The sequence below is a fragment of the Gadus chalcogrammus genome, chromosome 4 (genome assembly GCF_026213295.1).
Source record: "Gadus chalcogrammus isolate NIFS_2021 chromosome 4, NIFS_Gcha_1.0, whole genome shotgun sequence".
In the NCBI taxonomy this organism is placed as follows: domain Eukaryota; kingdom Metazoa; phylum Chordata; class Actinopteri; order Gadiformes; family Gadidae; genus Gadus; species Gadus chalcogrammus.
This window is the reverse complement of record NC_079415.1, coordinates 2,739,461-2,806,620: the sequence shown is the minus strand read 5'-3', so window position 1 is coordinate 2,806,620 and position 67,160 is coordinate 2,739,461. Positions and strand designations below refer to the sequence as shown.

The following is a 67,160-nucleotide window of genomic DNA, read 5'->3' as shown; positions in this document are numbered from 1 at the left end:
ACAGTAGTTACACACTCCTAAACGTTGGCATGGCTGAGGGGAAACAAGCTAAGACCTACCATTTTCACCCTGAGTGGGAGGAAGATTATTGATTATCGTTGAGAAGGTGCCGTGCGCAGACGGAATGAAACCCCCACTGAAGTCCGTAGGTACACGATACAACCCCCCCCCCCCCCCCCCCCCCCCCCCCCCCCCCCCGTCAACAATTGTTCTCCAACCCCCCCCCCCCCCCCCGTCAACAATTGTTCTCTACCCCCCCCCCCCCCCCCCCCCGCTTGAAGGTAGGTTTGCTGGTAGATCTCGGGAGGTTGGCTACTTGAAAAGTAGATCTTGGGTCAAAAAAGGTTGGGCACCCCTGTCATAGGGTGACCAGATTTGAGTTTGTGAAAAAGAGGACACTTCGTCGCGGGGGGGGGGGGGGGGGGCGAAAACATGGGTATTTTTTCTGTAGTTCGTCCGTGAACTTACATTTACGTTTAGGGGGGGGGGGGGGGGGGTCATAATCACAGCTCATAATCACAGTGTTTGTGTGATTATGAGCTGTGACGTTACAAGAAAGTACGTGAGCCTACGTACTTCAGTGGGGGTTTCATTCCGTCTATACACGGCACCTTCTCAACGAGCACATGAGATCGGTCGCCCAATGACAGACTCTCTCTACAGTCAGCTCGCGCAAGAAGGTGGAACGTAAGGGAGATACCATTTCCAGAACTTGGAAGGCCGTAATAACCATAGACATATACAATGGTAATAACTAGTAGGTTATGTGAAAGACCCAGAAACACAAATATGCGACGAGGCAAAAAAAAATAAAAAGATAATAATAACAATAATATATACTTTTTTTTTTTTTTGCGACGAGGCAAAATACCGGACGTTTTTGGAATCCCTGCCGGACGCATTTTTTAGGTCTCGAAAAGAGGACATGTCCGGGAAAAAGAGGACGTCTGGTCACCCTACTATATCAGAATCAGAATACGAAAAACGTTATCATCTGACATAACAGAAAATGATCTCCAGTGTGGCTCAGCAACATAAAAAAGGAAAAAGACATCGGAGAAACTGACACAAAAACAGCATTCCTGCAATAATGGAAAGTGACTCGTGCAATCAAATTCCTGTGCTAGCTTAACGACGCTAGCTCAGAGCGTGTGCGCTAGCCTTTCTGTTGGCTTCTCTCTCTCTCTCTCATCACGTGACAGACAGACGTGTAGCGACATCGCCATCGCGAGCGAAACCAAATAGAAACGTTCTCCGTCCCCGGCCGGCGGGGTTTACACTAAGCGTCAACGTTAATGTACACACTCCTCCCCCCCCTCCCCCCTACCTTTCCCCCCTCCCCCCTCTCGGATCTCCCGTCGAAATGGATTGTTTCCTCTCCAGCAACGGCCCTCTCTCCGTGTTTAGCTTGACCTCCGAGATGAAGACGACGCGACGTCGCGCAGTTTTGACAAACTCCAGCTGTAACCCCCCCACCACCACCACCACCACCACCACCCTAAACCCTTCTGTCTCTCGCCCTGTCTTTCCCCCCCCCCCCCCCAACCCCCAGCCCCCGACTGACCCGCAGTCTAAACACACCTGACTTGTAAATACTCGGTGTCGCAGTCATACCATAAACGCTTTCTCTTCTTCCTCTTTTCCCACACTCTGAGAGGAGAGGAGGGGGCGGGGTCAAACATCTACCAAAAAAATAAACCCTCTTCCCGTTGATTTAGAGGTAACACACCTTGGCTCACACGGTTGAATTCTGGGTAATTTGTGGAGTGCGATGAGAGCCGGTACGGTTTACCTGTAGAACGTCACGGACGAGACGAACACATGAAAGAAAAACTTTAAAGAAACCATGAAAGATGGGATTGCACAGACTTTAAAACTATTTGTAATATTCTAAACACAAACTGTTTTATATCCTGTGCCCCCCACGACGGGCTGAGATCGGCCAACGCCGTCGAGTCAAGAGGTAGGACTCCAGTAGAGAGGCGCAGTACAGCTGCTTTTATGGCGAGGGGACATACTCGCTCCTGAAGAGCTGGGGCAGAGGAGCTTTCGCTGGGCCATTTAAATCTATTTCTAGGTCACTAGTCCCCATTAGAGTTTCCATCACTGGAAAAGCCCAAATTCATTCTTTAAATCTTGACTTCGAACGTGATGCTTCTTTCATTTTTAAGCGTTAACAAATTTCCTGTCGGGATATATAATATCATGAAATTCATCAAGATAATGGCATCCAACAATAATCTGCCTAATAACATTTTTACACACACACACAGAGAGAGAGAGAGAGAGAGAGAGAGAGAGAGAGAGAGAGAGAGAGAGAGAGAGAGAGAGAGAGAGAGAGAGAGAGAGAGAGAGAGAGAGAGAGAGAGAGAGAGAGAGAGAGAGAGAGAGAGAGAGAGAGAGAGAGAGAGAGAGAGAGAGAGAGAGAGAGAGAGAGAGAGAGAGAGAGAGAGAGAGAGAGAGAGAGAGAGAGAGAGAGAGAGAGAGAGCTCTGTCTGCACTTAGATAAGAATGGCCGGCACATTGAAGTAAAACTAAAACAAACATTGACTCTTCATTCACGAAATTTTGCCCCCACACCCCCTACCCCTCCCCTTCTCTGTCTCTTCAAAGGGAAGTGGGTCAACAGATAAATATTGTCTTAGTGCCTTTACTTGGCTGTGTTGGACACACACACACACACACACACACACACACACACACACACACACACACACACACACACACACACACACACACACACACACACACACACACACACACACACACACACACACACACACACACACACACAGTGTGCTGGTCAATCAACAATCAAATTACACCACATTCCACATTAAGGATTGGGAGCAGGCTTTCGGCTCTCACACTAAGAACAACAAACCCTAAAACCAAACCAAAACAGGAAGGTCAGGTACCACCAGGACCAGGACACCTTCTGGTTCAGACGCCAAACCCCTATGTTACATTCATATCCTATTATCATACTGGACTGGACTGTCTATCCTACTGTTTACAAGTTTACATTATTACATTGTAATATTATTCCTGTTTACATATTTAATACAGGATTTCTTTAGACTTTATCCTTGCAATGCTATCCTTGCAATGCTATACTATACAGTATTAATATGCTTGAACTAGTCCTTTTTTATTGTCCATATTTAATGCTGGCTTCTGTACGAACTGATTTGCACTACAATAATGTCACACAGTCTCAAAAGCCTATCTTTTAAATTGTATATCTTTATCGTCCATAATAACCATGTGTATATTTTATTTTACTTTATAATCTTGTTTATGTAGTCTGTGTACGCTTTGTGTGACGTGTACAAGCGACTGTGTCTTCGAATTTCCCCCTGGGGATCAATAAAGTGCTTATCTATCAATCAAGTCCGTCAATTATCCCCCCCCAATACCCTAACCACCGCCAAAATGTCAAATCCGGCGTAATGGATTCTGTGAGTGGCTGGAGGAAACAGCCCCAGAGAACTCTCTGTGATAACAGCGTGCGCGTCGGGGTCTTGACTCGGTGAGAAAGGACTTAATTGAGGAAGGGGAAGGGGAGGTGTGAATACAAACAGGCGTCGTGCTACAGATGGACGAGCAGCGCTCAGGGGCCCGCAAGCCCACGAGGGCCCCGGCGAACCAAAATAAGCAGAGAACAAAGACGCATTCCATGGCCGTGTCCCGGGAGATGGGGCCGCAGGACGCGCACACGGGGGGCACGCGCACACACACACACACACGGGAACGAGCATACACACACGCACACGGGAACGAGCATACACACGCACACACGGGGGGCACGCGCATACACACACACGGGAACGAGCATACACACACACACGGGAACGAGCATACACACACACACGGGAACGCGCATACACACACATGGGAGCGCGAGTAACACACACACGGGCACGAGAGTAACACACACTGGGCATGCGGGTAACACACACACGGGAATGCGAGTAACACACACACAGGCACGCGCATACACACACATGGGCGGGCACGCACACGGGCATGCACATACACACACACGGGAGCAGCACCATACAATCATGCAGACGCACGCACGCACGCACACACAAACAGACACACGCAACCCAACACACACAAACACACACGGGTGCAGAACCACACACAAACCTATAACACACACATGCTTGCATACCCACAAACACACACGCACGCGTGAAACCCTACACACACATACACACTAAGGCGTGCAACACCAAATAGACACACACACACACACATACATCTACGTGCAACCTCAAAAAGACACTTTCTCGCTCGCGCACACACACACACACACACACACACACACACACACACACACACACACACACACACACACACACACACACACACACACACACACACACACACACACACACACACACACACACACACACACACGTAAATGTTTGGGGGCGACGCAGAGAGAGAAGAGCCCAGGCCGTCCGCCGTAGGAGTGCATCCGCACGGCCTTTCACCCCGGCTGGTCCTGGCTCCGTCGGTGAGGGCGTGCATCATGTTGACGGACAGAGCGTCCATTTGGTCATTTCCTTATATATACACGGGTCCAGGAGGACTACAGGTAGACTGAAGAGTGGAGGCCTACAGGCCTACTTAAAGCTCCTTGGAAAAACACACACGTTTCCCTAAATAGATTAAATGTAGTGTGCGTGTCCGTTCGCCTGTGTGTGTGTGTGTCCTTTCTCCGTGTGTCCGTGTGTGTGCGCATCCGTTTCTCTGTGTGTGTGTGTGTGTGTGTGTGTGTGTGTGTGTGTGTGTGTGTGTGTGTGTGTGTGTGTGTGTGTGTGGTCAGGGGGATTGTATTTTCCCACACAGCAACACAATCACAGCGGATCAAGAGGCTAGGCTCCCCTTCTCGGTCTGTGTTCCTCCGGGGGAGGGGGGGGGAGGAGGAGGGGGGGGGGAGTCACTGCACTGTTTGTGTTGCTGTGTGGTCTCCCCCCTCGCCCCCCCCCCCCCCGTACGCAGGCCCAGATAACAGGGAGTGATTGCCCGATCTTAAGACCCCGAACCTCACCCTTTGGTCCCGGGTTGGGGGGGTAGGGGGGGGGGCTTAAGCCGTGACTTATCAACTCAGGAGGAGACCCAACATGGTGGGTCTCCTGCTAACTGGTCCCAGTTCACCCATGTGATGGGTGACCAGTGACCACAAGGCGGGCCGGGAAGACGGGACGACGACCGCACGTTTTGGCTCTCGAACCGAATGGCAAGATGACACGGCGCCGGACAGGAAGTGGATCGTTCGGGGAGGAGCTGGAACCATTGGTCGGTTATTGGGGTGACATGGCGACTCAAACCCGCCTCAAACCCCCCCCCCCCCCCCCCCCCCCAGGGCGGGATGATGACGGAGACATTAACTGGAATTTACCGTCGGTGTAAAAGTCGTCAAAGCCGACGCTCCACACGTTCCGACGACACTCAACCATAGATCAGCACAAGCCCCTCCCACCCACATCCCACCCACACAACTCGTCAACCGCCTACAGGAACTCAAACCACGGATGACCACAAACCTGCTCAAACTCAAACAAACAGCAACAAGACAGAGCTGGTGGTGGCTGCCCCTGCATCCCTGCTCAGGAGGGTTGGACAGACCTGGCCCTGGTTCGGGACGCTCGCTCCCGGGTTCCCCGCCTCCTGAGGTGCGGAACCAGGGCGCCATCGTGGACTCCTCCCTCTCCTTCCGGTCCCACATCAAGAACACCACCCCCCCCCCCCCCTCCTTTCCCCCCCCTCCCCTTTTATGTTAAGCGACCTTGGGTACGATGAAAGGCACTAAATCAATTCAAGTAATTACTGTTATTATTATTATTATTATACGAAACGGTGCAGACGAGCCTTCCAATAAAACGGGGGAAAGCGCATCACACGGACGCATTACGTACCGTCAACTCTACCTTTAAATTGAGGCTTTGTAACAGGGGGGGGTGGGGGGGAGGGAGGGGGGGGGGGGTGGGGGGGGAGGAGCAGGGCACGGACATGTGAGAGGAGGAGAGGGGAGACGGAGCCGCACGCTACGCAGACCGTCTGGTGACCCGCTCGTGACTCCCACTAAAACGCGGAGCTCTAAGCCTTTTATTGCCGCCGACTTCCGCAGGGCTGCTGCTGCTGCTGCCTGAGGGGGACGAGCGGTCGGATGTCTCCGCAGCAGAGAGCAGGAGACCCGCCAGTCGTGGAGACGCGGCCCAGACATGCGCGAGGAACTCCACTGGGGAGAGGGAGAGGGAGGAGCGATAGGAGACACACACACACACACACACACACACACACACACACACACACACACACACACACACACACACACACACACACACACACACACACACACACACACACACACACACACACACACACACACACACACACACACACAGGAAAAACGTTTTGCGTCAAAATCCTTTTATTAAACCCATGTCAACAGTGTCTTTATTTAAATAATGACTAACTGAGGAAGTTCATCAGATCTCACACAAAACACACGCAAGCAACAAAAGTGAAAAGTGCCCAAAGCAAAAATCAAGCTGTTCTGCTTCATTCGCTTGATGTGTATTTTAGATTTAATGTGAGTAGCTGCAGTGTTATCCACAATACCAATCCAAACGTTTTTAAATAAAACAAAATCAAATAAAATAACTGTATTCGGCACTCCAAAAATAAACTTCAAATATATATTTCAATAATAAAATACCGTAACATATTTTATCAAAAATTGATATACAAGTATATATTTTAACAGTACAATTCGTTTCCGTTTTGTGACTATCCAACCAGCAACATAAAGGCCGTAAGAACCAGTCCGCTGAGCCCGTTAAAGGTCTGCATTGCTCCTGTTTTGGCTGTTTCCCAGCAGATAGATAATGTGAGTGTATATTTGGTCTGCCTACGAGGCAATGCGGCGGACAGCCCATCAAGGCGTGTACGAATGGGTTACTCCCTCCCCCGGTACAAAACCCATCCCTCATCATCCCAAAATACTACCCCACTTTCAGAGCGATGGATCTATCGAAAAAATACACTTCTGGGATCCGATCATCAACTGAAGAACAACCTGTGATATCGCCACGACGACCGCATCCTCTGAGGTCTCCACCTGCCCCCCCCCCCACCCCTCTCTGGGACGACCCCCCCCGCCTCACAGCTCCTTCTTCCCCCCCGCTGGGGCGCCGGTAGAGGCCGGCAGGCCCCCCGCCTTGGCCCCGCCCCCGTCCTCGCTGGCGCTGGTGGTGGTGGTGGCGGTGGCGGCGGCGGTCTCCGTGGCGACCGCATCCGCCTCGCTCCCCTGGAAGCCCAGCGAGGCGGAGTTGATGCAGTAGCGCTTCCCGGTGGGGCGGGGCCCGTCGTCAAACAGGTGACCCAGGTGGGCGCCGCACTGAAGGGGGTCACACGGAGGGAGAGGGTTCAACGCGCTGGGCTGACCGGTGACTGGTCGGCACACAGCGCCCGCTGCTATTGGAGGACCCTCTCTACTAGGTCGGAACGGTACATCTAAAATCAAACCGAAATTTCGATGTAAAATAACTAGCGCTGTCAAGCGATTAAAATATTTAAATCGCGATTAATGTCATAGTTAACTCACGATTGATAACAACATCGGCGTATACTGATCAAAACAGGACGATGCAAAAAAAAAAAAGCCTATAGTGCAATTAAACGATGAACATGCATACATTTTATTTTTTGTGTTAGCAAATATCGATTAGAGTAACTGAAAAATTCTGTTTGGGCCACGAATAAAGACATAAATCCCGCACTTTACCTTCTCATGGTCATTTTGTATTGTTAGTTAGACGTACAGTGTATCATGATGAATCGTTATAGGATTGTCTAACAATATATTGATGATGGCAGAGCCGTTGTGTCGCGATATTGTCGGTATCGTGGGCCATGTGTCGCATATCGTATCGTATCGTTTGGAACCCTGGGATTCCCATCCCTAAAAACCATTGAGTGGTATTTTCACGTACAAATAAAGGTTAAGGATTATCAATATGGTGTCTTGGTGGAGGCTCTGGTGGCCCATGCATACCCGGAGAACATTCCGCGTTTGGGAATGCTTTTGTTTGATTCTACCCTCGGGATTCGTTGCGCTTGAGAGAAAACAACTCATCGGTCGCCGAGCCTAATCGTTTTGATTCTGCGTACGATCATCCGTCGATTCTTCATCTGTTCCTGAAACATGTTTCATAGGGATCGGACGTTTGATTATGTCACCACTGGGGCGATCCCCTGCCCCCCCTTGTGGTCATAGCGGTCACTACAAGGAGAGGGCTAGGCCTCAGAGATAATGACCTAATTGACCAACACCTCAGTACTGAGGTTGGGGTTATCTAAACAGGTTCTCAACCTCCTTCAGTGGGCATCCTGTCGGTTGATGCAGGTACTCTACTGCTTCACTTTTTCACATGGGCACTTTGCTTTACCTAATCACTTCCCCACATATCCCTGCATTTAAACGTATCATCCCTAGACATTTGTTTCTCCCTGTTTTGTACCATTCCAAATAAATTACCTTTTTGATTTGAAATTGAGTTCCGTTTGACTCCCATTATTATGGGTTGCTGTACGAGTCCACCGTTTCACCACATGTGTGATGTGCCCCCCCATGCATGAACGCCAGGCAGTGTCAGGCGTATTGGGGGGGTGGGGGTTACCTGGCTGCATGTGGTCTCCACGCGGTGGATGCCGTGGGAGAAGTCGTCTGCGAGGGTGACAGAGCCGTCCTTCACCAGGTCGAAGAAGGACGGCCAGCCTGGGACAGACAGCGGGGGGAGGGGTTAGACCTCAGGTACAGGCAGGTCTACGGCCTCGGCCTAAGTAGAGCTGCGGCCGGTTCGATTGGAGAGCCGAGGGCAGAAGAGAGAAAGGTCTTGAAACCTCCCTCTGCTCCCTTTCTCCCTCCCTCCCTCCCTCCCTCCCTCCGATCCCTCCCTCCCTCCGTCTCTGCTCCCTCCCTCCCTATATGATCCCTCCTTCACCCCCTCCCCCTCTACGATCCCTTCTTCACTCCCTCCCTCTCTGCTCTCTCCCTCCCTACTATCCCTCCTTCACTCCCACCCTCCCTTCGATTCTCAGCCATTGAGAAATGTGGAACTTCACCCACCAGTGATTGACAGGCAGGCTTGATTCCCTGAGCCAATCAGAGAAGAGATGCCCTGATTGGTCAGAAATGAGCTGGGAGCGGTCTAAAATCGAAACCGCAGTTGACTCAAAAACCGATATTCTCACAGGGCATCTCACTCACCAACAGCTGAAGAGTGCATTAGCATTTCTTAAAAATTAAACTCAAATTAACACTTGAATCGCACCTTACCGCATCTTTAAACGACTAAATTAGCCGACTTAGTTGCATGGCATTAACATCGACAGCGTTAGGGGTTCGGTGCCCACCGGGTCCGTTCATTTTACGAACTATTGGTTTTGCGAGCCGCAAAAAAAAAAAAAAAAAAAAAACACCCGCCAAAAAAAAATTAAGAATTACCCACAACGAATACTCCCTGCTGAACTCGGGAGAAGGAAGATAATCTCTCACCTGAACTAGTTACCGCGGGGTCACTCGTGCGCTACCGGTGAGGAGACCTCAGTGGTGTCCGACACGCCGGACTTCATTAAATGGAAGTGTGATTATCCGGCGGCGGGAACAATGCGGGGATTCCCCCGGTGTTCCACAGTTCATTCTCCGAGGGCCCCCGAGACAAGTTTTGCCTTGTGTACGGCTGCCAAGACACTTTCCCTTTTTTTTTTTTTTTCTCTCGCTCTCTCTCTCTCTCTCTCTCTCTCTCTCTCTCTCTCTCTCTGCGGCTCATTCCAGAAAGCCACTTTCCTCGACATTAAAAAGAGTAGAAGTCGGCCTCTACCTCGTAATTGAGGAGGGGTGTCTAACAGGGACATTGTTAAACCGAAAACACATTTTTATGGGACTTACACAAGACGAGTCTATAGGAGCCTGCGCTGGCATCTCTGCATCAGACACTGCCCCCTACTGGCTGAATGCCGCCATATAGACTTTTTACCAATTAATTCCATCAAAGTTCTGTACATAGGGTTAGAATTGTTAACTGCGGCTGCTGAATAGTATTAAACTAAAGAATACAATTTCAATAAAAAAAAATCATTGTTTTTTTTTGGGCATGAAACATTTTGAACCCCAACAGCAGTCGTACCCACAGAACTGACCGGTCAATGCGGGCCAGTAAATCTCGGGAACTACTTTCCCCTTGTAAAAACAGCCGAGGTCAAGAGGCCACAGTGACTCCTAACGGGTGGCACTGTTCCTGTCTCCGTAGGCGGGCCGTGAGCCTGTATCTCATCCTGTCACAGGAACGGGGCTATCACCCCGATCCAAGCCCTCCTGGATTTCCTCCACACACACACACACACGCACGCGTACATGCACACACACACACACACACACAGACGCACACACACACACGTACATACACACACACACACACACGTTCTTGCACACACACACACACATTCGCATACCAACACACGCACACGCACACACACACACACACACACACTCGCGCGTGCGCACACACACGTACACAGGCACACGCCCTGTTGGAATGGCATTTACAAAGTACAAATGAGAACTAACAGGTAGAAAGGTATTAAGTCGTTTCCCGATCTGAGATATTTGCGTTGAATCTAAACTGAATTGTGTCTGTGTGTTCATATATTTGTAACCGTACCGTATCCATGAATCTTTTCAATCCATATGTATTCTTCATCCCTCAAATTTGTCTTCGTTAATGAGCGAACGACAAATTAGCTCGAAAGGACAGTGTGAATCACCGAGCGACAAAGACAACCGTCACGCGACCTAGTGAACGACACAACCATGCGTGGACGCCACAGTTCCCAGTCAGAGAAGTGGCGGGGGCTTTCCAGTGTGTGTAGGCTGCGTAGGATGTTGTGTAGGCAGCAGGGTACATGACACACACAGCTGCTGGATCCGCCGCAGAGCTCATGAACCCTGTCGCGGTGCAAGCCTCTCTGTATGCACTGGCTGGAACAGAGCTGTGAAATTCCATGCAAAACTTCCAGAAGAAAAAAACGACTCTGGTGTTGTATGGGACGGTGCCATGTCAAAGAATCCCGGCGGAATTCCCAGGAGAAACCATTGATAAAAATTCGGTGTAATAAAAGGTTAACAACTAGAATATTTTCACGCACGATATTCCTCGCAGAGTTCAGGAACAATGAAACTTTTAAAAGCATGTGTAAGCAGAGATCACATTTCTGACGTGATTGCGTTCCCAACTCCCGGTCCGTTCTACATTTACATTCAGGGCCTTAAGCAGACGTTTTTATCCAAAGCGACTTACAACAAGCACATTTGTCACAAGAAAGTGAAACAATATATGGCTGTCGGTACAATAAGGATGTTCATGGAACCAAGTGCAGCATTGTTGGGTTAACCTAACAATCGCTAGGTTAACCCATTCCCCGTACACAACATAGATAGCTAGGATAAGACGCTACACAACTAAGTACAGAACTAAATCCGAAATACAATAGGTGCGTTAAGGTTCTAACCTTAAGACGCTCCTTCTAGTTCCTGTTAACCAACCCATGGCTGCCAGCTAGCGAGCCAGGACCAGAGCATTCCTCTGACCTCTGATGCGGTTTTACGGCTGATAAAACCCCAAACCGTTCCAGCGGTGAAATGGGATCCCGGCTCCCTTGTATCTCAGCGTACCTATTTCAATATTCACCCAGAGCCGGGTCGTTGACTATTTATTTACACGTCGGTGGGCGTCACCAGGGTAACCGAAAGTACACAAGGCGGGCCAACCGACTCCACTGATTCACACACTCCTTAATGTGTGGTGAAGTGTGTAGGGCCCCGGCATCACACTAATAATTCTCGCGGAGCACAATACACACCCTTTCATTTGTGGCCATACGCGAGCGATTGTTTTTTTACACGACCCGAGTTTTCAGAATGAGGCCCCGGGCCTGGTTTGTCCTGCTGGCGGGTACGAGTGCGTTTCTGAACATCTAAACAAAGAGGAAATTGAGTTTATACGAGCCCTCTGCTTTTTGCTTTAAAGCGTCGTGCTAGACCCGGGGTCCACATCTGCTCCTCGGCTGGCCTCCGCGCCGTGTGAGTAGAAAAAAGTAAAACACCCCATAGGTCAAAAGCCTTCAAGTGCTCCACCAAGAAAAAATCTTCAAATGCTTGTGGTGGTGAACCATGATGACTACCGTAGCTGTGGTGAGCGTGGCGCAGACGTACAGTAGACCAAACTCTTCCCCCCCCCCCCCCCACACACACACACACACACACACACACACACACACACACACACACACACACACACACACACACACACACACACACACACACACACACACACACACACACACACACACACACACACACACACACTCTCCCTCCCAGACGTTTACATTCAGTCGTTTGGCAGACGCTTCAATCCAAGAGCAATTCACAAGCGAGGTCGGGAAGATTCATAGCAATCAAATCAAAATTGGCGATCTGTACCTAGCAAACATTCCGAGCGCTGCACGACCGGGGTTTGTACAATAACAAGCGGATAGGGAGCAGCAGATAGTGCATTGAGGGGATCCTCAATGCACTCCCTCGTATTCTCTCCCCCCCCCCCCCCCTCCGTACGACTCCCTGAATCCATTCCTCCTTGATTTACATCCGTCGTGACACCACAGACCCCTTCTAGGCATGTCGTAATTGCGGGGCGAGATGTATAGGGGTCGAAAGGTAATCGCAATTAATAAGTGGAGGAATTCCTGGGGATTAACGGCGAGCGAACGGAGCGTAGCCGCGTTGCGAAAAGCGTGATAGCGTTCATTAGAACGAACTCTGGCGGAAATATTTTAATCTCCTTAAGCCACCCAAATATTTCCCATCCCCGGGTGTAATTCATCAAGATTAATGACAGAGGAAGCCATTTTTCCAGCGTCTTATCCTAAAGGCCGTTAAGACATGTGCTGAATGAGACCGCCTCTCCCCGGCAATCAACCATGAGAGGGGGGTCAAATGTTCTGCTTCTGCAGCGTGAGAGGAGGTCAAATATAAATCTTACAAGACCAACGTACACTCTGTTCTTTCTCCGGCGCTGATTGATGACCTATGCATTACAGAGGACTGCACTAGTGGTGGTGAAGTCTCCCCCCAAAAAAACTATGGTTTGAACATTTGCCGACTGCCTGGGAGAGAGAAAGACACGAAGCACCGACAGAGACAGAGACAGAGACAGAGACTGAGACTGAGACTGAGACAGAGACTGAGACTGAGACTGAGACAGAGACAGAGACAGAGACCGAAGGACCGAGAGAGAGAGACAGAGACACAGACAGAGAGAGAGAGACAGCTTTATTCTGTTCTGACTCTAACACAGAGCAAAGGTTTGAGCTCCATTGGGCTTACCTGATCGAGAGTTGAATTTTGTGCCCGACCTGCAAATGAAAAATAAGCAAAATCAACTATTGGTCACACTACAGTCAGAGCGACTGAGTTATGAATGCACATATTTGAGATACTGTACGTCTGTACTGTACGTGTGTGTGTGTCCGTGTACGTGTGTGCGTCGGACAACGATATATTCTACTTATTGTACAAATGTTATTGTAAGTCACTTTGGATAAAATCGTCTGCTAAATGCCCTAAACGTAAATGTGTGCGTGCGTGCGTGCGTGCGTGCGTGCGTGCGTGCGTGCGTGCGTGCGTGCGTGTTTATGTACATGCGTACGTGCGTACATGTGTGTAGAACATTGGTTGTGAGCTGCAGGCCTACGCAGGCAGTAAATCCAGGCCCCCTTTGAAGCCGTACAATGAGCTGTGGGAAAATGGCGACCCGGTAATCGCTGCCGAGATGGCTCTGACATCCTGTCAGCCAACATTAATCTTTGGGTTTTTCTGTCAGGCAGGGTCGTGGACAGCCATTCTGCACCGTTTTGGAGACCTCTCTCTTGAACCAATTACAGGAAGGGTGGACCGGTGGGAGAAGAATGGGCGGAGCCTATCCATACGCCATATTCAGTCGTCAGCTAATATCGGCAATTCGAATGATTATCTTTCGATTAACCATTTCCTTTATTATTAAATGTTCCAAATGGGGGCAGATACCCAGTAGAAACTGGTTCTAAAGTCACGGTACGAGCTAAGCAGGGAACGCATGTTAGTTGTACAGGATAAAATGTAACTATAATATAAATGTTGAACGGGTGGGTGCAGTGTACCCTCACGTCATCCCCAGCGTCTGCGACTTACTTGAACAGCGGCGCCCCGCACACGACACACGTGTAGGTGCCGTCCTCCTTATGGTCGGTGAACTCTCCCCTGAAGGCGCTGGGGGGAGAGAGAGAGTCGGGACGAGTCTGAGTGATTCTGACTCCTAATCACAGCGCTACCCCCAGCAGTGTGGTTAAGGCTTAACAACAATAGGGCCTCCCCTGGACTAGCAATGTATAAAAAAAAATATATAGATATTTTTTTTCTAGATATTTTTTTAATTATTATGCATTACCAAAGTTGAAAACTCCCGTAGGGTAAAAAAACATACTTCCATCAGGCATATAAAGATAAATAATGCAGCAGTAATACTGTTCACAACAACGAACAGTATTGTTGTGAACAGTACTTTTCAAAACAATGACCACCTTGACTAAGGCACAGGGCTGATAGGAAGTGAAATTATCTGTGCCTGAAATGATCCAATACATTCGAAGACCCCATAGAGAATGGCCTTTCACGACAACAATAAAAGGAGCGGGACTCGCACACCGTGTAGCCGATGCAACAATACGTTTTTATTGCATAAAAGTGTAAAGTGCTAGCCAAAGTGAGTGCAAAACGTTTTCAGTCCCATTCAGACCGTCCTCAGTGCAAACATTCAAAGGTAAAAGACTTCCCTATATAGACTACGCCTAGTTGGTGGCAGACATGTCAATCAAGGTAGGTTGACGTGTTGACTAGACATTTTAAAAGGCACCGCTCACCTATTTTCACTTTTCTTGACAACACACAACATGGCCGAGCTCAAGCCTGAGTTCAGGCACCAGGCCTGAACTCCATCAGGCCTGAAGACATTGTCTGGGGGACACACTGCCAATCACATCCAGAGTTCAAAGCCTGTGAATAAAGAAATGCCTGCAGGGCCGCCAGTCCTCGAAAAAGGCATTTCTTGCGACAAACTCAAATGAGATATGTTTTTTTTTCTGCATGGTAACAAATGCAATCATGTGTGAGGTGCAGGAGCTGCTCGAGAGTCAGTCCAGGTCAAACGTCCCCACGACAGATCACAACGGTAAATGGTAAATGGATTGCGTTCATGCAGCGCTTTTCTAACCAGTGGCCAGCTCGTCGGGAGCAGTCAGGGTGAGGCGTCTCGCTCAGGGACACCTCGACGCTCGGCTAGGAGGAGCCGGGGGTCGAACCGGCAACCTTCTGGTGACCGACCGACACCCTCTACCACTTGGTGACAGCGGCGTTGACGTGCCGGTCTGATCCGCAGAACCTGCCGCCTGGCACCGACCGGTCACTGCCGGTTATTGGGCATACTTCACATTCCTCTCGCAAATGAGCCGCAAAAATACCTCCCTAGCATGTGGCCGGCAGCGGCCATAGCAGGGTGAGGGGGAGGGGCGGAGCCGGCTCGTTTTCGTTTTTCTTTCTTGGCCAATACCTCATGGGTTTATTTTTAACTAGACGCGCTCCCTGTCTGCAACACAGCGGGCGTCATGCTTTTAAAAAAAGGAAAATTCCACCACAAAACAACATGAAAGTCGCTGTAAAAAAACGCAATGGGGCCGGCCGGCTGTAAGCAATGTACAGCGGCGAGAGGAGATGTGTTAAAGTTATGGAGACTGCTACCTCTGAGCGGAGAGTAGCTGCATGCCAGTGACCTGGTAGCCCTGCACTCGCCGGTGGTTTCGGTGGACGGGTGAATGGGACTTTATGCTTTTCTTGAGATTAGAAAAGCGACATTGAGAGTCATTCTACCCTACTGCTCAACGTGGCACAGGGGCTTTGCTGCTAAAGGGGGACACATTGGACGGAGCTTTATATATATATATACATATTGGATACATATTTGTAAATCTTTTTTTTTTTTTCTTTCAATTCTCTCTTTGAATTTTTTTTCTATTTGTTCAATTTTCAAACTTCTCATATACAAAGCGTTTTTTTGGAGAGAAATGCTGGACAAATGCATCATGTTTTCAAACTCAAAAAAATAATAGTTTGAATCACCACGACTTCAATATAGAACAAAATAACCGTGATTCTGCGTTTTCCACAATGGGGCCGCCCTATTCAGCAGCGCGACACCACTACGGGTCGTCACGGCCGACTGGCCTACCTCTCAGTCCCCCTCTCCTGGGTGACGTGGTACTGCATGGGCGTGAGCCGTTGCTTCAGCTCCTCCTGGGAGAACGACACCGGCCACGTCTTCTTGGTACGACATGTTCCTGGAAAGAGTCGGGGGTGAAAAAAAAAAAGGAAAAAAAGTTCACCCAGACGTTACGAATGCAAAACTGGCAGCCATGTTTTCTGTGTGTGAATGTGAATGTCGTTCACCGCACCGCCACACCACGCCACGCCAATCTGCATGCTTCCCTGTCCTCAACCCCTCCCCCCCCCCCCCCCCCCCCCCCAAATCTACCACTTGACCCCATTGGCTCTTGGTACGACCGAACTAGTCTGCCCACTAAAACTTCCGCTGGTGCCGCCTTTTGTCGGCCTCTTTGTTGTGTCCATGCCCTTTTGCTTTGGGTGAATGCTGTTAGTTGTGAAAGCTCGGAGCAGACGGAGAGAGAGAGAGAGAGAGGGGTGGAGGGGCTAAATACATGCCTTCGCTTTTCACTGCGTTCGAGCGTTTGATCGGAGGCCAGATCCAGCTGTCGTTAACTCGGGGGTTGTAACTCTTGAATGTCGCCGCTGTCGCCGTTCACTGCAGCTTGTCGGTTTGACGGATCCACGGTTTATGCCGAGTTAAAGTCGCTTATTAACCGCAGTGATGCCGGCCACTTTATTTCCTTAAGTACCTCAACTTAATTGAGCTTAGTAATCTCATCCATTCTTGTATCAAAATGGCATGGAGGCAGGGTTTGTCATCAGACAAAGACTTTGATCACACCCCTACGTCTGTCTCAGATGTTAGTCAAACGGGCGTCAAACACATGTCATACGCACTCACTGAAGCCTAAACACTGCTCATTAAGGAACGTTTTTCAGCAGCCGTCGCCCTATATCGCTCCCCTCGGTCTTCATTAAGCCACCAGTTCTTGGCGGACGATCTGTTCAAGCAGTGACTTCAACGGGGCACTCTGTCTCTCTCCCTCTCTCTCTCTCCCTCTCCCTCTTTCCCCTCACAGGGGCTTTCCCGCCCGTACAGGCCCCTATTGACATGTCATTTCCCAGGTTAGCCCAGAGCCCTAGCCTGGTGCAGTCTCCCCCAAAAAATTGAAACCATGTGAATGGAGCAAATAATGGGGACTGGGGAGGGACGGAGAAAAGAGCAGTGAATAGAGTCTATTGATAGCCCCCGATCCGTCGAGTGGGTGAAAGAAGGGTGGGCAGGGGGGGGGGGGGGGGCTGACTTTCTTTGACGCTCTAGGAGGGAGGTTGGGGGGGGGGGAGGGGGGGGTAGGCCTGAGTGCGAAGACGAGGGAGATTCAAAGCAAGTCGGAGATTAAACTGATGCTCCGTTTCCATGGTGACGGGTGGAGGGCATAGAGGGAACGACTAGAAAGATCTCGCACCCTTTTTTTTTTCCAGATAAAGTAAAAGCTGGGGTGGGGGGGGGGGGTGTTTGTCAGACAGGTCCTTGAGACGACACATGATACAGGCGTCCTTGGTGGAATGCGGCCCCCTTTAAAGTCTGTCCCCCCCCCCCCCCCCCCCGCAAAAAAAAAGAAGAAATATTTGGGTTTGGTTGACTTTGAGGTCACCCAGTAAATTAGCCCCCTTTTTTTTTTTTCCTCCATTTCCTGTCTTCTCAACCCCTGAGTGTAAATATTGTTTCCTGGTTGTAAGCAAGGCTGGTCCTCCCCTGCCTACTCCTGCTTATTTTCACTTGTCAGGACTTATGGCTCGCCGTTTCCCCCCTGGGGGGGCTATAGTTCCATCTTCCCTTTAAGTTGCTTCCCGTCGTTCGATAAGGGCATCTGTCGGAGACAAGACCCTGCCATCATCTGCTCCTCAACCAATCACTCAAATCCCGTGCGTTTCCGGGATGTGTGGGGAGAGCGGCGCCGAATGAATCGATCCGTTTTGATATCGGATCAGTGGGGATTTGGGATACTGCCTCAAAAGATGCACCGATACTCGGAAATACTGAAAGCTCACGGACTAGGGCTATAAAACCTAATGAGCACCGTAGACAAACACACCAAAAGCCCCACTTCAAACAACACAAAGGGCGTTAGTAAAGCTGAATGAGTGCTAATCAAAGACACAAACAAAATCACACACACACACACACACAGACACACACACACACACACACACACACAGTGCATGCAAGCTGAAAGTGAAGCACGGTGTGATTATTGGTTACATGACCGCAGAGCAACAGAAGAAGAAGTCGCGGCTCTAAGTAAGAAGGGTGAAAAGAGATAGAGCAGCAGGTGGGAGCAGATCTATCTTCGGCTGTAACGCATAAGATGAGAACGCAACGCTAAAAAAGCGCTTTAGAGCGAATTTCAACTCTGTCGTCTCCTATAACTTTTTAGAATATGTTATGAAGGACGGGACAGGGGGGGACGGGGGTTCAGTTTCAAATCAACGATGAAACAGTCACAATAGGTTTAATCGCCGATGCCGAACCCCGACACTTAAGCCCCCAAGAGAGTAGCACCAACTAGGGCTGCTCGATTGTGATTTTTTTTTTTTCACGATTATTCAAACTATCTTTTTTGAGTAAATGAGAAATTTCGCCTTAAAAGAATACACAAAATGATCAACAAGAAAATGTTCAGATCAGAAATAATGTAGAGATATGCCTCTCAATTTCTATAAAACTATTTAATTTATATATCTAACATTTTCTCCCAGCCCTAGCACCCACCCGAGAAAAAAGTGGTTTCGGACCCCCTCTGCCCAATCACCTTCCTCGCTAAATGCATTTGGAGGGGGGGGGGGGGGGGATCTAAAGGAGAGGCAGAGCAGAACTCAAGCGGAAGAGGGAGGAGCCAGAGCACACGCCAGGCAGGTGGGCTCACACAGCGCCCTATCAGGAGACCTGAGGGGAGGCCACAGGGCCGAAGGACCACAGGCTGACTCTTGCTTATCAGGTGGAGCAGATTGAATCCTGACATGGCCGCTGTTGGGAGAGAGACACAGAGAGAGAGAGGAGAGAGAGGGGGGAGAGACACAGAGAGAGAGGGGGGAGAGACACAGAGAGAGAGGGGAGAGAGAGAGAGGATGGCCCGGATGTTTGGACAGACACCCCCCAAGGGTGAGGCGAGAACGGCAGCTCAGGCTGAAAAAAATAAAGGGGGAGGGAAGAGAGAGAGAGAGAGACAGAGACAGAGACAGAGACAGAGACAGAGACAGAGAGAGAGAGAGAGAGAATAAAGAGACACAGAGAGGAAAGAGGGGGAGAGAGACAGGTAGAGAGAGAGAGACAGAGAGAGAGAGAGAGAGAGAGAGAAAAGAGGGGGAGAGAGACAGGTAGAGAGAGAGAGACAGAGAGAGAGAGAATTGTGGGTCAACAAAGCAACATCAACGGCGTTGAGACACAGGATGTTAAAAGTCGTAGAGGCGTTTAGCATCGTCCTGCTGAGAAGACCCTGCACCGAAACACACGTACACAGTCAACACTCTACATGCAGAGCTGGCTGGACAGACATCAAACAGGATAAAGAACACGGACAGACATCCTCGGAGACACACCGAAAGACCAAAGTCGTTCATGACAGCACTCTTCTTGTGTTTAATGGCACATGGTGGAACAGAAAGGTGTTAAAGGGCGACAAAACAAACTCGACACACGCGTGAAAACGTGTCATTGAGATGGCTGTTTCTGATTGGTTCCAAGTGACATGTGATGGAAAGTTATCACCCTGGATCATAATTGGATGCATAGCGAACAGCAAGTGCAATGGCCTGTGTTTTCCCATGAATGGCGGTTTATAAAATATTAAGTACTGTTGGAAACACAGAAGTAAAACCGTTATCCATGGTAATGGTAAAGATGTACATGGTTTTGAAAAAACATATTCATAAAACATAAACGTGGACCAAAGAAATAAAAACCTTCAGGAAATGCGAGCCACCATTTTGAATAACCGCAAGAGTGTCTGTGGCGTCGACAGACAGATTCCCACCGGACGCAAGTACAAACAAACCTTGAGAAACTAAGCCTTGACCTGAACCCCTTTTCGTCTCCACTGAGGACCACCTGAACACCTTTAAAAGGTGACGTATTATAGCACCAGGTGTGAGTGTGATTAGCCGCTACAAGCCGTTTTGAAAATCGGCCTCTTATGACATCACAAGTGGGCGCTGATAGTCAAAACAGCTTGTAATGGCTGATCACACTCACAGCTGGTGGTATAACATGTCACCTTTATTAACACCTTCCCACAAACTCTAAAAGGTACTTTCAGTGCTGACCCTTGACTACACTGAACTCTCGCCGTGATAGAACTACAAAAATGGCTGGTGGTGACGGTGGTTGGGGATGGGAGTTGTAGTTTAGCGGAGACATCCTGTTACTCTACCTATCAGCATGGCAGACAGGGCGCCTGGGTGTGGGGCCGGGGCCACATAGGAGCTCCTGGCCTGCGTTGTGGCCCTCAGCAGGGCCGTGCAGGCCACGCGTCTCAATAGGGCAGCCATGATGAAGGGCCTCACACGCACACTCACACAAAATGTGTTATTTTGTGTGGAAAATCTAAAAATCTGAGAAAATAGAGATAAGAGAGGTAAGTAAGATGAGGGAGGGGGCGGGGGCACAGAGAGAGGAGTACATTTAAGCTTATAAGTGTGTGTGTGTGTGTGTGTGTGTGTGTGTGTGTGTGTGTGTGTGTGTGTGTGTGTGGGCTCAAAGCTCCTCCATTGAGACTCCACCGAGCCGTTTGTGAGTGTAGTCTGAATGTGAGCGTTTAGTGTGGAATGAGGTCCATCTAGTGGCCGGTCTGGTCACCGTATGACAGGGAGGTGCATCATGAAGTTAAGAGGCTGGGTAGAAGGAAAGGGTACCATAACGGTAGAGCGACGGTAGGGGGGGGGTGGGGGGGGAAGTAAATAACATACCACAGAAAGAGAGAGAGAAACGGAGAGAGAGACGGCAGGAGCAAGAGACAGACAGTCAGAGAGACAGACAGACACAGAGACAGACAGAGCATGAGGTAGCGTTAGCATACATACCATTAGCCGCAGTTTTGATTATAAATTCCCAAATAAACGATAAATCTCTTCTAAAAACGTCCCTTCTCGTCGGGTAAGCCGTTTAGAACGCACACTGCGTGTGGACTGCTCCCCATCCATGAGTCACCAGACATAGTCTGAAACTGAATGTCAGCCATTTGTCCCGACAGCGACCTGTCTGGTCTAACGACACTGGGCCATATTACTCCATTGTATTTATTGAATCAAACCTCTCTATCGCTCCGGGCCAGGCCCCCCTGGGGTTAGACGCTGAGCTCGACCGATGCACCCAGGCTGTGATGGATGGCTCGCTCGTACCGACCGAACATTCGGCCGAAAGACTCAACAGAAAACTCGGGGGGGAAAGGTCGCTGACTCACCGGTCGGTGGCGACCGAGGAAAAGTCGATTTCCCTAAACCAAAGATTTGAATAACACACAAATAGAGAGGTACTAATGGCGCCTTGAAGCCAGTCAGGTTGTTCTTTCCCTCCAGCAGAGTGGAAAGGAAATCGGACACAATTCTCCAAACAAATCACTTGTCTAGCCTAAACACCCACTAGACTGGGCGCTATCAGCCTGCACAGTTATTTAAAGACAGGCCCATCAGTCTAAATATGAGCAGGGCAGAAGTATTTTTTTTAGAGGCTTCTCCTGCACTAAAGATAGCAGACTTTGAATAACTAAAACTCTACCTTAGGCAGCATCCAATTCAGGCCTTGACCATGACACTAATGGATACATGGACTGTGGCTGAAGGAAGCATTACAGAGTTAATGTACTTTGTACTTGGTTGTGTTGCATCATATCCTAGCTATCTTTGTTGTATACATGGAATGGGTCAACCTAGCGATTGTTAGTGCTTTACATTTGGATCTATGAACATCCTTACTGTACCGACAGCGATATATTGTTTCACCTTCTTATGATAAATTGACATATTGAAAGTCGCTTTGGATAAGAGAGTCTGCTGAATGACCTAAATGTTAATGTATTGTATACAAGCAGGGTACAGGTTAATTTGTTTATGGTGATATATACAATCTTAGCATTTGCATCAACTCTAACCAGAGATAATAAACAAACAGACACTTAACACAGCCTACAAGTCGGTGCACTCAGTGACCTAATCAGGAACCTAAAGTGTTCTGCGAATGCACTTTTAATTATTCAGGATCTTTCAAAAGGTCAAGGATATGGAGGATGTGTCCATGAAAGGAGACACAATAAGCTTGCGTTTTGTATTCTAATGAAGCTTATATAGGCCTACAGGATACCACATTAGTCACACATTAGTTACGTATCTTGGAGAAGTTACCCACACAAAAAAGTACATTACATCTCTATTGGGTTATGAAATACACAACTGGTAGATTAACAATAGGCAGGAGAAGTACAAAAATATAAAAGACCACCATGACGCAATCAAGTACAGGCAAAAACAAGTCACACGCAGATTAGTTGTGGGACACGAATTCGTGTCCCTCAAATAAAACACTGCGTGTTTCTCAGTTGCGTGACGTCACCGAGACGAAGTACGCGTGCGCAGTATTGAACGCTAAGCGTAGCCAAGGTTCACATCACCGGCCACTTTGTGCGCCACATTGTGTCCAGTCAGCCAGGCGCACAGCGGTCACGTTACACCCGCCGCCGACTGACAGCCTCTCGGTCACGGCTTTACACCACCGCCGACACCACGTCAACCTATTAGTCCCCTAGCGGAGAATAGCCATGAATAACATGTATGCTACGACGAAACACACACACACAAACGTTTAATTAAGCTTATTGTGTGGGTGTATTTAATTTAATAGTGATGGTAAACGCATACGTTGACCGAGTTGAATGTGCGCACGCAGAAGGAGGTGAACTGTTGCTGGCACGACAACAGGCGGAACCCTCTAGAAACCCCTTCCGATCGTTTAGCACCGTTTGTTGATGGCCCTGGGGTAAAACAAAGTTCGTCGACACTACGGAATGTAGCCGCACATACCTGTGAAAAGCAGCAGTACAAAAATACGGACGGTAAAGTACGGAATGGATGGAGGGTCACGGCGGCGGCTGTCCTCGCGATGCATTAGCTGTCAACAGAGACTCACGAGCACGAGCGGCGGCGGGTCTGTCTGTTCGTCTGGGAGCAGGACTTGTTGGGTAATGCCCGGTGCATCATGGGAATTTCCTCACTCATCACCAAATATGAACAGAGGGACCAATCATGGGTCCAATGCGTTGCTCTTCCTCCCCCGGGTTTAATCAGACATGGAGCCGAGTTTGCATTTCTGTAGCTAGAATTAATTTACCTTTTATTCATCATGTAGGTCCTGCTTGTCATTGTTGCAGGAAAATGTGCCAAGACTGTACAGTTCTGTGCCAACCATATAAATAAATACCTGTACAATCTGTAGAACTACATAAAGCCATGGGTCTTTAGTAAATCCATTATATACATCTATAAAAAGGGAGCTACATTGAGATATGGACTTCGACTGATAAACATCTATGCATGCCAACATGCAATTTAAATTACTTTTATAAAGCGAGCAGACAGGACGCAATTAAAAACCCCTAATAAACCTTTAATTTGAGCCATTTTTACAATACAAGTGACAAATTACATTAAAACATTGTACTCATTTTCAATGCCTATTATTGTACACTGCCCTGGCCGCACAGGCTTGCAGGTTAGGGATAATGGTAATTTGAAACAATACGATGGAAATTAAGCTGCATATAATATTACATATATTTATATATCAATGTACAGTGTTTACATAAAATACATCCGATGAATGACTTGATGAAGAATGTAGCTTCGAGCACAGCCCTGGAGAAGTGCCCCCCCCCCCCCACAAAAAAAAAAAAGTACATTACATCTCTATGGTTATGAAATACAAAAGTAAGCTGCAGGTGGACCAACGATAGGCAGGAGATGTACAAAAATATAAAGATCACCATGACGCACTCAAGTACAGCAAAACAACCGACTCAATTCTCAATGTTCACTTTATTTGCTTCTCGTACAAATCGCGACAGTCGTCTTAAAGTTTGATAAGTCTCGGCCCAAAACGAGATTTGAATCCCCCCCCCCCCGCCGATATGAAACACTGAATTACACCCCTGCCCGCCCCGGTCGTTTAAAATCCCACACATCCACTTTTTATAAAAACGAAAGAGCAAAGCCGACATCATATCCAAATTGAGGATGCAGAATTGAATAGTGTCCATGTAACCCAAACATCCTGATCGTTCACAACGATTGTGTCAAAGTGACGTCACCTCATTGAACCGAGAGTCCGAGACCACTCGCCTGGGATGCACTGCCAGACATTTTTAATAAGCACAAGGTTAAGGCACAGTTAGGTTGTCTGCTGCGAGTCCTTTTGCAGCCGTCTTCGTGACGTTTTACATGTGCATCGTTTGTACATCGTTTTTTGTTTTGTTTATTATCACTGCAAATACTGAGTCCCACTTTTTAAATTACACTGCATCCAAAGCACAACACAAATCGAAATGGTGCCCCCTTTGATCTGAGTGAGTCTGAGATCTGAGTACACTTGAAAGAAAAGAAGATTAGTTCATCAGCTCAGTACATACTTCCTAAAAAGGTAGCTGAAAGGTAACTCCTAAAGGTCTTCTCCATTATTCAATTTAAAAACCTGTTGGTTGTGTCCTTGCTTTCATTCAACCAATCAGAAAGGGAGAGGGGATGTCATAAGCCCTAGTTCTCGAAAAACATTTGAAATATAAAACTAATGGCAATGTCAATTTCGAAACACAAAAACGTGACTATTTTTGTTTTGTTCGGTTTAAAGTGGGAATGGCATCGAGGGCACGCGCACGTCTGCTAGCTCCACGTGCACGCTCTCATGTAAAACACCGTGCACGCCTTCGTGGAAATCATCGCGTACAATATCGGTATGACCCACGCGCTCGACCTCGGAACTATGCTGAATGAAAAGGAGGGAGAATCCACTGAGTCAGGTGGATTTTTGGATGCTTGGAAATCATAAAAACTATTTGTAACGCTTCCACCAAAGTGTCTGCTGAGAGGAGACGGAAATAGAGTAGATGAGTAAAAGGAAAATAACTTGGAACGTATATACACACACACACTACAAAAATATGTCAAAATACACTTTTAGGGGGAATGGAGGGTGATAAAGGCTGATAAACGGGGGGAATGTCCACATATGGTATGGAATAAATCCTTTTTTTTAAGAAAGCAAGCCTGAAGTATGGTCGGTGCTAATAACTATTTTTGTCTTTGCCAAAGGGTTCGGGTATCAAAGCAGCTTTCAGTAGCCCGTTTGCCTCTGGATACAGATGCAGTCGGTTCTGAATATCGGGGCAGCAAGGAAGAGCTATTAAACAATAACAAACAAACCGCTTCAACACAGACAAAGTCCAACAGACAAAGCTACCATCGCCCCCACCATGCATGTATTATGTACATCAGCCCGGCCCCTCCCTTTCCCTCGCTCGAGCGATAAAAAAACTAGAGAAATCCAACGAAAAAAAAAAAAAAATACATAAAATAAAAAAAATATGTTAATAGCGTCCACTATACCGTCGACAACAGCCAATCAGCGGCTTCCTCATGCAGAGCCAGGCCGCCGCCCCCTACCGTCGAGACACACTGGTCGATTTTACAGTTGGGAGTTCGACGGCTTCAAAAAAATGCTGCTTTATCGACAAAAAAACAACGAACAAACCACACACAAAAAAACAACCTCCCCCTCGGAAAGTCGATAAAAGAGCGCTCCCACAAAAATGGACAGTATGCCCCCCCCCCCCCCCCCCCAAAACACCATGACACCCATCTTTTAAACCTCTGCAGCTTTAATAGGGAGGAGTGAAGGAAGGACATGAGGGGTGTCACATCGTGAGCCCTTTGGGTGGAGGTGGGAGGGAGAAGGGAGGGTAGGGAGGGAGGGAGAGGAGGGGGGAGGCAGGGTTAACATGGACGCTGTGCGGAGGAGGGAGGCGGTGAATAGGGGGAGGAGGGAGGGAGGTTCTAATGTTACATCAGGGGGACAGCGTTCTCTCCCTCTCCCTCCCCCTCTCCTGCTCCTCGGGGGAGATGAGGGAGGAGGTGGAGGCGCGGCTGTGGTGGCGCGGCGAGGCGCCGGCGCCGGCGCCGCCGGAGGGCCGGAGAGGCACCAGGCAGCCCTCCGCCTGGGGGAAGCGCTGGTGGTAGCGGTCCAGGCGCAGGTACTTCACCGTCACCAGCTTGCCTGGTGGCGGGCGGAGGCGTGAGCGAGATCGAAGAGCAAAGAAGGGGTTATTGGTTTATTTGATCGGTACCATGCATAGTTATGAACATTGTTGTTTAAAAATCACTATGTTAATATGCAAGAATTAGTAAAAAAAATAAATAATAATAATTCATCTGCAGTCCCTTTTAACAGAGAGTTCGTCAATTTCCGATCTCTCTTGAGATCGCCAAAGCGTGACACCACACGGCATTTATGCGGTGCAAATGAGACTCAAAGTGAAACTCTTTTTTTTTTAAGATGGGTTATGTTTTCCGGAGACAAGTCAAGACAAAGTTCAGGCTGGAAACCAAACTGAAACGTACCGTCGAACCAGGAGCCGTGAAGGGCTTTAAAGGCTTTCCCCGAGTGCTCAGCGGAGAGACACTTAACATAGACGCAGCCCTGGAGGGAGAAAAGAGAAAGAAAGAGAATTGGGTTATCGTAGGTGATGCTACAGACGCTAATGGGACTTGGTACTTGCAGGCTTTTTTCGGAGCCTGGGAGTTGGAGACCGAACGGGATTATACCTCGCGGGAATTCTTGTCCACTGCGATGTGGACGATCCCGTCGTTGTCGTTGCACTTCTCCAGGATGGCTTCGTGGATGGCCAGGTGCCAATTCTCCCCCACCTCCCTGAGGGAGAAAGAGACACGGACACGGTAAGCATCGGCCAAATCAAAGCATCAGGAGGGAGAGGGTGGGGGCAGACCCTTCACCCGAGCCTCGGGTTTGACCGGAACTCAGAAAACAAATGGAACCGAAAATCACGTCCAGAAGAAACACAGCGTAAAAAGTTTTAACAGATATAATAATGACAAAAATGTATTGGCAAGAGCCAACCACAAAACAGAACATTTCAGGATTTGAAATTTCTAGAAGTAAATAAATGAAGTTACATTTCTGCATTTGTAGTCTGAATCTGCATCTGTGTATGAAGATGCAGACATGAGCTTGTGTTGACATACTAAATCTAGGAGAGACCACTACATCCACTACAAGTGAATGAAGATGCAGACATACTAAATCTAGAGAAACCCCTACATCCACTACCAATGTATGAAGATTCAGATATACTAAATCTCTAGACTGCAACATCCACTACAAGTGAATGAAGATGAAAACAGACATTAAGGGTTGTTATACAAAATCTAGAGAGACTGCTACATCCACTACCACTGTATGAAGATACAGACATGACGTGTTGACCGTTAAATCTAGAGACGACTCACATGACGGGGTCGAACATGCTCCTGATCTTCAGGCAGGGTGTGAGGCTGTTGGGAGGAGAGTTCCTTCTGTCCAGCGGGAACGCTGACAGCGGGAAGAGGAGAACACCACATTTACAACCAGGTTGTGAATAGACTAATTGAAAAGCGAAGAGGAGGCAACATTTAGAGGTTCCACTAACTTGACGAGCACTGAAACAAAAGAAGGTAAGCCAGTGTTGACTCGCCCACGTGCGGATCAGTGTACATGGGCAGAGACGTGAATTGCAGGGATAATGATCGTTTACATTTCGGCCAGCAGGTCGCATTGTTTACCCGTGGATTGACAGATCGCTGCTAGTTAGTTCACACATTTTGTCCTAATTATTTTAAAGAAATACATCCCTCCCTTGAACTTCAGCATAGCGCTAAACAGAATATAGTGATTTCCTTGTCCAGTCGTTAGTCTCACAACTGGGAGTGTTTGAAGCCCTTCTCCTAATCTCCCGGTCCGGCCCAGTGTGATCCGACCCGGGCTACACGGACCGACGGAGCCGTGAGACCGACGGCAGATGTCAAAAACCTTCTCCTATTCCCATCACCCTCAGCCTACCCAGTGACAAGAGCCGAAGTGGACCAATGGGACGGCGGGAACGCCTTAAGGCCAAAAGGTATACTACTCCGACTCCGTAGTCCGACTCCGTAGCTACAGAGAGCCCTCGAGCCTTCAAAGTCCTCCGTCGGGATGACGGACACGCGATGCAATTCGCTGCCCGAACGATCCTATACGATGACTACCAACCACGTAATTAGCGCTGCAAACAAACTTCCAAAGCTTTTCAAATCTTATTTGGCGTTTTATTGTTCCTTCATGTGCAAAGTAAAAACAAGGTACAAAGTCAATATTCTGCTGATTCTGGAAATGATGTTGTTAAGAGGACCAATCACAGCCCTTGCCGTCGACGGACAGTTAAAAAATATTGGATGCGCACGTAAAGCTACGGAGAGGGTGTCCGACGACGGAGAGGGTTTTCTACGTACAGCGCTTTACGGAGTAGTATAAAGCGGCCTTTAGTCACCTTTGCCCTGCCAGACCTTGGAGGGGATCTGGGACAGCCGGTCGCAGCCCAGCGCGGGCTGGAGCCAGCGCCACACCGTGAAGTTGGCCCCGTTGATCAGCTGGGGCTCCTCGCGGATCCTCGACTCGTTGGCCTTCAGGAACTTCACCGCTCGGTCCCACACCCTCTTCATCTTCTCCCTGTAGAGGCATGACGGGAACAGCGAGGGGAAACGCGTTGAGCGGTCATTGTTCGTCAGTGGGAGGGGAGGAGAGAGGGTTTTCTTTTCTTGAGGTAAAACACAACAACGTCAGAAGTAAAACCTCCACCTTGAACTGCATCGCTACGGTTCTTCGCTTGGCACAGGTTCACCAACTATTCAATCATGGCTTCACTCGGCGAGGTGGACGACGACAAGTCAGACTGAATCCTGGTTCAAATAAAGTCTTAAATAAAAGACATGGAAGGCTGCTAGCCAAAACAGCCATCCTAGCAGAATCACCGTTCCAGCCGTTTTAGCGTAATCCTCAGCATGGATCCTTAAAGGTGACATGTTATAACACCAGGTGTGAGGGTGATTAGCCATTACAAGACGAATTTGCAAATCTGCCTCTTCTGACATCACAAGTGGGCGTGTCCATCTAGATGTGTGCTGGATAGATTTTCACAACAGCTTGTAACTGCTAATCACACTCACACCTGGTGGTATAATATGTGACCTTTAAAAAAACAGACGTGGAAGGCTGCTAGCCAAAAGATCTATCCTAGCAGAATAATCGCTCCAACTGTTTTAGTGTAATCCTCAACATGAACCCTTAATATTCCCTGGGGAGTTTACACCCTAGGGAGGAGTTCCAGGCACGTCCAGCGGGGAGGAGACCTCGGGGAAGACCCAGGACTTGGAGGAGAGATTATATCTCAACACTGGCCTGGGAACACCTGGGAACGCCTCGGGAACGTTCCCGAGGCGTTCCTCAGAGCTGGTCAATGTAGCCCGGGAAAAGGGAAGTCTGGAACCCCCTGCTAGAGCCGCTGCCCCCGCGACCCGACCACGGATAAGCGGTTTGAGGATGCACGTTCAGGCGAGGAGACGCTTCTTACCGATCTGGTGGCTGGACCAGGGAGTCGCGCACGTGGGGGATGGGGAGGTAGGGCTGCAGGTCCTTGTTGTCTTGGCACGCCTCGTTGTGGCTCTGCAGCACGTCTGAGCAAGGGAACACAGCCAGAAAGAAAGCTAGGATAAGTTGCTACACAATGCTAAAGATAGCTAGGATGAGTTGCTACATAATGCTAAAGATAGCTAGGATAATATGCTACACAATGCTAAAGATAGCTAGGATAATATTCTACACGATGCTAAAGATAGCTAGGATAATATGCTACACGATGCTAAAGATAGCTAGGATAAGATGCTACACAATGCTAAAGATAGCTAGGATAAGATGCTACACAATGCTAAAGATAGCTAGGATAAGATGCTACACAATGCTAAGTACTATTTTGTGAGTGCCAGATGTTAGCCTCTCTTTGAAGAAGAGGAAGTCACATCGTCGGTGTTGGGGGGGCACAACGCAACCGGACGGGTGAGAGAAAGAGACGAAGGCCGTACCGATGATTCTCGCCACCATGTCGTACATCTGCCGGCTCTGGTCCTCCTCTCTACGCCAGCGGTACTTCATGTAGTAGATCAGGCCCAGCACCAAGGCGATCACTAGACAGAGAGAAGGGAGAGGGTAACATTTACATTAAGGGGCATTTAGAGGACGCTTTTATCCGAAGCGACATAGGCAAGGCAAGGCAACTTTACTTTATGTAGCACTTATCATACACGAGGCAGACTCAAAGTGCCTCACGTAGAAACATCGTAATACAATAAAAGAAAATAAAGGTAAAGTTAGAGCAATGAAATAAATCTGTAAGAGAAAATAAAAAGGCAACAAAAAATAAAAATCATTTTGAAAGTATTTAAGATTTAGCACACGTTCCCACACCGACGGCGGTGTGAACCACACGGCGACAGCCAGGGCGTGAGGAGCAGTCAGGGTGAGGCGCCTCGCCCAGGGACACCTCGACACTCTAGGAGGAGCCGGGGGATCGAACCGGCGACCTCCCGAGCTGAACCAACCCCGGCAAGAAACCGAGACGGACGGGGAACTGTAAAAACTTCTTTACAGACACACTCAAAACCCCGCCGAGTTCAGTTCAGTTCAGGGGGGGGTCCTGACCTGCGATGATGAGCAGCACCCGGTTGATGACGGTGAAGAAGGCTCGGCGGAAGCGACACAGGAAGGACATCTTGGGGTGGGTGGACTCCAGCCTGAGGACTTGCCCCACCTCCGTCACGGGCTCCTCTGGGTCCTCTCCCAGCAGTCTGGGGGGGGGGGGGGGGGGACATGAAGTCAGTCGGTCAGTCAGTGGGTAGGTGCTTTATTCATCCCGGTTCAGGTATCAACAGACAGTACGGTACAGTTGACAAAGAACAAAATGGAAAAACAGTGAAAGTAGGGCTGAACGATTTGGGGAAATAATCGAATTGCGATTATTTTGACCAATATTGCAATTGCGATTTAATGTGAGATTTTTATAATTTATTAAGTTCCTTATGTTGTGTATTATTCACTAAAAAATAAATAAATCATTCTTTAGGATGACCAACACAACATTGGAAGCATTCAACATAAAAACTGCTCTTTCCTTTAGGCCAGGCCGATGTGTTGATTAATTTATATTATAAACTTCTTTATTTAACTATTGAATTGTAAAATAAAAATAAATGAATCGTAACTGATTTTTCCGTCAGTAACGGTAACCAATCACTTTTTAATATTTTTAAATAGTCGCAGCCTTGGCGATTTGCATACAGTGTTCTATAACATCGCGATTTCGATTGGAATTCGATTATTTTGTTCAGCCCTAAGTGAAAGTCAACCAAGTTTCAAAAAAGTCCAGAAAAAAATAAAGTCCATAAAAGTCAAGAGTTAAGTGAGCAATATTGCACGTTATTTAAATTAGGTAGACAAAAATAAACATAATGCAATAGCACAGCCGGGACGTGAATACCCACGTATAGCCGGGGACCCCCCCCCCCGCCCCAGTTAGAGTCACGAGATGGTTACAGGGGGTTCCCCCATCTCCTCGAGTAAAACACGAGGAGATGGGGAAACCTGCAAAGCTGGGGTGCTACCGACCGCAGCAGATATTGCCTTTGAGTAACACATGGAAACGTACAGCTTTCTACCGGCGCCCTCCTACTTGGAGACGGTCATTTTAAATTGGTAGACGCCATAGAAAGTGTGGTTGACAGATCGGCCACACACACACACACACACACACACACACACACACACACACACACACACACACACACACACACACACACACACACACACACACACACACACACACACACACACACACACACACACACACACACACACAGTGCATTTAAGAGAACCTTTCTAAGGTTCATTCCATGGGAGCATTGTAAGGACGTTATACTAGTTTAAACGGGTTTCTCCATAGTAACTAAATTCTCTAATTGTCGAGCAGGCATGTTCAAAGCATACCCATTAGTTAACACAACAACCTTGCAGAAGCCGAACAAAAACCGGCAAGTGCAAAGCTGATGCAGCACATAAATACGATAAAACTTAGCATTTCGGAAACGTAATCCACTTGCCTTATGCCAACATCGTCTCCGGCACTCAGGATCCACTTCAGGGAAGTATAGATATGATCCTCGAAGTCTTGGTTCTGACCCTAAGAGGGAGGGAGAGAACAGAGGAATGGTTTTGACCTGGGGTTGTGCTGGTAGGATGACAGTGTGCGGTGAAAGGCGCCCTGGTTGTGTAGCATTTAGTGTAGATCGTCTTGGCGACATGAGAACATGACATGACTTAGCTCCGGTCAAAAGCGCTAGGGCAACAACAGACTACTTATGTCGTCAGAGCCCGGAACATCGCGCTCTACACGTTACGGCAGTTAGCGAGTCAAAAATAGTATATGTACATGTATAAAATGAATATACCAGTTTTGCTTCACGTTAGGACACATGTTTTGTTTGTGAAAATCAATAAAACCAGGATGGCCAAGCCAGTCTGAGCTCCGACATTCAACACTCTCGTAGAGAACACGGTTTGCAGTGACTTCCGTGCGTCGAGAACAAGGTTGGCGTTCGACCGCAGCTTCGAGGCTGCCCCCTGCCAAGGGCCACCGCAGCCTGCACCCACTACTACTGCTGCTGCTGCTCACCTCCAAGTAGAGCGCGGTTTCATCCATGGTCAGGCTTCTGTTGGGATGATGGTCCAGGTCCCCGCAGTCATGTTCGCCTGGGGAGGGAAACGAGAGATGAGCAAAGTATACGAGCAAATACTGTAGCGCTGCCATAGTACAGGGCCTGAAGTGCAGAACCAACAGACTGAACAAAAGCTTCTTTCCTTGGGCAACCAGGACACTTGACACTCATAAAACTTTTAAACAGATTCCTCACTTTCTATATCGTGCAATATGCTAACGGCCTTTATATTTATTTATTTATTCTGACATCACTTGTGATTGTCTTGTTCCAAATGTTTGTCTTATTTCTGTCTCTTTTTTTTTTATTAAAATTTTAACTTAAATTGCTTGTTTATTTATTTATTTATTTTGTATGTGCAATGCACCTTCAGTTGGCACTCCCAATTTCGTTGCATAGGTGACTGTACAATGACAATAAAGTCTATCTTATCTTATGCACCACGGACACAATAGGAGGGGGGGGGGGGGGGGGGGGAGGGTGGGCGGGGGGGGGGGGGAGACCAGCATACCGGCGACGCGGGCGAGGTGGACGTGGAGCTCCAGCAGAAGCTTCAGGATGATGTCCTGAGTCCTCGGATCCTGGAAGTTATGTTTATTAGGCAAACGTCACGGCAACCGGTCAAGCACATCAAATCTGTTGTTGTACATGTTGTTCGTGGTGCGTGCGACCGTCCCTTACGACGTTACGGAAATGTGTCTGCGCTTTAATAATAGCGTGGTGTGGAGACATAGAGGGAGGGCATCTACTTACGATGCGGTCAAAATCACTTCCGAAGGGGTGGGGTCTGACTGCGAAGAGAAACAAAAAAAGAAGCAAGTTTACAGCCCTAGATTGTAATCCAGGTATTTATAGGTCACTAGTATGTTTAAAACACCTCAGAGATCCATGAATACAAAAATGTCAATGCCGCAAGAAACCAGTACAAAATATAGAAAATTATAATAAAGAAAGACACTTTCAAAGTAAAAGCCTCGACATGGTTGGACTTGTGTAGAGATAGCTGTCTGGCTCTCCGGCGCTGCGGTCGCAGTCTCATTCTCCCTCCCTCCCTCCCTCCCTCCCCCCTCGAGACACAATCATGGACTCGGCCCAAGATTGGCACGGCCCCAGTGGCACGCATGTTCTACTTTTTAAAAAGATACCACCAGCGCCACCACAGCCTCAAGGGGTGGGGGGGCACTACTGAGAAGGACGCAGTAGTGCGGAGGGAGGAAGCCGACCCATCCAACCCTACAATTAATCGGGGATTGATTTGTATATTTTGTGGCGCGTCTCTGTGCCACTACGAGGAAGTGCTCTGGCAGTCGGCGGGCACAATGGAGTCAAAACGGCCAATGGTGGTGCACTATCTTTCGCTGGGCGGGGTCACAGAAACCCAGCGGCAGTTGGCATAGGTAGAGTCACGAGACGCAGCGTCACGGTGTGTTCACTAGTGTGCCGAAAAAGCCTCCACATCGCCCGGTAAGCCGTAGGCCTAAGAATGGCAGAAACCGCACACCCATCACAATGGACAGGCTTGCGTCTCCTCCCTTGAGGTAGGCCTGAGCTACCAAGACCTTTCCCTGGGGGAGGTTTGTCGACACACATCCCCAGCGGTCCGAACATCCAGCAGCACGGTTGTTGGATGCTTCACCCTCGGAAACAGGGACGACGATGTGTGTTGAAATGGAGATCGAAACACCACAATGTCCTCCAGTATCATTGTGAATGAACCCACAGGCAAGGAGAAGTTGGTCTGGGATTGTTATTTGCAAATAGGGGTAGTCAAGAAAAAACTAAAAGGAGACACACACCTTATTGTGGGCGAAGTTTTTTGTAAGGGTGAGACATCACCACACACCTACAGACGCCAACTACATGAGATTACCAAAGCAAAAGCGTAAGCAGCCAATGAAGTCGCCGGTATTGCTCGACAGTGTGGTGCAGCCAATTAAAACCCTTCTACTGGTATGATTGGCACCTAAGCCTTTAATCGTGTGCTATGAATAAACACACGAGCAATGGGTTATTAGATCAAGACATTCAGGTTAATCAACCACAAAAACAATCAGTTGGTGGCAACCAAAAAAGTAGGAGGAATAAAGTCAATAAACCTTATTTTGTTGAGATCTACATCAATGATCTCCAGAGAAGTACAGACAGTCCGTCGGTGTGCAGGTGTACACCACACTATGTTGGTCACTTGCAATAACGGTCAGAAGAGTAGACTATCAAAATAGTCATTAGTTGCCTTCCCACTCCTGCCCTGTCTGCCAGACAAGAGTTTTCCACTGCCTAACCCCGGAATGCATGCACGAGAAACTGAGTGAACGTGCAATCCCACGTTCAGCCTTTCATTCATGCACATAAATATCCCGGCCATGTCGAAATAGCCCAAAACGTCCGGTGCATGTGCCAGTATGAACCTACCATCGTTATTGTAACGGTGTTGAAATGAAAGTGCAACTGACAACACTATGGCAAAGTAGAACAAGCCAACGTGATCCTACAGAAAAGTAACCCAAGGAGCCAAAAATGTTTGGCCTACACTTTAGAAATTCCCCAGCATTTTGTCATCCATTTAGTTAACTGCCTGACCTTAAAGACCGAGCGTGTGTGTGTGTCTGGTGTGCATGTGCTCTGAGGGCAGCAAAACAATTAGGGTGGTTTAGCTTGTCTATGACCTAGATGTCTGCCACGTGCAGCCATGCAGTCTAACCCCCCCCCCCCCCCCTGCCCCCATCCGCCTTTCCATGAGACAGCCCATAACTAGCCAATGACTACACAAAAAAAGAAACATAGGCCTACATAAACAATCAGTCAGATCTGCTCTTTAATATTTCCTAGGGCAGAGGAAACTCTCCCCAGACAGTACGGCGAGAGACAGACGAGTCAGTCTGACACAAATTGCTGTCAGTGGCTGCGAGTGGCAGACAACGGAAATAGGAGATGCGTTTTGATAGGCAGGCCTCTGACAGCATAACAACGTGTTTTTGAATACCAAATGTAATAGTTGATCTAAGGCGAGCACCAGCTGTTCGGCAGGCAGGAAACGTGCACATTTTGTAGTCAGGTGTAGTCACGATTTAGACACCGTGGACAACACATTCTCGCCTGTTTCGCCAAATATTTGAGGTCTTTGACATGAGCAGCACACACCCGACTAAAATACAAGTTGTGTGGCGTCTGCAGAGGTGCAGTTAACCTCGACCAAGTGCATGCAGAAAGGAAACGACCGTTTTTTTTTTCTTCAATGCAACGTATAGCAGATCCAGACATAACGTCATCTCCCACATCATACCCGGCCTTGATGGCTTATTGGCCTTCTTCCAGTGCAGGAAGAGACTGATAATAAATCCAGATATGGAGACACACCAAGTCTAGGGCCATACATGGTCATTGTATAGCATTGTACTTACTAACGACATCCGCATCGGTGGCCCCGGCACCCCGCATCCTCAGGTACATGAAGCCCAGCAGCAGAAAGAAGAGGCACGCCGCGGTCAGCAGGAACATGGACAGGTAGTGTGCGCTGAAGCCCCCGGAAGACGACACGCCGTCCCGCTTGAACTGCTGGAGCAGCTCGTCCTCCGGTACGGAGTGCTTGTGCTTATTCGGGTCCTGGCCGTAGCCATGGAGCGTGTGGTTGGAGTTGACGGGCCGGTAGGTCCGGGACAGGGTGCTGTAGTTGGAGAACCGCGGTCGCAGGCCGATGCTGAACCGGCTGCCCCCGCCGGGAGAGGAGTTCCCGTCCTCGTAGTTTTTGCTGCTGTAGGTGGAGGGGGAGCCGTCTTTGGTAGGGGCCCCCGCCTGGTCCCCGGCGAGCGACACATAGATAGACCGCCTGGGGAAACTGCGGTTGAGCAGGCCACCAGTCAGGGCAGACTCGCCCGGGCCTCTCGGCTTCCCGTCCTCGTCCCCTCCCTCCCCCCTGTAGCCCAACATGTCTAGACTACTAGCGCCAGGCTTCTCATTTGCTCTGATTGCGCCTCTCGTCTTTTCCTGGAGACTTTCCGACCCCCTGGCATTAGTGTGAGGAGGTGACGCGGCTTTCGGGTGACTCCGTCTGGAGGCCAGACGTCGGTCGCGCTGTCGGTCTAGCGCAGACAGGCCTTCGTCGTCCTCCTCGTCCGAGTCAGAGTAATCCCCGGCGAGCTTACTGGTGTTCAAGTAAGACGTCCGGCTGCCATTTAGAGACCGGGAATCGTTCCCCTCTTCCCCCTCAATATCGTCCTCCTCTCCCGGCTCCTCGTAACCCCTCCCCCCAGTCTCGGTGCGCTGCGACACCCAAGAGCGGCCCGGTATCGCCCGGTCCCCCCACCCCACAGACCCAGTCCTCCTCCTACCATCCACACCCGGAGAAGAGTTGTTACTGTGGGCGACTCCACCGTGGTTCTTCTGGGCCGTGGCGGGTGTCCCGGTGGGCCTGTTCGGCGCTAGCTGCTGGCTGTACCCAGACGAGCCTCGGTCTCTCCCGCTGCCGTGGCCAGGGCCTCCTCGCCTCCTCTGGGGTGTTTCTGCGTCCGACTCGTCGGAGCTGAAGCCCAGCACGAACTTTCCCCCTGCTCCTCCCCCGCCGCTTGCCACACGCTTGTCGTTCAAAACCGGGCGACCACCACTGGCGCCCCGGGTGTTGCTCAGGTACGTGACGTCATTGTTCGCCGGCCTGGCGGCTCCGGATCCCGCAGCCGCCACCGCTGTGTTGCCGCCGCCGCCGCTACTGTTGTTGTTGATGGCGCCGCTGTTGCGCGTTTTCCCCGGGCGAGAACCTCGATGCTGCTGCTCGTCGCGGAGCTTTTTCAACTTCTTCAGGTACACCGGACGGGTGCTCTCCGTGACTGGCCCAGGGGAGAATCCGAGTCGCTTTAACTCGGAGGAAAGCTCCTCGTCCGTTAACTGCGCGGTCGCCATTTTCCCCCCGAACTCGAAGCTGGCTGCTCTGTGGCGGAAGTGACGTCGCGCTGAAATAGAGGCGGGCGGGCCGGCCGGGGCTGCGTTCAAGAGCCGAGCGAATCCAGACTGTAGGAAAGTTTTTATGAGGCGATCATTGTGCAGAAAATAAATATAGAGAGGTGGGTCACGGTGTACAATACGGTATATGCCTCTATTTCATTATGTCGGATGTACATACTGACCAGTGAATGAAATGAATACGTTTAATGGCATCAATAGAAGGTGTTGGTTTGCCAAAATCTCTAAATCGAACGTATGAACTATAAGCAACCGTGTGTTCGTAGACCTTTCAGTACCTGGGACGGCCAAGACATATATTTTAAATACGCCTAGTTGTAGTAGCCTTGTATTAGTATAATCAGTAACTATTCTCCCATGACGTGCCTCCTGTGTCATACTGTGCAGTGCAATTGCCGTAGGCCTATATTTTAAGTACAAATCCAAATGCATGCTACTGTGCTTTAGAATTGAATGTCCAGATACTATTGCACATGTGGGCTAAATATAAGAATAAATTAAGTTGATGTCCGTGTCATGTTTTTGTTTTTGTGTTGTTGTCAAATAAGAATAAACACTGATCCTAATGACCATGCGGAGTGATGGTGTTTCAAGTTCTTTAGCGTTAATAAAAATTATCTGAATTAACTATAATGTAGCAGAGATCTGATGACCTTTGAAATATGACTCAAGAAAGCCTCAAGAAAGATCATCCATCAAGAAAAGTCCGGGTTTGATAAACATCATACCGTTTTGTCTGAGCCTTTCTCATTAGAACCAATCATAATCAAAAGCTCTGAGAAAGGGGAGGGTCCACGTGTGTCTCATATAAACTAAAACCAGTAAAATCGGGAGGAACATGGCCACAAATCAACCGGTGTCATGAGCATATTCACACTCCATGCATATATCAGGAGTATGGCCGCGTATAAGTCTAAGATGTGCAAATTTCATGTTGGAATTGACATGTGTTGTTTCAAATTAGATTTTCAATGCTGAGAGGAAAGAATCTTCTTTTCGAAAACATAAAATTAACAAAAAAAGCAATGATAAAAGAGGACTCTTCAGGAAGGAGATTGATTAGCCTCCTTGCTGGAGAGACATTTAGCCGACATATGTCTCTCTCACGCACACGCACGCACACACACACACACACACACACACACACACACACACACACACACACACACACACACACACACACACACACACACACACACACACACACACACACACACACACACACACACTCCGGCGCATGCTATCTCCAATCCTCACAACCAATACAAGCTTCAACAAGCAAATAATGAGATAATGATCATTAATATAGTTTTCATCTTAATACAGGAACAATAAGGTGATCCTTGTTGCAATCGCCAAGATGACAATTTGAGTCAAATCAAGTCATAATAATGAACAAATCATAACATAATTGTTCAACTAATTGCTATGTTAGATTGGTGCTTGTTTGGCCTTCCAAAGATAGGGTATAAGAATAATTATTAAATTGTATAAACCAAGGTTGGTAGTTCTGTTTCCATTTGAATATTTGTCAACAAACAGATTGATCATTTTCTTAGGGGCACCACCTCATTTCAGTCCTTGCCAAAAAAGAAAGGAAAAAGTTGAAAGATCTATAATAAAAAAAGTTTAAATGATGAAGAATGAATATGAAATTGTCCATGTTTACACATGTGTGCAATAGAAGGCTATATTGCATTGTTGTCTTTTGTTGGCTCTGCGCTTGGCTCATCGTTCTCCGTCTGCTGTTCCCGAAAGTTTTTTTTTTCTTTTTTTCTGTGCAATTCTCAAGCACGCACACGCACACACACACACACACACACACACACACACACACACACACACACACACACACACACACACACACACACACACACAGACACGCGCACCACACACACGCAGCTTGGTTTACTTTAAAGAGCCTGTGAACCCCATAAGACAGATCCATCGACGGCAGAAGACCACACAGGAGGATGATTTGTCAAACACGCACGGACGCAGACACCCAAGCACACACACACACACACACACACACACACACACACACACACACACACACACACACACACACACACACACACACACACACACACACACACACACACACACACACACACACACACACACACACATTCCCTGTCCCCCATTCGCCGTGAGGTGCGCTCTGAGAATATACTTTTTAAGCTCTCGTTCTGCAGCGCTCACGTAAACACAATTATCCCAATGATGCGTTGCGTTGGTCGCGTTAACGTCATTTGGAGCTTGTTATCTTGGCCTCGGTGGTTCTGTCGACATATTGGCCTATATGTATAATAGATTGAATCCACATAACTTAACGTTCCACGATGCAGCCTACGCACGTGCAGATAAAGTCATAATCCTTCTCTTCAAAAAAATATCCACACCTGGTTCTAAATATGTAGACATGAAATTTGTTCGAAACTATTTCCGAGCCGAGCCCCTTGAAACGCACCGCAGGACTGTGAGCGTGTACATGTGTTTAACTGCGCCTCCCTGTGGAGGCAGGCCGGTACTGCATCCCACGGTGGACCATAAAGTAGCCGTGTAGCGCTGTGCGCCTGACACACCAAGAGGCATGCAGCGCAGTGCTCGAGACCAGCCGCTCCATTCTATCAATTAAGAGGAAATCCGAGGAAACCCAAACCACCAAGTAACAAACACCCGTTTAGAGAGTTTTCCACCCCTAAAAAGACGAGAATGGATACCAACATCACGTTTTTTAGGCTTTCCCTCAAAACCTGTTTTCTGCTACTTTTGGGCTGTTTGTTAACGAAAGCCGTGCAAGACCAGGGGAGTTTATACATGTGGATTGATGCCAACCAAGCCCGGATCCTAATTGGTGAGTAGCGCTACGACGCGCTTTCATTTCCCTGCCATGTTTCTGCATTTAATTGAAAGAATTTACTAGGATATGTCTTCAAAATTAAAACGGAGACTTTAAAATGACACCACTGACCAGGTTTTGTGGTTTCTGTGCCCGCGCGCGTGTGTGCGTCTGTGTTTCTGTGTGTGCGTGTGCGTGTGTGTGTGTGCGCGCGCGCGTGTGTGTTTAACTTCCACTGACAGGTTTTGAGGAAGATATTCTGATAGTATCGGAGGGGAAAATGGCTCCATTCACCCACGACTTCAGAAAGGCGCAACAGCGGATGCCTGCGATCCCAGTCAACATCCACTACGTGAACTTCACCTGGCAGGCGACGGATCAGGTAGAAGGAAACTAAACCTAAATCCAAAAAAACAACAACCCAGGCCTTGTGTTATATCGCTTCTAATTTGGTATGGAAACATGAAATAAACGCGCTCACAAAACAGCCTTTAAAAAGGAAATCTAAAAAAAGTTGGTAGCGCGTCAAACTGATGACAGCAATTTCACGTTTACTCGCGTTTCTATGTTCGACTAATTGGAGTAAAGCCCTCTGTATATCCGCCGCGTTGTAGAACGGAGAGGTGAACAAGGCGAGATCAAGAGCCGGCCGCCGCTGATGCCTCGGTGAGGTAAAGCTAAGCCCAAACAGAGGAGTTTCCTTTTTAATAATCTAATTCCCATCTCTTGCGGTATTTTACATCTTGGTGTCGTAGGACCTGCCGCCACGGATCAAAGGCTCGCGCAGCCTCTGCAGGCATGTGCCAAACATCTGGCCCATCTGTGCATTGAAAACATTGGTCGAATTCTCCAACGCGTGCCAGCAACAGTGTTTTATTGGAGGAGGGGGAGAATTTCCATAGAATTGTGCAGGTGCTCGCTGGTAATCTTGGTCTCTCGGAGTGTGGTGTTGCAGGTAAAGGCTAGGCTCCAGTTTATTCCACTATAGTGTGATTCACGTTTTTGATTTAAAGTTTTAAAACTCAAGCAACTTTACTTGCTTACTTTTGGAAACACACGATCATGGTTTCATCATTTCTTATCAGACACTGCGTTTTTTATTCGTAGACAGTGTAGATGTTTACGATAAACCCCCTTAAAATAAACCGTAATCTCAGCACAAACTGTTCAATAAATCGTGTAAAAGTCCTTCACACGAGTCCTCCCGACATGAATGTTCACTCATCGTATTTCACGAGACCTGCCAAAGTTTTGTTGAAGGTCTGAAACTTTATTATCCCAATTTGGGATGACATGATTTTCTGGCAGCCGGCCTTCGGATCTGAAAGGAAAGAGAAGCCATTGATGAGTGATTCAACACAGCTCATGATGTCATCGCCTGCTGGCCAATGGGGCCACTCCCTCTGGAATCTGATCAGAGGTGGGGGGGAGGGGTTGGAGGGGGGGGGGGGGGGGGGAGGTAAGGGAGAGGGGGGGATGCTGTTTTTTTTCTTCCTCCCCGGTTGCATTCAATCACCTTTCAAAAGATGCCGTCATCACCCGGCCGTATGATTGACAGTTCAGGGGAGGACCCGACAGGACACGCCCCCCCCGTTGTAACAACCCCCCCCCTCCCCCTCCCCTCCCCGCTACGCACACATCCACCCAGCCCACAAACCCCCCCACCCCACACACACACACACACACACACACACACACACACACACATCAAAAACACATCTGTTTGATCTCCGACATCGGCCATTTTTTAATTAAAAGTAAACTTATCTGTAAGTAAATGTAATGACACCCCTCCCATAGCCCCTCACCCCAAAGACACACACACACACACACACACACACACACACACACACACACACACACACACACACACACACACACACACACACACACACACACACACACACACACACACCAAACCCCTAGGGAAATCATCCCTTAGCGTCAGTATACCTAACATAACAAATGAGTGCAGCGCTGCCAACTGTGGAGCATGTGCACACACACACACGCACACACACACACACACACACACACACACACACACACACACACACACACACACACACACACACACACACACAGGGTCTTCTCCCCTCCATTGTGCTGCCGCCGGCCGGCCTAATGGTGCGGCCGCACGCACTGAGATCATAATCCGCGAATGGCATGTCGAGTCAGCGAATGGGGTGAGAGAGAGAGAGAGAGAGAGAGAGAGAGAGAGAGAGAGAGAGAGAGAGAGAGAGAGAGAGAGACTGGAGAGAGCCCAGAGAGCCCAGAGAGAGAGAGAGAGAGAGAGAGAGAGAGAGAGGGCCCTTCTCTTTCCGGGGCTCGGTTAACCCCGGGTAAACTTCAAAGGCGGCGGCGGCGGCTTAGGAACAAAGGGCCCGGCCGGGATAAAAGGCAGACGACGAGAGTTATCGGTGTTGGTTATTACCATTCAGCCGCCGGGATTAGCCGACCGCCGCGCTGCAACGCCGCCGCCACCCTGTGTACTTTACCCTCCGTCGGAGCGTCAAAGCTGCCTCTATATGCCCTGCTGCTGCTGGGAGTGGGGTTCTCTTCTTCTTCTTCTTCTTCTTCTTCTTCTTCTTCTCATCCTTCTTATTCTCCTTCATCCCCTCTTCTCCTTCTATTTCTTCTTCTTCTCCTCCTTCTTCTTCTTCTGCTGCCGCAAAGTGAAGTGGGGAAGATGAAGATGAGAGAGAGAGAGAGAGAGAGAGAACGAGACTGGAGAGAGCCCAGAGAGAGAGAGAGAGAGAGAGAGAGAGAGAGAGAGAGAGAGAGAGAGAGAGAGAGAGAGAGACAGAGAGAGAGAGAGAGAGACAGAGAGAGAGAGAGAGAGAGAGAGAGAGAGAGAGAGAGAGAGAGAGAGAGAGAGAGAGAGAGAGAACGAGACTGGAGAGAGCCCAGAGAGAGAGAGAGAGAGAGAGAGAGAGAGAGAGAGAGAGAGAGAGAGAGAGAGAGAGAGAGAGAGAGAGAGAGAGAGACTAAAACACACGCACCGTGTTAGAGAGCTTTCATCTTTCCTTTCTGCTTTTCTATTTTCTATTTCTGTGTGTTTCAGTTTTTTTTTCTTTTCGAGACCCCCCCCCCCTCGTGCCGCCCGCACTCATCTGACAAGTGTGTAATTTTCAAAGGGAGAGGGGCGACGCGTTTTAAGTGGGGTTAGGGCGCCCCCCCCCCAGGCCCCCCTCCCCCAGCTCCAAACCCCCCCACATTGTTTTGAAGGGGTGGACACACTTGTTGTCTCTAATGAGAGCTGCCGAACGCGCGCACACACACACGCACACACACACACGCACACGCACACACGCACACACACATACCACACACACACACACACACACACACACACATACCACACACACACACACACACACACACACACACACACACACATACCACACACAGACGCCTCTCCTCAGAGTGTGTTGCATATCACTGCAGTCTCTGCAGCCTTCATTTCTTTTCACCATTGATCTCAAAGTTAAATTGAGCCGTTGTTTTCTGTCCCTAAAAATAAACATTTTCATTTGCTGTTAAACATATGAATAGAAAAAGATTTATCGAAAATACAAAACAATACCCAATCTCATATCGAAACACACACCCACGAATCCCCTAACCCTAACCCTAACCCTAACAGGGTTAGGGTTAGGGTTAGGGTTAAGGGGTTAGGGTTAGGGTTATCTCCCACAACACGGTGTTTGCTCAAGGTAAGGAATTCAGATCTCACTACTACCATCACCACCACCTACTCTAGCACCACCTCCATCACCCTCCCTACCCCCATCACCCCCACCACCACCTCCCCCACCATCTCACCGTGCCCCCCCCCCCCTGTCTCTCTGTCTTCCAGGCGGACTACTTCTATGAGTTCCAGAGCCTGCGCTCCATGGACCGGGACATCATGGACAACCCCACCGTCAACCTGCCTCTGCTGGGGACCGTGCCCCACAAGCCCTCAGGTAACCATGGAGACACCCCCCCCCCCCCCCCCCCCCCGCTGAGGGACAGGGCTCTGGCAGGGAGGCCGGGGTCCTAGCCAGGGGCCTTTGAGAAAGAGAGTGGAGATGTTTGAGGATCATCCCGGCGACGTGTGTGTGTGTGTGTGTGTGTGTGTGTGTGTGCGTGTGTGTGACATCAATATCAGCCTGGTGGAAACAAAAGACAAACTGTTGTTGTGAGATTGCCTGTGTGATCCCTGTCACTATTGTTTTGTGTGATTTGACCGGCAGTTTGTCTGCTTATAGGTCGGAATGAGGCGGCCACCGATTATTGACAGGATGGGTACTTTATTCTACCGGACTCGTTCGCTTCTTCAGACACACGCACTACCGCTCGCTCTCCTCGCTCGTCCACTCACTCGCTGACGTCACTCACACACACACATACATACATACACTGCCATTCTCGCGCACACACATACGGTAATCGTAACACATGCCTCGTTATTGCAACGTTCATGACGTTCATGTTTTTTTCCATCTATTAATAATAATAATTATAATAAATGAAATTTATATAGCGCTTAATATGGTACTCTAAGACGCTTCTATCTATTGAAAGTTAGGCTATTAAACATGTTGCATTCTATACGGCCTGATTATGTCATTCTTTAAGCTATAGCCTAATAAGAAGCGCTAATAGGATATTTGACTAAACCGACCAAACTAGTTGAGGGTTTGTGCCTACCTGCAAGCATCCTCCAACTGCAATCTTTGGTTATTTATTTATTAATTTAGCTATACTTTAATAGTATTCTTTCTGTTCAAATCTGTTCAGTGTTCCAAATTATTTGTTATTGAATGTAACATTAAGTTAATTGGTATATAAGTGTTGTTTAAATAAAATGCTTTTTAAATTTAAAATAATCGTGGGATGTATCGAACCGTGGGTCAAAAATCGTGATACAAACCGAATCGTGAGTTTGTGTATCGTTACAGCCTACATACTATATCTCTATGTGTGTGTATCTATATACTCTATCTCTATGTGTGTGTGTCAGTGGTGCAGGTGGGCTTCCCGTGTCTCTATGTGTATATATCTATATCTGTGTGTGTGTGTGTGTGTGTGTGTGTGTGTGTGTGTGTGTGTGTGTGTGTGTGTGTGTGTGTGTGTGTGTGTGTGTGTGTGTGTGTGTCAGTGGTCCAGGTGGGCTTCCCGTGTCTCGGGGATCAGGATGGCGTGGCGGCCTTCGAGGTCACCATCCTGGTGATGGACGCCGGCGGGAACGTCATCCTCCGGACGCCCCACAACGCCATCTTCTTCAAGACCTGCCAGAGGGGTACGTGTCCCCGGCCCCCAGCCCGGGGGGGGTTCTGGGTTCAATCCCCCGGTATCACCTCCCACAGCCTCACCTGGGGGCCTCCTTGAGCAAGGCAGCCGTCCTCTCCACTCTTGCCAAAAGTATTGTGGGGAAGGCTTGAATGTCTGAGGGTGAGGGTAAGGGCTCCTCTTCCTCATCCTCCTCCTCTTCCTCCTCCTCCTCTTCATCATCCTCTTCATCCTCCTCTTCCTCTTCCTCCTCTTCCTCCTTCTCCTCCTCTTCCTCCTCTTCATCCTCCTCTTCCTCCTCTTCATCCTCCTCTTCATCCTCTTCCTCCTCTTCCTCCTCTTTATCCTCCTCCTCTTCATCGTCATCCTCTTCCTCCTCCTCGTCATCCTCTTCATCCTCGTCCTCCTCTTCCTCCTCCTCTTCCTCCTCTTCATCCTCCTCCTCCTCCTCTTCATCCTCCTCCTCCTCCTCTTCCTCAGCCACCGGTTCTGGCGACCGAACCTTGTGGAGCCCGCTTCAGCCGGGGGGGGGGGGCGTGCGTCCGGCTGTTGTTGGGGGGATGGGGGGTGCTCTTTGGCAGCAGGCTGGCGTTTGTAATCACAGGGGGGGGGGGGGGGTGGTTGTGTAGGTTCCGTGTTCTCCAGGTCAGAGAGAGGGGGGCTGGGTGGGGGGGGGGGTGATGTCATGTGAACACTATGATGACAGGGCAGGAGGATACAGAGGGAGGGGGGGGGGCTGTTTCATAGACAGATTCCCTGCAGCACCAATGAACACACACTCACACACTCACACACTCACACACTCACACACTCACACATAACCACACACACATTTGCACACACACACACACGAATAGACGCACAAAAAACACACACACATGAAAAGACACACACACACACACACACACACACACACACACACACACACACACACACACACACACACACACACGCACACACAGTGAACGTATGGGCAGTGGGCACACATGCAAATAGTAAAGCATATGCATAAAACACCAGCAAGCACGCACCCCCCCGCCGACCCGAGCCGGGGTCTTGTAAAAGCCATTCCTCCCGTCCCCCCTGGTGAGATAACAAGGCGCTGGAAACCGCCATGACGGGGAAAACAAAAATAAACCACATTCCCATCATAAAGCAACAGGAAGGAATATCTCAGCCCCACCACAGACCCCGCCCCCCTTTTAACACACCCCTCGCTATCTCAGACACGCACACACACAGATCCTGATGGGCAGGGTGTGTGTGTGTGTGTGTGTGGGGGGGGGGGTGTGAGGGTGTGTGTGTGTAAACATACCCCCAGAGCCACTGATCCCCCCCCCGCCCCCCCCCGCCCTCCCGACAGGAAGCAGGTTGTCAGTGGCCTTCATAGCGGGGCGACAGCTGGCCCACGCCCCCCCCCCCCCCCCCCCGATACCCAGGGGCTACGCCGGGGCCCCCAGTTGGGCTGGAGGAGCCAGGGGCCGCGGGCTCCGTGGCTATCACTTACCGGAGGCCCCGTAACACAATCACACTTCAAACGCACGCACAACCGCTGGGAGTGGTGGTGTGTGTGTGTGTGTGTGTGTGTGTGTGTGTGTGTGTGTGTGTGTGTGTGTGTGTGTGTGTGTGTGTGCGTGCGAGAGAGAGATTGCATGAGAGGGAAAGTTTGTGTTTGTGAGAGAGATTGTTTGAGAGAGATTGTGTGTGTGTGTGAGTATGTGTGTGTGTGTGTGTGTGTGTGTGTGTGTGTGTGTGTGTGTGTGTGTGTGTGTGTGTGTGTGTGTGTGTGTGTGTGCATGTGTGTGTGTGTGTGTGTGAATTCCCTCACTGCGTACATATAGATGGTTGAATGGACCAAAAAAGTTTTCGTTTTACATTACATCCTTTCATCAAAACTAAAAACGTACTCCAGGGTTAGCACTTTAGCATCGCCATGCTATGCTAACACACTGTGTGCTATGCTATCCCGCCACGAGACGCTAGAAACCCACTTCCAAGGAGAACGTACACACATAGAAGGAGCTGAGGGAGGGGAAGTGGGGGAGACTCCCCTCCCCCTCCCTCCCTCCCTCCCCCCCTCCCCCCCTCCCCCCCTCACCCCCCTCACCCCTCATCCTCCCATCTGTCTCCCCAGCCAAGTGTCCTGGGGGCTGCCGGAACGGGGGCTACTGCAACGAGAGACAGGTGTGCGAGTGCCAGGACGGCTTTTACGGCCCCCACTGCGAGAAGGGTAAAGTTTAACGTTCTCTCACGTTCCCCGACCCAGTGTGGGCACAGCGTTAAGCATAATGTATTATATATTTTTTTAATCCTGAAATTGTAATTATATGTCTGAGATACTAGTCTGAATGTTTATCTGTCCTTTATGTCTGGTAAGCCAACGAAGAAATTCTACCTTGGTGGACGTTAAAGATTTATTCTATTCTATTCCTCTTCCTCACCAATTGTTGGACGAAACGATATCCCCGATGCGTTAATTTTTTATCGACCAATCGTGATATATAATGTATTTAAATTTTCCAAAACGTTGCATCAAATCTTACCGATAGTGTTATTTTGTTTATCGGGATCCTCAGTTTAGACGTCAACTCTTTATCTCTCCTATTCTTGGGTATCTATTTTTTTATTTATTTTTTTTAAGTTAGCTGAACTTTTTAATTTTTTTTCGGGAAACAGCTCTTTGCTCGCCGCGGTGCTCCAACGGCGGGCTGTGCATGAGCCCGGGGGTGTGTATCTGTCCACCTGGTTACCATGGCAACAGCTGCGAGAAAGGTACGCACTCACTCACTCAATCAACTCTCACACACACACACACACACACAAATGATTCTGATTCTGATTCTGAAATGAGTGCTGGGGTTTCTTTCTTTGAGTATGATTTCATACCGCCTGTCCTCCCTCTGCAGCCAACTGCAGCGCCACCTGTCTGCACGGAGGAACCTGCTTCCACCCCGGGAAGTGCATCTGCGCCGCGGGCTACGAGGGCGGCCGCTGTGAGCTCAGTGAGTGCCGTCGCTCAGACATGTGTGAATGTGATTGGTGGACTGGGTAGCCCCGCCCATTCTGCCGGCGACTCGAGTTCGCCCTGCACTAGGGTCGCGAGAAGAGCAATGCATTTCTTTCTGCTTCTGATGCGTTTTTCAGGGAGCCAATCACCAAGCTGGCTTTTCCCCCATGGCGCGCTATTGGCTGGTTTAACACAATGACGACAGGGAAGCGACGGCAAGCAGCCAACAGAGTCATTTGAACTAGGCTCTTGTGCTAAAGAAAATGACAGCAGCTTCCCCAGACCAACGTGCTTGGTCTGCCGATAGCCAGGCGAACGCCGAAGGAAAGGATTGTCAGCGGACCGCTTTATCTCCAGTGAAACACAGAGTACTTCCATATTGTCTTTGTTTATTTTGTACTTTACTTTTATACAGGCATCTCCAACAGGGACTTCGTGTACATTTCATTTAGAAGCAGGTCAGGGTTTAAGTCAGGCTGCACACAACGGGGATTGAACCCAGCAACTTTAACACCGCGTTCACGATGAAACCCATCCGTCGACGGATCTCATTGTCTTTGTACGGGGCGCTCTTGAAACGCATTGTGGGTCCGTCCGTTCTGTCCGCTCCGTTGCCCGCGTCAAAAAGTTGGGAAACTTTCAACTTTTCAGGCAGCGACGGATCCGTCGCCCGGGCCAATCAGATCGCGTACCCCATACGTCAGACCCGCCCCCCGTCATCCGTCGACGGACGCGCGCAGTGTGAACGCGGCGCAACCCGCCCTGCCCTCTGAGGCAGACAGGAAGCGACCTGAGACAGGTAGACCCAGGTGACCCACGGAGGAACACAGGTCACCTCATGCTGTTTCCAATACGGCCAGTGTAGACGATGTAAAAAAAACGATGTAAAAAAAATTAACCGAAGCAATTAATCACACACACACACACACACACACACACACACACACACACACACACACACACACACACACACACACACACACACACACACACACACACACACACACACACACACGTACACAGCGTTGACTTTTTTTAATCCACACAATAAGGGCATCTTTTAAAAATCCGATCGGATGCTTTAAACAAATTACAAGCCCGGGCAGGGACTTGTAATTTCCAGGTTATGAAGTCATGATAATGCAGCATGTTGTTGTTGTGTACAGCACTGGGATTCTCCCACAATTGGCCCGCGGAGTTTGAGCTCACCGATATATATATATATATAAATAACACGCAGCCCTGTGTTTAAAAAGTTAATCACATCTTGTGAAACCAAACCAGGGCCTGTGCTCCGGAGAGATCAAACAAGGATGTTTAGTACGTTTTCTTTTTTTTTTCCTTCCCGTCGCGATTCATCGTGCGGTTAAAAGCACAGCGGTCGACCTAGCAGGCTCACATCTGAAGCACCAATATGCAAAGTTTTCCATCAAAGGACTTTTTCGATTTTTTTTTTCAAAACGTGAAGCTGTAATGTAAAGCAAAAAATAAAAAACGAAAAGCAGAAACCAAAAACGCTCTTCTTCTTCTTCTTCTTCTTCTTCTTCTTCTTCTTCTTCTTCTTCTCTCTCCGAGCATTCCTTATCATCTCTTTTTTTTTTCTCTCAACGCATATGAATTCCGCGAATCCCGTCCCGCCCGAACAGAAAGACCACGCTGGGATCCAGGAGACGTTCATCAAATAAACGCGTGCAACCGAATCCCTTCGGAAACATCCCCCTCCCGCGGTCGGAACGCTTCGGGGGATTTTCCCTTCGTCCCCCCCCCCCCCCCCCCCTTGGTGTTCCTTCGTGGTTTTCATCGTGTCGGTTATATCTCCAAAACCACGGAGACAAAAGGGGGGGGGGGAAGATATGAGGATCGCCATGGCGACGGCTAGGAAGGGTAAAGGCGTTTTTTTTGGGGGGAGGGGGTGCTGTTGACATTTCATTATGCACGGCTGTCCACATCTAAGAGGCTGGGACACCCCCCCCCCCTGTGGACCGACACTTGGAATTTAGGGGGTTTTGTGATGTGGAGACCTGGATATGAATTACATTCTCTCCCGAGTTCCCCCTTTGCGTTTAACCGATCGGGGCTGCTCTGCCGGTTCACCCACACCCGATCTCGTGCCAAGAAGGAGTTTCAGCAGCAGGCGGTATATGTCGGCGTCGTATATGGGTTCAAGATGGTGCTTTCGCCACGAGCACTAATCACGGTGTTCCCCCATACGGTGTAGTCCAGGGAGCCGGGCTGCTTGTTTGACTCGGAGCCAAAAGGTTGTAGGTTCAATCCCTGCAGCCTTCCTTGAGGGGTCCTCGCGCTGCTCGCTCAGGGACGACACGTACGGAAAACAATCCCTGCGAGGTTCTTTGGATGGCGTTCAGCTCAGTTCCGCAGAACTGAACACAGAACGCGTGGGAGCCGATCTCATGAGTTGTTTCTTTAGGTAAATGTCGCCAGCCCTGCAAGAACGGCGGGAGGTGTACGGGCGTGAACAAGTGCAAGTGCAGCAAGGGATTCCACGGAGACATCTGCTCCAAAGGTACACAACATGTCCTTCTGGCCACCTGGAACACTCTCGTGTGTGTGTGTGTGTGTGTGTGTGTGTGTGTGTGTGTGTGTGTGTGTGTGTGTGTGTGTGTGTGTGTGTGTGTGTGTGTGTGTGTGTGTGTGTATATATTTGTGCATGTGTTTTTTAAATGTAACTTTTTTCACATGTATGTGTGTGTGTGTGTGTCCGAGTGTGTGTGCATGTGCTTTTCACGTGTAACCATGTGTGTTTGTGCTATCCCACGTCTCATTCCATGTGCGTGTTCTGTGTGCGTTTCTGTTCACGTGGGTTCCCACATGTTGTCTCACTGCGTATGTGTGTTCTTCTGTGTGCATGTGTGTGCGTCTGTGTGTTTCCCAGCTGTCTGCGAGCCCAGCTGTGGGGCCCACGGGATTTGCGTGGAACCCAACAAGTGCCAGTGTCGGGACGGCTGGCACGGACGCTACTGCAACAAGAGTGTGTAGAAGCAACACCGAGACATCCCCCGCCAAACACTACCAACCTAGCAACAGCTAACCCCCCCCCCCCCCCCCTCCCCTGCCCCCCAGAGGGGTATTGACTACCATACATGACCATCTGCATGGACAGGGAGGCAAAGAACCATAGAGAAACAGTCAAAAGACCACTGGAGTCTCTCTCACTCAAGAGATTGCTGTGTTACTTTCGCAAGCAGTGAAGGAATTATCGAAGGCGAATGCACAGTGTATTAAAGGAAAAACTGTAGTGTAGCAAAAAGTGTTGTGCTACGTTTTTTAGGATTATTGTTTGGTATCAGGTTTACGACCTATACATTTTTCCAAAGATCATCTAATTATGAAATACACCGATGGGCAAGATATTCATGAGAACGGACACACGCACACGCACACGCACACACACACACACGGACACACACACGCACACACACACACACACACACACACACAGCGTCACCATACCCTTGCTGTTGCTGTCGTAATCCTGTCCAAATCCCAGACAACGGAACACCTGGACCCAGCGGGGGCCACCTCTGACCAGGCTCCTCCTCTTCCTGTCCTTCTCTCAGGGTACCGGGCCAGCGTTGCCATTGGCCACCGTCCGGCGGCGGCCAAGTTCAAGCAGCCGTCGGCCGCCAGCAAGGGCACCAAGGACACGATGGAAGGCGCCCGCGACGCCGACACTAACTACGTGGTCTGAGGCGAGGATGTCGCCTTCGTAGTGTCAGCTGACCCCCCCCCCCCCCCCCCCCCCCCCCCCCCCCGCCCCTCTATAAAAACACACAAGTGGGATAGCTACTACTACTCGACCCTCTCATAAACAACAACAACAAAATTACTATAGAGATATTCCGTACTTATGAGAGAGAGAGAGAGAGAGAGAGAGAGAGAGAGAGAGAGAGAGAGAGACCACTGCCCCCCCCCCCCCCCCCAGAAACCTTCCGGTGATTAGCGGTGTTGAGGCCTACTACGACCGCGCCCTTTGACCCCTCCAGGTTTTTTTGTGTTTTGTTTCCTTAACAATCTCTCCCGTTGAATTATTGCCGATAGTCTTTCGGATCAAAACATTCTCAGGACAGAACGCGTGTTTTCCTCTCGTGGGCGGAGGTGTCGGCTTTGAAGAGTACCTACGTGCACAAGTGTTGTGTGACCTCTAGCGGATTGATCATGCTCAAGGTTAAACCTGCGCTTGGTTGATATCTTTCGAACCCAGACGCTCGTTCGACTTTTAGGATAAACACAGTTTTTCTTACCTCAACAGAGTACTCAGATTAAGCTTGGACTACGAATAAATATACTTTGATTCAACCTTTCCCTCATACATGACTTTGTAGCAGATTATCGGATGTTACCTGAATGGGAGCAAACTCCCCGATTTATACACGCAATCGCAAAGCAGTGGTTATATAAATAGAAGAGCAGAAACAAAATGGCGATCCATACATTTGTTTACACTTTGCGTGTTGCAGCAACAAAAGTATTAGTTGACAGTGAATTAGAATATAGGAATTTATTCATTTAGTGCAGATATGTATTATTTTCATATAATAATGTAAATAAAAATATGTAAGTATAAACTGTACAAGACTATGTCCGGAAATGGCAACGTTTGTTATAAAAGAATGACACGCCAATTTGAAATGAATCTTGGCATATTCCCTGGATAAGTCGTTTCTTTCAAGAGAACCAAACGACATTCATTCTGACACTTATTAAAAGAACCACTGTCGTATTTATCTTGCCGTTTATAATAGTTAACTTTCTGATGTAGAGTCTATATATACATTTACTGTTTGATATTCTGTGTGTTACAAGCCAGTGCAAACTGGCTGAAACTTTTAATTTAGCCTACTTGAAGTAATCCTAAATTGTTTTGGTTTGGGATTTTATGTATGTAATGTATTGAATTGAATAAATGGTTGTAAATGCTATTACATTTTTTTGCATTTATGTAAAATGCGTCTGTATGCGTCTGTGCTGTGCTGCGTAGTCTGTATGTGTGTGTGTGGTGTTGTGCGTTGCCTGTCTGTATGTGTGTGCGCTGTGGTGTGTAGTCTCTCTGCATGTGTGTTTGTGGTGCGCTATATGACTTCCTGACATTTGAATTTAATTGCTGCAACGGTTTGGGGAAAGCAAAGGGGGAAAGTGGGGACACACACACACACACACACACACACACACACACACACACACACACACACACACACACACACACACACACACACACACACACACACACAGCTAGACAAGACAGACAGAGAGACTGACAGACAGACAGAGAGAGACAGAAAGAGAGAGACAAAACACAGGACAGTGTGGATCAAAATAAACTCTGAAGAAACAGTTTTATTTTGGCGACCGAGCACAGTCCTGGTTTGTTCGGAGACGCCATGAATACTAGGAAGTCTGAATCTGATTATATATATACGAACACATATATATATATAATTTGTATTTCTTAGGATGAGGCAGGGCAATGCGGTGCAGCCTTTCGACGTCCTAGGGCTATATCCAATCATAGATCATTTGCTACTTTTACTTTATTTTGCAATATAAAAGCTGCAGAGTGCCGCAGCAAAGTCTTCAGGACCACATGGCTCCCTATATGGGGGCTATAGGCTCTCCATAAAAACAAACCTTCTAGGTTTTTGTATCAGCGGTCCTGACTCGACTGTGAGTGGAGCTATATGCACCACAACAATCCACAACAAGACGCTTTAATGTGCACTTCATTGAGAAACCTGCGGCCTGGTTAAGACCCTCAGAACCTGTCCAATGAGCAGAGCCTCTCTTCTGACTCCAGTCCAGCCGAAGATTGAATCTGTAGTTAGAATGTGGGTTTGGCCCTTGACACATGGTGTGTGTGTGTGTGTGTGTGTGTGTGTGTGTGTGTGTGTGTGTGTGTGTGTGTGTGTGTGTGTGTGTGTGTGTGTGTGTGTGTGTGCGGGGGGCGCAGATGTTTCGATTTTGACGAGTGCAATTGTTGATCCTATAAGAAGAAAAGTGTAGATGTCAAAAAAACAAAAAAAACACGACAGATTGCACTGTCTGCATCACGTCGAGAGAGACACACACACCACACCCACATATAACCCCGGCACCACATGACCTAATTCCATTTCTCTATTTACCTGACCCGCAACCACACAATCTTTTGGGATTTCAAAAGACTTATTATGTGTGTTGGGGGCCGTGCTCTAAAACGTGCGCAGGCCAGGCGTGTGTAGGCTACCTGAACACACAGCCCTCGGGACGCGGAACCCGCGGTACAAAGCGAGCCACTATGTGTGGCATCTGGAGGGAGAGCAGAAGCTGTTCGCCAGACCGACCCCCTGATTGCTTCATTTTCCGGCTATTAACCCCGACCCTGACCCACGGCAGTGCCGGGGACCCCCCACGCAACACACGTGTGCGCGTGCAGAAACGCACGCCACACGCACACACTGAAGCGCGCGCGCGCACACACACACACACACACACACACACACACACACACACACACACACACACACACACACACACACACACACACACACACACACACACACACACACACACACACACACACACACACACACACACACACACACACACGCAAACAGAGGGAAATAAAACAGCCCCTGCTTATTTTAACTACGCACGGAGCGCAGTAAATTACAGCGTCCGCCGTGTGTGGCACAGAGGCTCAAGGTACCAGACAATAGCAGGGCAGACACGCCGAAATGTCAACTATGTACCGGCGAAAAGAAGGAAAAATAAGGAATGCGCGTGGTCTCCGCGGAGACCGTCTCGACGGGAAGGCGTCAGCTCGCTGCCTCCCTTGTCATCTAACGCGCCGTGCGGGGAACGGAGCAACTGCGCCGCACGGATGATGAGGTTGAGTTACTCGGCCGACCTTGGAGTTGACAAAGAGACCGCGGGAATGACACGCCGGAATGCCGGGAACAGCGCATGAAAGTAGGGCGCACGTTGTGTGTAGGAGATAGTGTCGTACACGACCGTTTTTTTTGCAGTTTGGTATTATGGCGTAGTAGGCCTGCCAGGCTACTGCTGTTATAGCCTATGGACGAATTACCGCTCAGAACGTGATGAAACAATACAATGGGAAGGATTCAACATGTAGCCTACTTGAAAAGAATAACAACATGAAAACATGCCTGGTTCATTTAAAAGAGAGATGGTAATATTCCATTTTAGTTGTTTTTTACTAATATTGAATATTTGAAGCAGACGAAGATCTTTATATCAAATCAAATATAGTAGAATACCAATGTTTTACTTGAAATAATGTATATACATAACTGTGATTGGTTGATAGAGAGGGGCGGGGCAAGGTGAACGATAGTTTGCCAAGCATCACGCACACAGAAAAAGCAGTTATAGAATCACAATTATGTACTTCTAAGTACTCGACTAAGATTTATTTTCAATATAATAAATCAATTTTATAGAGTAAAGGGTTAGCAATGACACCATCACACAAAATAAAATGGTTTAAAATGCTCGTCGTATTTTACTTCTTGGCCGCAGCTTTTACATTGAAAACGTTCCCCGGAAGTGACGTGTGTTATGACCCCGCACAACTTGACGAAAGCGGTTGTTGTACAGTAGACCTCCGCTGAAGACCCGTCTGCTGTCAGAACCCCTCATTCGACTAAATATTACATACTAACACATCATCACCTCATCGATCGAAACGTCGACGCATGCAAACATGTCTGCAAGAAACCCCGGAATGGACCTTGGTAAGATTCGCCCCATTCTCAAACAGTTATGCTCACATCATCATAACTTAAATAACATCTGCAAAGTACGGTCACACTGTCACATTTGTATTAGTACTAGTAGTGAAAAGCTGCCATAGTGGCGAACTAAACTCCAATGGTGGACGATGATTTATGAAATGCACCTTTGTACCAGAGTTCATCGCCTTGCCTACCCATATGTTTCTATCTAGATCTTTAGAGAACTGACTGTCTAAAACAGTCAGTAGGCTACTACATGCATCTAGCTCTATGAAGGTGAACCATTGCCGTGTTTGTCAGTAGGGAAGGGTAATGCAAATAGTTTACATCCAACATCCACATGAACGCTTTTAATTCTGTACGCGTGACAGCCCGGTCTTCCCCAGGTCATGTGATCGACAGTCATGTTGTCTCAGCGTGTACGTCCGTTGGCCCGAACGGAGCAGAGTTCAACGCCTACACCCGAGTGTCTCATTCGTGGTTCAAAGTCACGTTTGGCTGTTTTCACATTTGAACTAACCTACCTCTGTGTTAGATCTGGAATGGGTGTCCAAGGTGAGGGTCAACACCCAGGCGGTTCTGAAGAGAGCCCAACAAATCCAGTCCGTCAAGCTGGCTAAGAAACAATGGCAGGTATGTCAGAAAAATGTTGTCTAATAACATATAGTAATATATATATAGGTTGAAAACCATCAACGTAAAAAGCGGAGATGAATAAATAGGTCCAAAGGTCCAAAGGTTCTGGGTACGATCCCCAGTATCGCAAGTTCGCCCCCTAGTGGTCATCCCTGAGCGGGACGCCCTCTACTCCTACCTGCCTGATGATCACACGCGCATCTTAAAAAAGTCGACAAAGTCGGCCTCGAACGTAAACATTCGCTCCACGACTCGACGGTAAAATGCGGCTGTTCTGATTGGCTCCCGGCCGCTAGGCTGCCTGGCTGTTGAAGGCTGTGACGTGCATCGACCTGACCACCCTGGCGGGCGACGACACTCACTCCAACGTGCACCGCCTGTGCCTGAAGGCGGTGCAGCCGGTGCCCTACGACCTGCTCAAGAGCATGGGCATGCACGACCGAGGTAGGGGGCCCGTGGAGCACTGGGGAGGGGTAAGGTGTGTCGTGGGGGGGGGGGGAGGTGGTGTATCACTCCTGGTTTGAGGGATGTTGATCATGGGTATTGGGGATTGATTACCGTTCAAGTTTTTTTTGAAATTATTTTTTAAGGTAGCCTACTCGATAATTACTTGCTTGTCACGTTTTTAAATGATATATATCGCATGAATTATTCTTGATGATTATGGGAAAATATATCAATGACTCATTCATTATTATGTGTATTGGCAATTCATAGAGCTGGCCCAAGGGATTGGTCTCCTAACAGCCGGTCGGTCTGACAGACTGCATTACTTAATGTGACCACTAGATGGCAGCGTTTACTCACGTTTCAGTTTTATCTGCAAACTCGTCTAGGACTTCGCTAAAGATTATACAGAGTGGAAGAAAATAATTACCAAATAGGTTATATTGCATATGAAAAAACATGTTTAATGTTGTGTATACTTTCAGTTGTAAATTATTAGGTTTTAATTATATCATTTAACATGGATGGTTTCGATGTGACCCTCTAAATGTGTGTGCGTGTCTCCCATTCCGACAGGTTTGACCACCGGGGCCGTGTGTGTGTACCCGTCACGCGTTGCGGACGCGGTCAAGACTCTGAAAGCCGCCAACTCCAGCCTTCCCGTGGCGTCAGGTGAGAATCTGCTGGAAAGTGGAGGAAAAGCGCTCGGATAAATCAGTTATTCCCCTGAGAGAGGCGCATCAAAGACCCGATTAAACATCCTGGATGAGAGACTTTAGATCTATTTTTGCTCTTTAAAACAAGACTCGTGACGGCGAGGCCGTTGTCTGTGTCTTTGAGTGTTGTCTGAGCATCTCAGCACAGTTCACGCCGATATCAGAAGGAATATTTAAAAGATAACTAATAATACCTTTTAGATTTGGATTGTGCTTTTCTTAGCATCACCGCGGCGCAGACGCCTCACAAGTAAACATGAAACAAACTAAGACGAAAACACGTTAAAACCAGATTTGTGCTCTGGTTGGATGTGTGTGTTGTGTGTTGGTTTAGCGGTGTGTTTGTGTTCTTAAATACTGTATGTGCGTGGTTTGTGTGCGTGCGTGTGTACAGAATGATAACCAAGGGATCAGAAACGGAGCACTCTTGCCGTTTCTGTCATTTATATTCTCACCGTCGCCTGCAACAACTCAGATCTCCTCTCTCCCTTCCTCACCCCTCCCTCTCTCTCCCTTCCTCCCCCTTCCTTACTTCCTTCCTCACCCCTCCCTCTCTCCTCCCCTTCCTCCCTCTCTCCTCCCCTTCCTTCCTCGCCCTCCTCCCTCTCTTCGCTTTCTTCCATGTCTGTCCTCCCCACTTCTCTCCCTCCCTCCCTCCCTCCCTCCCTTGCTTCCTCCCCCCTCTCTCTCCTCCCTTTCCTCAATATCTGTCCTCCCCACCTTCCTCCCTCCCCCTCTTTCCCTCCCTCTCTCCCTCCTCCCCTCCCTCCCTCTCTCCCTCCTCCGTCTCTCCTCCCTTTCTTCAATGTCTCTCCTCTCTCCCCCCCCTCCCACCCCCCTCCCCCCCCCCTCCCCCCCCCCCCCCTCCCTCCTCTCCCTCCCCCCCCCCTCCTCTCCCCCTCTCCCCCTCTCCCCCCCCTCCTCCCTCCTCTCTCCCCTCCCCCCCCTCCTCCCTCCTCCCTCCCCCCCCCCCCTCCCCTCTCCTCCCCCCCTCCCCCCTCCAGTGGCGACAGGCTTCCCGGCGGGTCAGACCCCTCTCCGGGTCCGTCTGGAGGAGGTCCGTGGCGCGGTGGCCGACGGCGCCGCCGAGATCGACATCGTCATCAACCGCACGCTGGCGCTGACCGGCCAATGGGAAGGTCGGTTCTGGTCACGTGACACGCGTTCGGTCACATGACCCAACCACACGGACTGGTGGCCGTGGCTCGGATGGGAATGTTTGACGTCAGATAGATCGGGGTTTTTCGAGATTGTGTTTCCTAGTTCCCAAACAGAATTCCAGAGTTAAACCGCGCTTCTACAACCAGTGGCCACTCGAAGCGCTTTACAATACTGCCTAACATTCACCCATTCATATACATGAACTTCATACACATAAACTTTACAAAAAGTAAGGAAATGTGTGTTTGGTAGATTATCGCTCTGTGGTAACACTAGCTGCGTTTCCATCTCAAAGGTGAGGCGAATCTTTAGATAGTCCGCAAAAAAGTAATTCGCATTAGGTGCGTTTCCATCAAGCGGTTGGAGCGGAATAGGGTGATGACGGTACACGATGATGTCGGCTGGGTTGCTATGGCCGGTCGTTATGCAGATATCGGAAAGACTGTCAGTCCTGTGTGTTCAAAGTTCGCTACGTCACAGCTGTTTCGAAAAGTGTGTTTCCATCTCCCATTTTTGCGAATTTACTCTTTCGCGTTTCTCAAAAACCACCTCAAGCGAGCGGATAAACCTTTTTGCGAATGAGAGGATTTTTATGCGAATTTTGGTGTTTCCATCACCGTTTACTGATTCGATACTTCAAAGTTTGCATAAAAATCAGGGGGATGGAAACGCTCCTATTGTGGTAACAAACAACGTTAGAAAGCCTGTTTAGTTCAAATTGTTCATGGGCGCAACCCACATACTCGGCTCTGCTGCTCATCCCACCAGTGCATGTTCCCTACAAACAGGGCAGCATTTGAAAGGGCACTAAACAGGCTTTCCAACGGTATAAGATTTATTGCCAAAAAGCATTGTTACCACAGAGAAATAATCCACCAAACACAAATCTCCTTACTTTTTGTGCTAAGTTTATTAGCACAAACGACGGGGAGTCCACCCTGCAGTATGACAGCCAGCTCGTCAGGAGCAGTCGGGGTGAGGCGTCTTGCCCAGGGACACCTCGACACTCAGCTAGGAGGAGCCGGGGACCGAACTAGCAACCTTCGGGTTACCAGCCGACCCGCTCTAGTACCTGAGTCACACGCCGTGTTCTGGGCTGAATATTAGTTTGTATTCTAAACAAAATGGTTCTTGTATCGTTAGACCGTGTGATTCGTGTTGCATCATTATCCTGCTTTTGAAGAGACTAATAAGACGAGGAAAGCAGCAGTGACTGCAGTGTGCTCAGGGGTTTGTGAGCCGGGAGCTGAAGCAGTCTTTGGGGCCTCTGGATGAAAAGGTTTAGGAACCTACCTCTCTCTCTCTCTCTCTCTCTCTCTCTCTCTCTCTCTCTCTCTCTCTCTCTCTCTCTCTCTCTCTCTCTCTCTCTCTCTCTCTCTCTCTCTCTCTCTCTCTCTCTCTCTCTCTCTCTCTCTCTCTCTCTCTCTCTCTCTCTCTCTCTCTCTCTCTCTCTCTCTCTCTCTCTCTCTCTCTCTCTCTCTCTCTCTCTCTCAGCCATGTACGATGAGATCCGGCAGTTCCGGGAGGCCTGTGGCGACGCCCACATGAAGACCATCCTGGCCATCGGAGAGCTGGGCACCTACACCAACGTCTACAAGGCCAGCCTGGTGTCCATGATGGCCGGTAAGACAGACAGACAGACACACACGCACACACTTTCGCTCTCTTTACCTCACTTCTACTAGACATCAAATTCAAGGAAGGCTTTTAATTAGAAAATAACCATAAAAAGGTGAACTCGTCGATCTCTCGACGCTGGCCTGAGATTTAGGTTTTTAACAGTGCAGTCTCTCAACTCGGCCACCAAGTGGCGCTGTTGCTCGAATATGGACAAACTGCCACTCGGAAAACAGTTGAACCTGATGTACTGTATAGGCGCTAGGGCCTGTCATACCCGGCGTGCATGCACGTGCACACACGCACACGCACGTGCGCACCCAGCCACCTTGCGCTTAACTAGCCATCCCATAATAAGCCGATTACAGAGCCAAATTGTCAGGGGGCCGCGATAGAGATCATTATTAAAATGCATTGCTTTTGTCGCTGGCGAGCGCTCCTTAATCTCCCCTTGTTCCTATGAATTGCGTATGAGACTCCTGAAATTGAATGATAATTTCAGCCATTAATCTGCGACGCGGGCTATTTTACCCTCGCTACGGCGCCGCAGTAACCGGGCTGTCCGACGCGGGAATGAATAGAGCTTCATTACCGCCCGCGTTTAATAACCATTATCCATTATCTGGTAATTAAGACTCGCCCATAACGAATCTTAAGGATTATGCCAGTTTGAGGACGAGAGAGAGAGAGTGAGACAGAAGGGGGGAGGGGGGGAGAGGGGGAGAATACAGAGAACATGTATTTAATGAACTGTAAAATGTTCGTCTTGTTCCTTGCAGTAATGAAGCGTCATTATGGGGCCGGGGAGGCTGAAGGGAAGGACACTTTCCCTTCGTTCTTTCTTCCTTTCAATATCTCTTCTTCTTTCTTATTAAACCCCCGGTCCACAGTTTGGGGTTAATCTATGATAAGAACACGCCTTCGTCTTCTATTTTTATCAGAAAAGCTGATCGAACATAATTGCCTCTGAATAAAAAAAAAAGGGGAAAGGAGACTTTGATTTTAATTTTATTTTAACTTTCGTGTTTCATATCTTCTTCCTGATGAGCTGGATGCTTCGCCCCTCTGTAAACCTGCTAGCCGTTAGCGCCTGCTAGCCGTTAGCGCCTGCTAGCCGTTAGCGCCTGCTAAACGTTAGCGCCTAGCATGGCCCTAACTGACAAAAGAGTGACCTTTTATGCCTAGCTCAGAGAAATTCTGAGACACAACTCAGAAAGAAAGAATGTAGTTATATAATGTTTGGCCGCCTTTATTTACCTTTTGATAAAGGGTTTGATAATTTCAAAAACTAAACTCCTTCCTTCCTGCTGCCGTTAGCATCCGTAACAAAAGAGTAAGACTAAAGTAAGACCAAACGTAAGAGCTTTATGTCCGACCACCGTTGACGGACAAAAAGACTTTCTAATTAAATCATGTCGATCTCCGGCTCCAGAATATTCCCCCTAGCTTACAGAAGGCTAGCTGCTAGCGTTAGCAATGTAAGAACATTGACACCAACAGTTTTCTTCCTTTGGTTTTGTACATTTTTTGGTAAACTGCGCCTGTTTGAGTCCACGCTCTTACTGTGAAGGTTCACTCGGGTCGTTTCTCGTTCTCTCGACAGGCTCGGACTTCATCAAGACCTCCACGGGGAAAGAGTCGGTGAACGCCACCTACCCCGTTGCCATAGTGATGGTGAGGGCCATCCGTGACTACTTCCTGCGTACGGGTCACAAGGTGAGCGGTGTGGAGAGGGTCCTCTGACTCACTCTGTCAGGAGCCGCGCTTTAAACTCTCCCAGGAAGAGATGATTATGCAGATTAATGACCTGAGACCCCCAAAGCCCCCACACTGTTTCACACGAGCTCGCGCACACACACACACACACACAGTAAAGTGTACCGCAAACACACACATTGTAAAGTGTACAACACATACAGTGTGAAGTGAACAATACACACACACACACACACACACACACACACACACACACACACACACACACACACACACACACACACACACACACACACACACACAGTATAAAGTGTACAATACACGGCAGTTGTTAAATCTCATCCCCAGTTGTACCTTCTCCTCTACAGTTTAACCCCTGGCTGTGGTTTATATAGTCGGTTTATTCTCTCTACGTTCGCGGTTCATTCTTTATTTATTTGCGCCGCATACATTGGCTCCCTTTCATAGCGTCGGTGGTCGATGGTTTCAGCAAGACGGCTTTTAAAGGCCACCGTCATCATTCTGAATAGAGTTCGGTTTAGGGAGAAGACAAATGTCATGGATGACAGCCAAATAATACACTTTACTCAACGTGGCGTTTCGATTTTTTTTTGCTTTTCTCTCCCTGAAAGAAACAAGTTGTGTCGGTTGCTTGCGGCCAAATCCCAACCGCTAGTGTCAGACCTCAACCAAACAAATCGACCTATTTATTTCGTCCGTATCGCTCTATTTATATACTTACTTATATATTTATTTATATATTTACTTTTATCTACAAAAGTGCTAGGGTTCAGATTCAGACTACATGAAGAATATGTATACATCAAATACAAGGATTTATGGATTTATTTATGGATTACATGAATAAAATGTATTATTGTTGTGGATGAATAACATTACCACGTTATATCATATTTTACATCATATTTGCTAACACAAGTCTTTTATGTTGTGTGTTTAAACTGATAACTATGTACACTATACACAAGTAAGATTGACTTAGACACTCTCCCAACACTAAACACACAAGCTCTCTGTCCTTCCACACAGATATCTCACAGACACTTGGCATAAACAATAAGATATTATCAACTTCCGATTCCCTCGCAAAACCACAGAATAATTTGCCAAATTTAATCATCTTTGTTTACAAATGAATCTAATAATTGCTGGCGCCGCAATATCTTATTTACGTCTTCCTAAATCCTTGTAGCTGCTTTTAATTGTTTTTTGTGGTTTTTTATCATTATTATTATTATTATTATTATTATTATTATTATTATTATTAAGAATGCATGTCCCGCCCCCTCCACCCCCCTTGTCCAATCCCCTCTGTCCCCCTCACCGTTCATCCCGCCCCCTTTCCCCCTCTAAACCAATCACCTCTGTCCCCCTCACTGTTCATCCCGCCCCCGCCCCCCTTATCCAATCCCCTCTGTCCCCCTCACTGTTCATCCCGCCCCCTCCACTGACCTCATCCAATCACGGCCCTCCTCTGGTCCCAGGTGGGCTTCAAGCCGGCGGGGGGGATCCGCACGGCGCAGGAGTCCCTGGTGTGGCTGGCGCTGATGAAGGAGGAGCTGGGGGACGAGTGGCTCAGCCCCCACCTCTTCCGCCTGGGAGCCAGCTCCCTATTGGCCGACATCGAGAGACAGGTCCGCCCGCTGGCACGCGCACATGCACTCATTACACGCACACACACACACACACACACACACACACACACACGGGCACACGCACACACGGGCACACGCACACACGGGCACACGCACAGGGGCACACACACACACACACACACACACACGGGCGCACACACGCGCACACACACGCGCACACACACACGCACACACACACGGGCACACACACGCACACACACACGGGCACACACACACGGGCACACACACACACTCAAACGCATGCATATGTACACAGGAAAGCACACTCGGTTTCGTGCACGCGCCCTCATACACGCGTATCTACACGCGTATCTACACGCGTAAGTGCTACGTGCTTGCTTGCTTGTGCCTATGCACATGCACACGCACGCACACATACACACATACCTACAACCACAACCATGCATGCGTAGAGGCCCACGCACACACACCTTTATATAGTTAATTAACGTTTGCTGTGGGAAAAGCCATCCCTAACCAGCCCCAACAGGAGGTGACTGTTCATCTGAGGCGTTAACAGCCTTGGGCCTCAGCTGGGAATACATCAACCCATAGCCTCAGCCGTCGGCCTTTTGGAGAGCATACCAACCCGTAGCGTGAGAAACAATGTTCTGCATAAATACTTTCGCGTTACCGCGTCGCAGAACGAGTCAGGGTTCAGAATCAATGCAACACTTTTAAGTATTGAAAGTGGTTCATGTCGTTCTTCCTCTTCCTGAAGATCTTTCACTACGTCACGGGCCGATACCCTGCCCTTCACGAGCTCCCCATGGCCTGAGACGTACAGCAGACGTTACAACAACAACAACAACAACAACCACGATGACCTCTGACCTCCGACCCGGAACTTCTAACGCAACCAGGAATCCTCAGTTTCCGACATTCAACAAGCAAAGTTGCGTTGGCCGAAGTTCGGAACGACATCCTCGGTGAATAAGTAGCCTTGTTATTTCATACACCCATCAGAACCGCGGAACAATCACAACTATCAACCAATCAGAATCACGGAAAACGATGAGCATTCCAATTTGCATTTTTTTCCACATTTGCCATACTGCAAACAGGCAGGAACACACTGAAGTATGAAAGCGTCTGTGGAATCAATGTGATCACACTCTGTCTTAGTTTGTTTCTGTAGATTTGCCAGCAGCTATTGGCAAGCAGGATGAATTTAAAATGCCTCGATGCTTGTGGCCTTCTACGTTCATTTCTGCTAAACAGAGAAGAGATACACATCTCCCGACAGCGATATGAAGTATAAATAATAGGGTGTGCCTACGGTTGGTTAAAATGGGGACAGTTTTGGTTTCAGCTCTTAACTCTGTTTAGAGTTTAAACGAGAGAATGATGCCAGTTTAGCGTTTGAAGTAACGTGCAGAGCCGCCGTTGACGAAAAGTGCTTTATTGTTGTCGATAATATTATGAACACATTCATATTGTATAAAATAAAAACGGTTGTAATAAAGAAAATGTAAAAAAAAAAAGCGAACATGGCTTTAGTACTGAAACGCGGAGCTCTGTGGAACTCCTTCACCTTGGAAGGTTCCCCTTCAGCCGTCTCCCGACTCCTAGAGACGAAAACAACCGACCGGAGTCCTCTGAGAACGAGGAGTCGAACACGCAACGACCCCTCCACCATGAAAGTGTGAGAGCAAGAAAGAGAGCTTTGAAACGCGAAGCACTCACTTGAGTCTCTGTGGTATGATACAGAGGCAGCGTGTGTTTGAGTGAACGCTCTGAATATGTGATGCTGGGATTGAGGTGGGGGGGGGGGGGGGGGGGGGAAGACTCCTCGGTTGTTAATTTCATTAGTGGGAAACGCAGATGGGGGGGGGGGGGGGGGATTGAAACAAAAGGGATAGCAGGGGTGGGGGCAGGGATGAGGGATGATCCTAGCGCACGATTGAGGCGTGGGGCTTCATCTTAAGGAAGACGTAAGGTGAGGGGGGGTGAGAACAAACTTCCCGCTTCTTTAATTGAGACATCGCTCGGGTCTCGACCTTCAGCGGAGGAACGAAGGGTGAATGTGTAAATTCAGCAGAGCGGGGGGGGGGGGGGGGGGAGGGAGGGAGAGGGGGGGAGTTAAAGCTCTCGCTGTCGGTTGATCAGAGACATTAGGAGACTGTTAAAGACTG

The 67,160-nt window shown here is 48.7% G+C and overlaps 4 protein-coding genes across 4 annotated transcripts; 2 read left to right on the top strand and 2 right to left on the bottom strand.

Moving 5' to 3' along the window:
- Positions 1–7,176: 7,176 nt before the first annotated feature.
- Positions 7,177–23,552, bottom strand: msrb3 (methionine sulfoxide reductase B3). Its single transcript, XM_056587923.1, has 7 exons — positions 23,508–23,552; positions 20,761–20,941; positions 16,395–16,503; positions 14,306–14,383; positions 13,463–13,491; positions 8,700–8,797; positions 7,177–7,417 (listed from the first exon to the last, which is right to left on the bottom strand). The coding sequence occupies exons 2-7, from the start codon at positions 20,876–20,878 to the stop codon at positions 7,181–7,183; spliced, it is 669 nt and encodes a 222-aa protein (XP_056443898.1). The 5' UTR covers positions 20,879–20,941; positions 23,508–23,552; the 3' UTR covers positions 7,177–7,180.
- A 73-nt stretch (positions 23,553–23,625) lies between these two features.
- On the bottom strand, positions 23,626–38,131 carry lemd3 (LEM domain containing 3). Its single transcript, XM_056587922.1, has 13 exons — positions 36,622–38,131; positions 33,974–34,011; positions 33,732–33,801; positions 33,178–33,254; positions 32,606–32,685; positions 31,152–31,297; positions 30,536–30,637; positions 30,028–30,130; positions 28,948–29,126; positions 27,893–27,974; positions 27,191–27,296; positions 26,987–27,065; positions 23,626–26,642 (listed from the first exon to the last, which is right to left on the bottom strand). Exons 1-13 carry the CDS (start codon positions 38,111–38,113, stop codon positions 26,434–26,436), a joined length of 2,763 nt encoding a protein of 920 aa, XP_056443897.1. The 5' UTR covers positions 38,114–38,131; the 3' UTR covers positions 23,626–26,433.
- Positions 38,132–40,799: 2,668 nt separating this feature from the next.
- On the top strand, positions 40,800–53,011 carry wif1 (wnt inhibitory factor 1). The gene is made up of 10 exons (XM_056589453.1): positions 40,800–41,033; positions 41,261–41,400; positions 44,878–44,986; positions 46,165–46,305; positions 48,430–48,525; positions 48,972–49,067; positions 49,202–49,297; positions 51,731–51,826; positions 52,196–52,291; positions 52,881–53,011. The coding sequence occupies exons 1-10, from the start codon at positions 40,892–40,894 to the stop codon at positions 53,009–53,011; spliced, it is 1,143 nt and encodes a 380-aa protein (XP_056445428.1). The 5' UTR covers positions 40,800–40,891.
- Positions 53,012–56,863: 3,852 nt separating this feature from the next.
- Positions 56,864–66,515, top strand: dera (deoxyribose-phosphate aldolase (putative)). Its single transcript, XM_056589358.1, has 9 exons — positions 56,864–57,056; positions 57,592–57,689; positions 57,989–58,136; positions 58,716–58,811; positions 59,860–59,994; positions 61,511–61,639; positions 63,237–63,349; positions 64,855–65,004; positions 65,747–66,515. Exons 1-9 carry the CDS (start codon positions 57,026–57,028, stop codon positions 65,801–65,803), a joined length of 957 nt encoding a protein of 318 aa, XP_056445333.1. The 5' UTR covers positions 56,864–57,025; the 3' UTR covers positions 65,804–66,515.
- Positions 66,516–67,160: the final 645 nt, after the last annotated feature.

Coding starts and splice junctions, on each gene's coding strand:
- msrb3 (XM_056587923.1), bottom strand. CDS start 20,878: ATGGCTGCCCTATTGAGACGCGTGGCCTGCACGGCCCTGCTGAGGGCC. Junction 13,492..14,305: donor TGCGGGGCGCCGCTGTTCAA/GTAAGTCGCAGA, acceptor TTTCATTTGCAG/GTCGGGCACAAAATTCAACT. Junction 7,418..8,699: donor TGGAGACCACATGCAGCCAG/GTAACCCCCACC, acceptor GACCCCCTTCAG/TGCGGCGCCCACCTGGGTCA.
- lemd3 (XM_056587922.1), bottom strand. CDS start 38,113: ATGGCGACCGCGCAGTTAACGGACGAGGAGCTTTCCTCCGAGTTAAAG. Junction 30,638..31,151: donor GGTGCTGCTCATCATCGCAG/GTCAGGACCCCC, acceptor CTCTCTGTCTAG/TGATCGCCTTGGTGCTGGGC. Junction 27,297..27,892: donor AGCATGTTCGACCCCGTCAT/GTGAGTCGTCTC, acceptor TTTCTCCCTCAG/GGAGGTGGGGGAGAATTGGC.
- wif1 (XM_056589453.1), top strand. CDS start 40,892: ATGGATACCAACATCACGTTTTTTAGGCTTTCCCTCAAAACCTGTTTT. Junction 44,987..46,164: donor CGTGCCCCACAAGCCCTCAG/GTAACCATGGAG, acceptor TGTGTGTGTCAG/TGGTCCAGGTGGGCTTCCCG. Junction 46,306..48,429: donor CTTCAAGACCTGCCAGAGGG/GTACGTGTCCCC, acceptor CTGTCTCCCCAG/CCAAGTGTCCTGGGGGCTGC.
- dera (XM_056589358.1), top strand. CDS start 57,026: ATGTCTGCAAGAAACCCCGGAATGGACCTTG. Junction 57,690..57,988: donor TGGCTAAGAAACAATGGCAG/GTATGTCAGAAA, acceptor CCCGGCCGCTAG/GCTGCCTGGCTGTTGAAGGC. Junction 58,137..58,715: donor CATGGGCATGCACGACCGAG/GTAGGGGGCCCG, acceptor CCATTCCGACAG/GTTTGACCACCGGGGCCGTG.